Source organism: Cervus canadensis, chromosome 12, assembly GCF_019320065.1.
Source record: "Cervus canadensis isolate Bull #8, Minnesota chromosome 12, ASM1932006v1, whole genome shotgun sequence".
Classification (NCBI taxonomy): Eukaryota; Metazoa; Chordata; class Mammalia; order Artiodactyla; family Cervidae; genus Cervus; species Cervus canadensis.
Genome location: NC_057397.1, coordinates 42,523,341 through 42,595,429, shown reverse-complemented (window position 1 = coordinate 42,595,429; position 72,089 = coordinate 42,523,341). Strand labels below are relative to the sequence as shown.

General features: G+C 37.0%; 3 protein-coding genes across 3 annotated transcripts; all 3 read left to right on the top strand.

Annotated features, from left to right (window-relative positions):
- The first annotated feature begins 27,199 nt into the window (after positions 1-27,199).
- LOC122451215 (fatty acid-binding protein, adipocyte) lies at positions 27,200-31,636 on the top strand. Its single transcript, XM_043483837.1, has 4 exons — positions 27,200-27,355; positions 30,106-30,278; positions 30,860-30,961; positions 31,424-31,636. Exons 1-4 carry the CDS (start codon positions 27,283-27,285, stop codon positions 31,472-31,474), a joined length of 399 nt encoding a protein of 132 aa, XP_043339772.1. The 5' UTR covers positions 27,200-27,282; the 3' UTR covers positions 31,475-31,636.
- A 13,177-nt stretch (positions 31,637-44,813) lies between these two features.
- Positions 44,814-48,036, top strand: FABP9 (fatty acid binding protein 9). The gene is made up of 4 exons (XM_043483734.1): positions 44,814-44,942; positions 46,612-46,784; positions 47,588-47,689; positions 47,853-48,036. Exons 1-4 carry the CDS (start codon positions 44,870-44,872, stop codon positions 47,901-47,903), a joined length of 399 nt encoding a protein of 132 aa, XP_043339669.1. The 5' UTR covers positions 44,814-44,869; the 3' UTR covers positions 47,904-48,036.
- A 9,415-nt stretch (positions 48,037-57,451) lies between these two features.
- LOC122451074 (myelin P2 protein) lies at positions 57,452-62,255 on the top strand. The gene is made up of 4 exons (XM_043483602.1): positions 57,452-57,795; positions 59,690-59,862; positions 60,073-60,174; positions 61,200-62,255. The coding sequence occupies exons 1-4, from the start codon at positions 57,723-57,725 to the stop codon at positions 61,248-61,250; spliced, it is 399 nt and encodes a 132-aa protein (XP_043339537.1). The 5' UTR covers positions 57,452-57,722; the 3' UTR covers positions 61,251-62,255.
- Positions 62,256-72,089: the final 9,834 nt, after the last annotated feature.

Sequence of the window (72,089 nt, the reverse complement as noted above, 5' to 3'; positions counted from 1 at the left end):
GATCTACAGTTCTATTAGCATTTATAACCTATTTCTTAAGAGCACTCTTCTGCCTGTGTACTGTGACTTTATTATTGAACTAGATTTATGCCATTAGCCTTTTGCAATGTTACTATAGTTAGATACCTCACTTTCTTCTCAACCTCTAATGCAAGTAATTCCTTCAACATAGATCTTTGTTAATTAGGACACAGATATGCTAGAACTCTTGCAAAATATAAACATTTATAACTCTATTATCTAAATTGATGTTTACTGCTCTGGGGTATCTGTTAGAAATCAGAACCTTTGTAGTGGGTGAGGGCATGGATCGGGGCCTAGAACCTGCATTTTCAAAAGAGTTGGCAACATAGATAGACATGTATAAGCACGGTGTTAAGTGAAATAACTTTTATTAATTAGGATTATGAATTTTTCTTGCTTTCACAGAATTTTAGCATTGGAAGAGGCCTTGAGAATTCTCTAGCCTTTTTTAATGCTTTTAACCTAGAGAAGGCATCAAAAGATACCTGACTCTTTGCAACCCTTTAGACTATAGCCCACTAGGCTCCTCTGTCCATGGGATTTTTCAGGCAAGAATACTGGAGTGAGTTGCTGTTTCCTTCTCCAGGGGATCTTCCTGACCTAGGGATTGAACCCACATCTCCTGTGTCTCCTGCATTGCAGGTGGATTCTTTACCGGCTGAACCACTGGGGAAGCCAGAAGTCAGGCTAAAGCAGCTGGATTCCCAACACTCTCTACAATATATCATATTTTGCCTGCCACTTTAATGTAATTTTGAGGTCATTTTCATTATTGCTAAACCAATGTATTTTGGGGAAAATTAATATTTTTATTTTATTAGTTTCCACTCTTTTGGGGATAGGAATAACACCATTAAGTAAAAAGCAGAGTCAATTAAATATATTGACCATAGGGAAGAAACTGAATTAAAATTCATGTATTTGTATTCCTTTTTTGGATGAACAAATATGTGTAAGAATGCATAATAATCATTATAATTATCATCATCACAATCATTACCACCAGTTCTTGGTTAAATTACTGAATTGAATTAATTAATTAATCTCAATCTTTGAAAACCTTAACAGGTATCTAAGATCCATGAGAAATACAATTCTGGTCTAATGTCAAAAGAATATCAAACAAACTAGTTGAGTCAAAGGATATTGCAAAACCACTTTAGTCTGATACCATAAATGCAATTTCCTAGTCTAGGCAAGTACTTAAAATTCATCAAAAATCTGAGAATATATGCTAGTTAAAAGGACTAATCCTGTAAGAAAGGCAGGTGTGTAGTCAAGCCAGTATGGGGAACAATATGGAGGTTCCTTAAAAACCGAAAATAGATCTATCATCATATGATCCAGCTATCCCATCAACCCCACTGTTAGGCCTATATCTGGAGAAAACCGTAATTTGAAAAGATACATGCACCTGAACGTTCCCTGAAGCACTACTTACACTAACGTAGAGATGAATGTCCATCGAAAGATGAATGGATGAAGAAGATGTGGTGTATTTATACAATAGAATATTACTCAGCCCCAAAAAAAAAGAACAAAATAATGCCCCTGCAGCAATATGGCTAGACCTAGAGATTATCTTCAGAGAAGGCAATGGCACCCCACTCCAGTACTCTTGCCTGGAAAATCCCATGGATGGAGGAGCCTGGTAGGTGCGGTCCATGGGGTCACTAAGAGTCGGACACGACTGAACGACTTCACTTTCACTTTTCACTTTCATGCATTGGAGAAGGAAATGGCAACCCACTCTAGTGTTCTTACCTAGAGAATCACAGGGATGGGGGAGCCCGATTGGCTGCCATCTATGGGGTCACACAGAGTCGGACACGACTGAAGCAACTTAGCAGCAGCAGCAGAGATTATCTTACTAAGTGACTTGTCAGACAAAAACAAATATTTTATGATATCACTTATATGTGGAATCTTAAAAGAAGATACAAATGAACTTACAAAACAGAAAGAGACTCACAGACATAGCTATCTTTTTGATAACAGGCATTTGGACAGGAGTGAGGTGTCACTGAGGTTTTGATTTGCATTTCCCTGATAACTAGTGATGCTGAGCATATTTTAACCTGCCTGTTGGTCATCTGTATGTCTTCTTTGGAGAAATGTCTATTCAGATCCTCTGTCCCCTTTTAATTGTTTAACTGTTTTACTTGTTTGCTTGTTTGGTTTTTTTTTTTTTTTTTTTGATGATGAGTTGTATGCATTCTTTGTATATTTTTTATATAAACTCATTATTGGATAGATTGTTTACAAACATCATGTCCCACTGAGCAGATTGCCTTTTCATTTGACTGACAGTTTCTTTCACTATGCAAAAAATTTTTAGTTTGGTATAATCCCGCTTGTTTATTTTTGCTTTTGGTTCCCTTGCCTGTGTGTGTTAGTCATTCACTCATGTCGGACTCTGTGACCCGATGAACTCCTCTGTCCATGGAATTCTCCAGACAAGATAACTGGAGTGGGCTGCCATTCCCTTGCCTGTGGAGACATCCAAAAAATATTGCTAATACTGATGTCAAAGAGTATACTGCCTATGTTTTCTTCTAGATTTATGGCTTTCGATCTTTCATTTAAGTCTTTAATCCATTTTGAGTTTATTTTTGTTTGTAATGTTAGAAAGTAGTCCAGTTTGATTCTTTTGCGTCAAAACCGTCCAGTTTTCCCAAAAGTATTTATTGAAGAGACTATTCCCCATTATATATTCTTACATCCTTTATTGTAGATTAACTGCCCATATAAGTGTGCGTTCATTTCTGGGCTCTCCCATTCTGTTCCATTGACCTATATATCTGTCTTTGTGTCAGTGTCACACTGTTTAGATTACTGTATCTTAATAGTATAGTCTGAAATCAGGGAATATGATACCTCCAACTTTGCTCTTCTTTCTTAAGATTATTTTGGATATTTGAGTCTTTTGCAGCTCCCTATAAATTTTAGAATTCTTTGTTCTAGACTGTGAAAAATGTTGTTGGTATTTTGATGGGAATTGCATGAAGTCTGCAGATTGCCTTGCAGAATATGATCATTTTAATACATTAATTCTTCTAGTTCATGGTCACAGTATATCTTTCCATCTGTTCGTGTTGTCTTCAATTAATGTCATCAGTGTCTTATAGTTTTCTGAGTACAGGTCTTTTACCTTCTGAGTAGGACTTATTTCCAAGTATTTTATTCTTTTTGATGCAGTTGTAAATAAGATTTCTTTCTTAATTTCTCTTTCTGATATATCATTAGAATATAAAATATAACCAATTTGTGTATATTAATTTTATCCTGCAACTTTACTGAATTCATTGATTAGTTCTAGTAATTTTTCTATGGGGTCTTTATGTTGTCTATGTATAGAGTTGTGTCATTAGCAAGCAGTGACAATTTTATTTCTTCTTTTCCAATTGGGATGTTTAAGTTTTTTTGTTTTTTTTTTTCCCATCAATTGCTGTGGCTAGGACTTCCAATACTCTGTTAAATTAAAGTGATGAAAGTGGGCATCCTTGCCTTGTTCCTGATCTTAGAAGAAATGCTTACAACTTTTCTCCATTGAGTTTAATGTTGGCTGTGGGTATGTCATATAAAGTTTTTATTATGTTGAGGTATGTTCCCTCTATTCCCGCTATATGGTGAATTTTATCATAAATGGATGTTGAATTGTGCCAGAAGCTTTTCTGCATCTATTGAAATGATCATATTTTTTCCTTCAATTTGTTAATGTGGTGTATCACATTGATAATTTTGAGGACATTGAAAAATCCTTGCATCCTTGGAATAAATCCCCCTGATTCTTTCAATGTATCATTGGATTTGGTTTGCTGATATTTTGCTGAGAATTTTTGTATCTGCATTCATCAGTGATATCAGCCTGTAATTTTCTTTCTATCTTTTTTTTTTTTTTGTGGCATCTTTGGTACTGATATCAGGGTGATGCTGGCCTCTTAGAATGAGTTCAGAAGCTTTCCTTTCACTGCAATTTTTTGGAATAGTTTGAAAAGGATAGGTGTTAACTCTTCTTCAAATGTTTGGTAGAATTCATTTATGAAACTATCTGTCCCTGACTTTTATGGGAGTTTTCCAACTATGGATTTAGTTTCATGAATGGTAATTGGTCTGTAGATAATTTCTTCTTGGCTCAGTCTTGAAAAATTGTACATTTCTAGGAATGTGTCCATTTCTTCTAAATTATCCATTTTATTGAGATATGGTTGTTTATAGCAGGTTCTTATGATCCTTTGCATGTCTGTGGTATCACTTGTAACTTCTTCATTTCTGGTTTCATTTATTTAGCTCTATCTCACTTATATTTTTCTGATTCTTTTTTTGGTGAATTTGAATGGTGCATCTTTTCAAAGAACTAGCTCTTAATTTCATTGAGATGATAGTCTATATTTTATTCTATTTCATTTATCTCTGCTCTGATCTTTATGATTTCTTTCCTTCTACTAACTTTGGGTTTTGTTTTCTTCTTTTCCTAGCTCCTTTAGGTGTATGGTTAAGTTCCTCACTTGAGATTTTTTTCTTTTTTCCCAAGGTAGGCTTGGGTCATTATAAACATACCTTTAAGAACTGTTTTTGCTGCTCTTGAATGAGGAATACAGCAAAGTGTAGAGAACTGCCAGAGAGCCACCAGGGCTCTTTCTGAAAATTCTGGTGCTCAAATATTGATTCCTCCTTGACATCACTAATATCCAATGGATTTCTCTACACAATTGCTTATTCAGGAGATTAGTTTTCTCTTTCTGATTTCAAACCCAAATATCATGAAATTCAAAAGTTCACATTGAAAATAAAAGTATTCTTATTATAAATAGTTAATTTAAATAGAAACCTTAAAGCTGATAATTAAGTAATATGTGAGCATTGTTTTATACCACCTCTAAGACTAGGGGCTAATTGTTTATGGCAATCCTGCATTAAGAGGACTTTTAACTAGTGACTTTGGAAAATTTAGCAGATAGCCCTGGTTTAGATAAAGGTGTTGCTTTCAGGAGAAGTTGAATACTTCCTATTTTAATGTCAAAAATATAGTTTACTGTGTTCCCCGTCAATTTGGGGGGCATCTTGGGAAGGGACGACTTGCTGATTATAATCCTCTTTACATGCTCCACATTATCTTTCAAGCATATTTATTTCTCTTATAAGCCACAGACTGATAATTTCAACTTAGCATCTTTTTATAGTTTAATTACAACCTCCTTGTTTTTGGAAAATACTTTATATTCATTCTGAAATGAAGAGTCTAGAGAACTAGACACTGGAGAATTAACTGTGTTTAGCTGATGAAAGTCAAATTCCTATGATTTCAACTCTATTAAAGCGTGAGCTTGAAGTCTCTGCATCATAGACTTTTTAGAGAATCTTATTTCATGATGTTTGAACATGCATCATAAAGTGATTATAAAACTTGTATATATTTAATCTATTACAAAGAGAAATGATAGTTTGTATAGTGTTGGTTAGCATCATTATCATCAATAAGAACAGTCTTTATCCTCAAGGTAAAGACTTAGAAAAGGTTGTCACCACAAGGCAATGGCATCCTCTGGCCGAATCAGCATTGAGATTACAAGTGCTTTAAGAGTTCAGAGAAGAGAGGGGAATAAACTCAGGGTGGGAGCATTTGGGAACACTTCCACAGAGGGGTGGATTGTAAATGAGAGAAGGATTTGGACAAGGGAATCTGATGTAACCATGTGGAAGCATGAATGAATCATCAGTAATGATTGATGAGAAAAATGAAAAATAAATAATTGAATGACAAGTATTACAAAAATGAGAGACAGGAAGACATACTCAGATCTAACCTCCTAGCTTTAGGGAGGTAAGATCTTATTATACCGTTTTGCTGATTAAACATCTGATGCTAAAACAGCTCTAGAAGTTAAATGAGGTAACTAAATCCTTAGTCCAGTGATTTTTTCAAACTTTAAAAAGAGATTTTTAAACACGTAGTTTTCTGGATTCAAATCTTAGTTAGTCTGACTTAGTGGGGGGGGGGGTGGAACCTAGGATCTCCATCTTTCACAAGATCCTCAGATGGTCCCCAAATGCAGGATTTGGAAGATTGTGCTTTGATATAAGAGGCAATTAGGGAATATCCTGTGCTATATTCTTATCTGAAAACTAATCCAGATAAACTTTCATCAACTCTGGGTAGATGGACAAATATTTGGCTTGTTCCATCACTACTATCCTTTCCCATTTTCCTAGTTTTCAAAAATTCCTTCACAGGAAGAAAGTGGAGGCCTGACACCATTGCCCCCAGATTTGAAACTATCTGCTTATATCTGGATCCAGGTTCTTCAATGCAAGACTCATAGTAAGAATCCCACAGAAGACCTAGGACTGATGGAGAGAATGGAATACTAAGTCAAAACCCCTGAGCTTGAGTTCTGGTTTGCCACTTAACGGCCTACTGGTGCTTGGTTAAGCTTGGTCATTTTAACACACATTTTAAATGATCATTTATATAATAAGACCAGTAAGGTTTTGACTGATTATGTTACACGATTATGGAAAGGACAGAAAGAGATAGGGTAGCAATTCTCTAAAACTACGAAGACCAACACAAATTTTTAAAAATTATAATGAGGATTCAATTCAAAATAATTTATTTAATTACAATTAAATATCCACAATAAGTAAACCCCTGTAGCAGTTATAGTATAGTAGCAGCCTCAGCCTTGCTCTCAAAAAAGTGAAAATCCCATCCATTCCTATCATCATTTGGTCCCTGACATTGATTAGAGAGTGGGGCCACTAAAAAGCAGTGACCTGACTCACCTCCAACAAGTCTAAGGCATGAAAAAATTAACAGGAGGGTTGAAAGGAATTGTAAATCTTTTATTCCTTTTGCTGTCTCTTTTTTCTCTTCCTCTGCAGTCTGAGAAGACCTGGGGACTTGTGTATCTATTTCTTGGGGTTGAGAAATACTACCCTCTGGGAAAATTTTTAAAAGGCGATATTGGGGACTAAGGAAGGAAAAATGGAACTGCTGTATATTCATTTGGGATTAGGCTCTTCTGGAAAATTAAAGAGTCTTTTTGAAGTTTCAGCATTTCATAGTTTATCTCATTAAGACTGAAGTTACGGCGATGGTGGTGGATGGGAAGAATGCATTTTGGCTCCATTTAATATACTTGTTTGGCTCCTAAGTGTAGTGATAGGCAGTAGCATTCAAAGCTGGGTTCAAAGCAGAAAAAAAAAAAATCCTATCTCAAACAAGCATACAAACCGTATGCAATGGTATTCCAGAGAAGGGAGACTGTGGTCAGCTGCATGGGAGCAGGAGATAAGACAGAGTTTTTGAAAGAAGCAAATGAGAGCAAATGATGATACAGCAGTAAAAGGAGTGGAGTATGAAAAGCTCTCTATGCAACCCTAGTCAAAGCTCTGGAAACCCTGGTGCCCCCCTTTATTCCCATCCTCGTGCACCCCCACTTTATTTTTCTTTTAGACAACTGCACTAGACTTCTAATTGGTCTCTAGTCACAATTGCCAGTCACCTTTAAACGAAGCCAGTCTGAAGCCAGAATTACCTCGTTAGAACCTGAATCTGATTTCCCAATGAACTCCCCTGCTGGAAAACTCAATGATGCTCCCTCCTGTTGCTGACAAACACGTGGACCTGACCTCCAGGTCCACCCCCTCAGATGTCCTGGCCCCAAACACAGACACTGTATGCTCTCATCCTTACCCTCCTACACACTTTTGGGCACTAAAATATGCACTTTTTTTTTTTTAATTGCCACATTTCACTTCTCCTCTTCTATCTGGCAAACTTGTACTATCCCACAATATTCAACTCCAGTGACATGTTTTCAGGGAAATCTTTTTTGTCCTTCCTTATTAATTATGAATTAAGTACTTCTAGATTGCAGGGGGACCTTTTTCTTTCCAAGACTTTTCTGAAATGTCCAGGTCAAATGAATGAGCTACCCTGCCCTATTACTAGCAGGGCTATGCTTCAAAAAAAAATTATCTTCTTGGTCTTCCTAGTGGTAGAAAGGAGAGTTAATGTTATTCTCTGGGTTATTCTCTTTTCATGAACATTTATACAATAGAAATTACAAGAAGTTTCACATTTTACCTGAGGCAAAAACCTCACCCTCTTTTGTGCTTGCAAGTTCTTAAAAGATCTCTTGCTGGATGTAAGTCTGCCTAAATAGACTTTAATTCAATCTGAGTTAATCAAAAGAGACATTTTGAGTTGTTACCATCACTCCATTGAAAATTTTTCCAAAAGCATCTTTTCATCATTTTGAAACTGGTTAAAAAAAAAAAAACCTGCCTCCATGTATTCACAGAGTGTCTTATGGAGCAAAGAGCTTTAATAGACAATCCTATGCGGGTTTCATTAAACCAGGAAAAAGCAAGTAGTGGAGCCAGATCAGATCCAGTCTCAGTGATAACTCATGGCATAATGTTTTGATTCTGTAGGACTTTCTCCTCTAACTCTTTAATCTCATTTTAAGTCACATAAATTCTTTACTGCAGTCCTAGGCTTGGATACTGATATGGTGAATAAGACCCAGGTAGGCATTTTTTTCATTGGTGTCATTTTATTTACAATTATTAGTTGTTATTTAATTCATCCATAGGAAAGTTCCTATCCTACCCTCCTCCTCCCACCCCAAACAGGTTCATTATTGGATTAGATCATGTTTAGGGCCTAAAACCCTCACCCAGCCTGGCAGATGAGCAAGTGGAAAAGTGATGACCCTTGTTTTCTGAACTGGAAGCACAAGCATTACTTAGCTAAAGGGAGTTCCCTTGTATTTCTGAAACGAGGGAGGAGCTGGAGAAGGACTCTGATACAAATGATTAGATCAAAGGCAGCCTGTCCCACCTCTGGTGGTTTTCTGCCTGCTGTGCGTCTTGTCAGGCATAAATTAAGAAATGCTGTGGTCATCGGGAACTATTCCTTCTCAAGAGCATCTCTTAAGCAGTAAGTTTAAGAAGGACCTTCTTCTTTCATCTTAGCCTCTTTGCTTTTTAAAAATCTTTTTGTGGTAATTCAATAAAATGGCAACTCAGTCATCCCTTTGTAATTACACAAGGAAAGGTTTGTGACTAATTATTTCATTTATTCAAACAGCAGAAGGTTAATTCACCAGGAAGGCACTATTAGGCAATGGTTCTCAAACTTGATGAGCATCCACCCCCAGCAGGGATCTTGCTTGTTATGGTATGAGGACCCTGCACTCAACTCTAGGCCTTCAGATCTCTGGAGGGATGGGATCACAAAGGCTACTTTTAAAAAGCTCCCCAAGCTGGTTGTTGTTGTTTAGCCACTCAATCATGTCCGACTCTTTGTGACCTCATGAACTATAGCACGCCAGGCTTCCCTGTCCTTCACTATCTCCTAGAGTTTGCTCAAACTCATGTCCATTGAGTCAATGATGCTATCCAACTGTCTCATTCTCTGTCATCTCCTTCTCCTGGCTTCAATCTTTCCCAGCCTTGGGGTCTTTTCTAATGAATCAACTCTTCGCATCAGGTGGCCAAAGTATTCGAGCTTCAGCATCAGTCCTTCCAAAGAAGATTCAGGATTGACTTCCTTTAGGAATGACTGGTTTGATCTCCTTGCAGTCCAAGGGACTCTCAAGAGTCTTTTCTAATACCACAGCTCAAAGGATCATTTAGATAGTGGTCTCTTGCAGGACTTCTCAAAGTCATTCTCCTCTCGGGAGACTGTGAAAAGTATAGATTTGATGTCCAAATCCAAGGGATCCTGATTGCTCCAAGAGGTCTAGAAATAGGTATTTCAATAAGCCCCCAAAGTGCTCCTGAAGCACATGGCCAGACTTTAAGAAATGCTTCTCCACTCAAGATAGGCTTCCCCAGTGGCTTGGTGGTAAAGAAACTGTTTGCCAGTGCAGGAGAGTCAGGTTCGATCCTTGAGTAGGGAAGACCCCCTGGAGAAGGAATAGCAACCCACTCCAGCATTCTTGTCTGGAAAATCCCATGGACAGAGGAGGCTGGTGGGCTACAGTCCATGGGGTCGCAAAAGAACTAGACATGACTTAGTGACTAAACAGCAATAACTTCACTCAAGGTTTAGCAAAAAGGAAGAAGGAGGGCAAAGATTTGAGAGGCTCAGCTGTTGTCGGTCCAAGGTCAGTTCCAAAAACCTTCTAAATGCTGTATCAACCTATGCCTGGACAACCTCAGTGCTAGAGAGAGAGAACGAGGGTGGAGAGGGTGCCTGTCAGGGACAGGGCAGGATTCAGGGTTTATTTTGCTCAGGATGAAGATGGGAGAATTCCAGTTAAAAAACATGGGCTAAACAGATGCTCATTCCTTCCTGCTGATAGAGTTTAACAGCTCTTCTCTAGCTTTCTTGCCTTCAGGGTCCCCCTGGCTTATCCATCTCCCTTTTCCCAATTGGATTCCAGCCCCAGTTCCCATTGTGCTGCTAGAATGAATTTTATAAGAGGTAAATTGTGTTTGTCAGTGGCTTAAAAGTCTTCAAATCTCTGTAGCTTAAAAATCCTCTCAGTAGTTTTCCTATACCAAATCCACACTCCTGCAAAGAATCTAATGCTATTTGTCACATAGCCTCTCGGTACATTTCCACCCTCACCTGCCATCTCGCTTCATGTAGGGTGAAGAAATGTCTTTGCCTGCAACATCCTTTTCGTGGACTCTTCAACTTTCAACCTTAAGTTAAAACATGAGTCAACCTGTCGAAGCTTCTATGACTGTTCCAAGTAGAACTATTATTCCCTCGGAATCTTGTACACACTTGTACCGGAGGACCTACAACCTATATTGCATTTATTTATTTTAAAGTCCAGTCTTCCCAATAGACTTAATGAGGTTTTAATGTTATTATCATTAATATCAATAAAAAGTAAAAGTAATAATAGTAGCTGGGTAGTAGATAGGCATTAAAATAAAATACACAGGTGAAGAAATATACACCAAAAAAAAATGACCTTAAAAGCCCAGTCAAGGGAGGAAGGGTGGGAACTGTGCATGGTTATTATAACCCGTTTAAGCCTTGGTCACTCATTATACCCCTCCCAGTGCTTGAGGCCACTTCATCCTTTCCTGGAGTCTCACCCTAGCTGTCCCCAGGAAGCACGACCTATATCTCATCCTCATTTGGAGACAGTGTTGTCACACCCTCCAATCTGCCAGCCCAGTCTGCTGAGCCTCAGTGCCTGGGTTCTGGTAATTGGGCTTCCTTCTTATTCTCAGTGCCTATTTTGCAGACCACCGTAATGAACTTGCTGCCTTACCGCAGCGGCTGGGCCTGGTTGTTGTTAATTGGCCTTCCGGTGGAGGCCCAAGTAGTACCCTTCCATTATGATCCTGCTACATGCCTGGGAGCCCCACTGGACAGTGCCTGCTTGCCTAGGTCTCTGAAAGTTCTAATGCAACAAAAATACCCACAGCTGGCATATCAGCTTTTTTTGGAGATACCAACTGGTTAAATCGATCATTAGTCTGTTTTCAATTCCATAGTCCATCTAGTTTTCACAGGGGCTAGACAGGTAGGTAACTGCTTAGAGATATAGAGACCCTAGTCCCTGCATTGTTGCTGACACTAGAATCCACAGTCCTTCTAGAAATGCAGTGTTATTTATATTGTACTGTCTTGGTTGCTATGGGAGCTGGGGCAGAGATCCCAAGAGACAATATCATGAAGAAAATCTGAAGAGATGTTTCAATGTGTTCAATGCATGTAGTGAGTATTATAACTTCTAGCATGATGTACATTGGACAGTAACTTAGGGAAAATAAAATAGCACTAGGAAAATAAAATTTCAGTAGAAAGCATACAGAGAAAATGAAAAGAACTCTATTTTCATGCTGGTTAAGTTAGTATCTGTGTGAATTAGGACAAGCCATACAACATATTGAGGATATATTTTCTTATCTGTAAAACAAAGAGAATTCACAGAGTTCAGTGATGGCAATATAATTCTATGATATTTCTAATTATTTTTTGGTGTTATTGTAAAATTGCAGTAATTAAAAGAAACTAGGAGAAAGTTAATAAGAGTAAAAATTTTAAGAATAATATACTTTATAGTCCATAAAGGATAAAAGCACATTTTTGTAAAAGTTAACTTAAAACACCAAATATAAATGACATGTAAAATTATCATATGCTTTCTTATATGTATTTAGATTTTTTCATTTACAGTTCCAAATTACATTATTAGACAAGTATCCTCCAATTAGAAGAAATAATGTATTTTTAAGAATATCTGTTCACTAAGGTTTTATGTTCAAGATATTTTCTCATCCATGAAATTAGTGAGGTTGCACTTTGGACTGCTCTTCTGTGATTTTTTAAAAATAGAATGTTATTTTTGAATAAAGACAAAACATGATCAGAACTTTAAAAAAAATGAATATTAGGAACTGAGAATGTGACACTGACTTGATTTAAAATAGTCCGTGGTCTGTAGCCCTGAGGAACTCAGAAGTATGTCAAAGGACAAGGGGGAAAAAGTCATCTAGAAAAATTTGAGGACAATGTCCCTGAGTGTGATTTGGAAGGAAGCGAGAATGACATTTACAGAATTTGGCAAGATAACTATGGGAAAGAGCAAGAGCTAGAAGGGCTGCTTCCAAGTTTTAGGACAGTTGGGAATCAAAACCCTGAAGAAATCTGGATGAAGGGAAATTCCACTTTGGCATCCCTGGGAATGCTTAAGTGGATAGCCTTGCCTGTCCATATTGTTGAAAGGATGCTGATCCTTTCCTTTGTCTAAAGCACGAAAGAGAAGAAAACACATCTTATAATAAAACTCAGACACATTACGGCAAAATTTTAAAAAAATTAAATGAGTATTTCATATTAGATGTTTTCCCTAAGCCAGAACTCTTTTTTTTTTTTGATGACTTAAGAAAATAAATAATTAGGAACATTCTAAGGGACATAAATATACTTCAAGGAATATCTAGGAGCAACAACACATATTAAAAATATAAGCTTCAATGATTTTTTGAAAAAGCACAGGCTTCAATGCATAAATAAATTTACAACTTCCCAAAACTTAAAACCAAAACATGAAATGATTTCTCCAAGGGAAATAAAGGAGATAAAATAAAGCCTTGATGGAAAACCCAGAAATAAGTCCATGTACAATTAATTTATGACAAATGGAGCAAGACAAAGGGAAAGACAGTCTCTTTGACAAATTGTGCTAGGAAAACTGGACAGCTACATTTTAAAAAATGAGTTTAAATCGTTCTTTAACTCTACACACAAAAATAAGCTGAAACTGGATTCAAGACCTAAATGTGAGCCCAAACACTATAAAACTCCTAGAGGAAAACAGAGGCAGATTTTCCGACACAAATTGCAGAAATACCTTTTTTGATCTGCCTTCCAGAATAATGGAAATATAAACAAATAAGACTTACTTAAACTCACAAGCTTTTGCACAGCAAAGGAAACCCATAACAAAACAAAAAGACAACCCACAGAGTGGGAGAAAATATTTGCAAATGATGTGATGGATTTTGTTGTGTTTCAGTTGCTAAGTCATTTCCAACTCTGCGACCCCATGGACTGCAGCACACCAGGCTTCCCTGTCCATCACCATCTCCTAGAGTTTGCTCAAACTCATGTCCATTGAGTCGGTCATACCATCCAACCATCTCATCCTCTGTTTTCCCCTTCTCCTCCTGCCCTCAATCTTTCCCAGCATCAGAGTCTTTTCCAATGAGTTGGTCCTTTGCATCAGGTGATCAAGGACTGGAGTTTCAGCTTCAGCATCAGTCCTTCCAATGAATATTCAGGACTGATTTCCTTTAGGCTTGACCGGTTTGATCTCCTTGCTGTCCAAGGGATTCTCAAGAGTCTTATCTAGCACCGCAGTTCGAAAGCATCAATTCTTTGGTTCTCAGCCTTCTTTATGATCCAACTCTTATATCCGTACATGACTACTGGAAAAAGTAAGGCTTTGACTACAGGGCCGTTTGTTGGCAAAGTAATGTCTCTGCTTTTTAATATGCTGTCTAGGTTTGTCACAGCTTTTCTTCCAAGGAGTAAGTGTCTTTTAATTACATGACTGCAGTGATTTTGGAGCCCAAGAAAATAAAGTCTGTCACTGTTTCCATTGTTTCCCCATCTATTTGCCATGAAGTGATGGGACTGGATGTCATGATTTTAGTTTTTTGAATGTTGAGTTTTAAGCCAGATTTTTCATTCTCCTCTTTCACCCTCATCAAGAGACTCTTTAGTTCCTCTTCACTTTCTGCCATAAGGGTGGTATCATCTGCTTATCTGAGGCTGTTGATATTTCTACTGGCAATCTTGATTCTAGCATGTGCTTCATCCAGCCCAGCATTTTGCATGATGCATATAAGTAAAATAAGCAGGGTGACAATATACATCCTTGACATACTCCTTTCCTAATTTCAAACCAGTCCAGATAAGGGATTAGTGCTCAAAATTTGCAAACAGCTCATGATGCTTAAAATCATCAAAACAAACAACCCACTCAAAAAAAAAAAGGGCAGAACACCTAAATAGATGTTTCTCCAAAGAAGACATACAGATGGCCAATAGGCACATGAAAAGATGTTCAACATAACTAATTATTACAGAAATGAAAACCAAAACTACAATGAGCTATCACCTCATACCAGCCAGAATGGCTATTATCAAAAAATTCCCAAGAAATAAATGATGGAGACAACGTGGAGAGAAGGGAACTCTCCTAAACTGTTGGTGGGAATGTAAATTAGCACAACCACTATGGAGAACAGTATGGAGGTTTCTTACAAAAACTAAAAATAGAGTACCATATGACCCTGCATCCCACTCCTGGGCATATATTTGGAGAAGAAAATGATCCAAAAAGATACATGCACCCAAATGTTCACTGCAGCACTGTTTACAATAGCCAAAAGATGGAAGCAACCTAAATGTCCATCTACAAAGGAATGGATAAATAAGATGTGGTACATATATATGATGGAATATTACTCACCCATTGAAAAGAAGAAAATGATGTCATTTACAACACCATGGATGAACCTAGAGAGTGTCATACTGAGTGAAGTAAGTCAGACAGATAAGGAGAAATATCATATTCATCCTTTATATGTGGAATCTAAAAAGACATGATACAAATGAACTTACTTACAAAATGGAAAGACTCACAGACTTCAAGAATGAATTTAGGGTTGCCAGGAAGAAGAATGGAGGGAAGGGATAGTTAGGGAGTTTAGAATGTACATGTACACACTACTATATTTAAAATGGATAACCAACAAGGACCCATTGTATAGTATCTGGAACTCTGCTCAATGCCATGTGGCAGCCTGAATGGGAGGGGAGTTTGGGGGAGAAAGAATACATATATTTGTATGACTGAGTCCCTTCAGTTCACCTGAAACTATCACAACATTGATTGCTAATCAACTATACCCCAAGACAAAATCAAAAGTTTTTTAAAAAGAAATCCTTGACAAAAAATTAATTTGTCAAAGTAATTCATGATTCTTCACATATGTACTAATGATTAAAACATTTAGAAATAATCAAGGGGTTAATTTTATTTGTGTTAGATGAAACTGCTGCTACATGGAGTTTTTATTTACCAATATCTGACCATAAAGGCAGTTTTTAACAGAGTAGCTCAAAGAAGATTTCCAGCATTTGTACTCATTAATATGCCTTTGAAGAATGACTGATGCCTTTATGGAGGCAAAACAATTACTCTTGGTAGAATCCTTGTTCTGTGAGATACTAATGATCAGGAGGCAGCTTCATGGTGTGTGCAAGGGAGGGTAATGAAAGGGCATAGGGTCCCAAAAGTGCACCCTTGGGCATGGGGATCAAACTTCAGGAAACACAATCCATAGTTTCCTGAATTTTAAATTAGATTTTATGTTAGATTTTTCTCTCTATTTCCATGTTAAAGGAACTCTGTTTTGATGCACCTTTGATTATTATACATTTTTTGCAGATTTACACTTGATTTGATGAGGCTACCTAGTTCCTTGACTGATAAACCCACTTGTGCAACAATCTTTAATCTGTGTAGGGTAATCTTTCATATTTATACATGAAAGAGAATAAACATTTCAAGAGGATTAGAATCATAGTAAGTCTTTTTATCATAGAAAATTACGATATTACAAACTTGCTTCCTATACTTACTAACAGATTACCTCCATTGGGAACTATAAAAGCAAATGCTCAACCCCACAAAAGGTACAAAAGAAAAAAAACATACTTCATGAAGTCTTGATTGGCCTTAAGAGAATAATTATGGCCAAAGTACAGTCATTGTGATTTTCCTGTTTCATTATTTGGAAAGCAGTTGAAAAGACACAATTAAAGGATGGGCACGCCATCTCTCTCTGACTGGAACTTGAAAAGGTCCCACCATCTCCCCTAAACCTTCTCAAGAGACGTTGCTTCAATGTCTTACTTTTTTTTTTTTTTAAGCCGAAGACTGTTTGTACATAATATTACTTATTTCTTCATCCAATTCACTTGCATTTCCTAAGTCAGGCCCTCGATGATCATGGCTAGACAGCCTCATACTCAGGTTTCTGTTGTCAACTCGTCTTGTGCCCATGTTGACTGTTTCAAATGATAAGTTCCACTGAAAGCAAGCCTCATTTTTTTTCACTTTCATTGAGAAGAACTAAGTAATATCATTCACTATTGGTGGAAGTTGAAAGGACATATCCTTTTTGGGGGGGCAATTCTATAGTATGTATCAATATTTAAAATGTGTGTAACCATTGACCCTTCAAATCTGTCTCTAGGCATTGATTCTATGGAAATATTAACACAAATAGACAAAGATACATAGGTACAACAATGTTTACTAAAGTTTTTTAACAATGAAAAGTGGAAGTATTTGCTAAAATATGGTGCATATGTAAATGGAATACTTGGAAGCAATATTTTTAAATGAGATACAATTATATTCCTTGACATCAAGAGATGACTATGATATATTACTAAGTGAAGATGAAAGCCATGGGAGATCAAGTGTATACAAAGTCTTGACGTATCATCCAACGTCTTTACTAAAAATTCATACTCAGATTCCATGTGTTTGTATATGGCTAGACTGAAAGAATACTCATTGAATCACTAAAAGAAATGATCTAGAAAGTAGAACAATTCCTTTTTCCTCTATATCTATATTGTTTGAATTTTTGCATCAAGCATAACATTATTATTTTTTTAATATTAAGCTATTTCCATTTGGGGAGGAAAATTTACCCCAGTGAGAGGAAAGAAGGATTAACATGGTATCATGATAAGGTATCATGTTCTCGAGGACAAAAACTTTCTTGTTCTGAATCATGGATATCAAGAAAACTCTTTTTGAATGTCATGATTCCTATGGTCTCATGACTGAACTTTCACTCTTGAGTCATTGTTTGGAGAAAGCTCAACATTTTGAGAGTTCTAAACCAAAGATGACTGAAAGTAAGACTATTTTGCATTAGAGAACATTTTCTAATTCTTCTCAGCCCAGGACTCACATCCCAAGAATGTGGTTTGTCTTCTGGTACTTTATTATTATTACTACTACTCCTGTCAGTACTAACTGTCATATGTCGTTAGGTGTATGTGAGGCAACATGTATAAGTATATGCTAGGAAACGTATAAAGTATCTGACATTGAAGATTGCTAATTTAAACAACACCATCAAATATAGCTTCTCAGTTTTACAGATGAGAAAGCTGAGTGTCATAGAAATTAACTAGCTTGTCAAAGGTCACAAGCTAGTGAACAGTAGAAACAGAATTTCAACATGTCTTAACTCCAGAGCTCATGATTCTTTATTTTATATAACACTGCTTATAAGGCAACCAGAAAAATATCACAAATATATCAGTGTTCATTGAATAAAAAATTTAGCATAATGACAAAATTTTAAAGAATGGCTGTATCTTTACAACATAAAAATCATTATCAAGAATCTGGTGGAAGGGGTAATAATACCCAGATTTGGAGAATCTTGGCAAACCACTGAATAATACAGGAATGCACATTTCACCCAGTGAGAGGATTTTCGTCAAGAGGGAAGTTAACACCCACATGGCAAACATAGTTTGCAGATGCCTGACATTTGTGATTTCTTATTCGATCAGAGTTCACTGGAGGGAAGTCCCACAGCCAAAGTGCCCCACAGAAAGAATACTCAGTGTTTCCTCGTAATCAAAATTGTTCTTGGATGGGCTGCTCCTGTTTGTCTCTCTATCAGCATCTAGTCACAGTCAATGACTATTGTGGCATCTCCTGCTCTCTGATATTTTCATTCTAGTATGTGATCCTCATTTTGTCTGCAACCTCAGGGTACCCATGTGTTCATCCCAAGCATGCTCTCTCACTATCCCTTCCTCTCTTCCCCTTTTCTTTATTTTTTTCTTCTTTGTCTATTCCTCCTCCCTGACCTCCTTTTCCTTCTTCTGTCTCTTAAACTTTATTTTTCTCCAAGTGCCTATTATGAACCCAAAACTATGTCAACTGTCAGCCAGAAACACTCTGGGTGCACATCCCTTCACAGTCCTCACCTGCCTTCCCTGCTTGTTTTATTCATTCTTGTGCCACAGTATCAAATACAAAGACTGGTACTTATTAAACTTTTAATGAATACATAGCTGAATATCTTCTTCACCTTTAGCTCTAAATATCTAATTTAAAACAATATGTGTACAATTTTAAAAGCCTATAGAAGGTAACTGGGCTGAGAGATGGGGAAAAGCAAGAATATGAACAGAAGTTTGGAAAAGATAGGGTATGTTCATTGTTTGTGGATTGAGAAGAGCTCTTACAAGCACAAGTAACAGTTAGCATGCTACTAAACTTCAGGGCACCAAACTAGTTCTTCTCCTCTTATGGTTTATCCCCAACATCTGAAATTTCCCCCTTGTCACAATTTTGGGGAGTTTGTCAGGATTGTTTTAAAGATGTAAACACTTCTAGTAATGTTACGATATTATCTGTCATATAAACCTTAATATGATGAAAACCCATCTGATTGATTTCCTCTTAACTCAACAATGAACTGTCAGGATCTGGACCACATAGCAGGAGGCGAGTGGCAGATGAGAGCAAGTGAAGCTTCATCTGTGTTTACAGCGGCTCCCCACCGCTTGCATTACCGCATTCCCGCTTAAGCTCCACCCCCTGTCAGATGAGCGGTGGCACTAGATTCTCATAGGAGAGCGAAGCCTACTGTGAACTGCGCAGGCAAGGGATCTAGGTTGCATGCTCCTTAGTTGCAGGAAAACAAGCACACGCTCCCACTGATTCTGCATTATGGTGGGTTGTATATTATTATATTATATATGTAAATATTATATTATTCATTATATATATCACAATGTAATAATAATAGAAATAAAGTGCACAATAAATGTTATGCACTTGAATCATCCCTGAAAACCATTTCCCCAACCCTGCACCTGGTCTATGATTGTCTTCCATGAGACTTGTCTCTGGTGCCAAAAATTTTGGAGACTGCTGATCTACAGAACTACCAAGTCATACAGAATAAAATCCCTACCCCTAAAGAGCTCATAGTTAGAAGAGAAAAAAACTCGACTGTGTGCATGTGTGTTTCTGTCTGTCTCTCTGAACATTTTCTTGGTGATGTCTTCTGGTTCATTTGCACATTTCTTTCTGGTTTTTCTAGTTGATATTTTCACTTTTGCCTACAGTCAGTTCTCCATAATGGTGCTTGCTTTATTACACAAAGAAAATGTAGGGCACACTCTATGTTCAGAAAGTACTTTGCCAGCTCTTTAGTTGATTCCTACTTGTGCCTACTACACTATGGATGAAGAATCCCTTTTATAAATAAGAGGGCAAGTGAAGAAGTTATGCAACATGCTTGAAGCCACAACACAAGTCTGTAATTAGCCACTACCTTTTTAACTGACTCATAATCTACTGGCTTACTCGCTCTTTTCAAAATCATCACCATTTTGAAGTCAAAGAGTCAACAGTCAGTCACTGGGAACATATGTTCCGTGAATGGTACACAAACTAATACAGGCTACCTTTATGTTGCTTCTTAATACTAGGATATATAAAATAATTCTCATATTAAATGGTCCAAGCAGTGTGTGGGGGGAGAAAATCAAGTGAAATATGATTAATTTTTTGCCAAAATTTCATCTTAAGACTCTGACAAACTCTAAAACATTGGTAATGATATTGCATTAACACAGCAACTTTGCTTCAATAAAAGGAGAGTCTTGGCATGAACTCTTCTTTAACCTACCACCTACATGCTGTGAAAACACTCCCTCTCATCATGGCTTTGTCTCTGCTCCTTATTATCCGGTGATTAGGTATGTTTCCTCTTCAACTTTAAAATTGTCAGAAAAAAAAAATACCCTGGTTTCCTCCAAAATAAATAAGCAGAGGCAAAGTTCAGAGGAATGCATTCCATGGAAGCTGTCCATTGTAGAGCAAAGTGCAAAGCAGCTGGCCTGAATCAAAAAGTGCCTGTTCCCCCCACCACATACACAGAGCCCACCAACAGCACTGAGAGTCTGGGACCACGTCCCCCATCTCCACATTTCCAAAGCAAAGTGAGACTCTGGTTGTTGAATACCCCTTTTCACAACTCTGGGGGAAGAGGCTGGCTTTACATGTGTGTATCAATGCTGTGTTTGAATATTTGTTAACAAAACCATAGTTCCCCCTTGTGGGAATTCCTTTTCTAAACAAAGTCAACTTTTCTCCCACGTGCCTTGTCTATGGGAACCAGGCTCCTCCAGAAGGAAGGTGCTTCCTGCACCATTTCTCAGCTTGTGCTGTGCTGTGTTTAGCCACTCAGTTGTGCTGACTCTTTGCGACCCCATGGACTGTAGTCCGCCAGGCACCTCTGTCCATGGGGGTTCTCCAGGCAAGAATACTGGAGTGGGTTGTCATGCCCTCCTCCAGGGGATCGTCCCAACCCAGGAATCAAACCCAGGTCTCCCACATTGCAGGCAGATTCTTTACCGTCTGAGCCAGCAGGGGAGCTGGTGGCTCAATTTATCCCACTGCTTTTCCACCATCTTGTTGCCATTCTTTTGCTCAGTCTCTCGCCATCTCTTAATCTTGCTTTGTAAATGAATTTATATCTGCTTACTCTCCCCTTTAAAATCCGCCCTTCTCAGTGCCACTTTATCTTTGTAAAACTCAGATTTGAGCCTATGGCTTTGTTGGTTTAAAACTCATACACAAGCATTAAGGATGAGTATGTACCCTAAATTCATACCTCATTCCTGTGTTAATCAATGTATTAATCCAGAAAATATTTGGTGAATGAGGTACTAAGAAGTTTAAGTCATGGATAGGATATGGTTTAGGATGGAGAAGGGAGGTAAGGGATGAGGGGGAACTGGATTTGGAATGAAGGTATTGCTTATCTTTTATACTGTTTATGCTAACGAAAGATGCTAAAAGCATTTTAAAAGTTTAGGATATCAGCAAGAGCTTCTTGTGCAAAAAATTTTCATATTAAGATGATTGACAAAGCAAAACTTCTAAAAATGCTTTATATTGTATTTTATTTTGGTCCCAGGCTGGTAACTAGAATGGGAAGTTGAATCATTAAGGAGAGGCAAAAGTCATGTGTCATTTATTGTTACACTTCCTCACTGCATCTAGGCTAATGTCTTAGACACAGGTTTGCAAAAAAGATTTTGTGAAAACTATTTGCTAGTTTGAGCTTTATACTTTGAAACTAAGTTGGAAAATGTAAATAGTATAATTTCTACTAGCTTTCATGGAAGGCTGATCACTAAAATTTAGTTAAATCTGAATTTTCTTCATTAATACAAAGGGAAAATATTATTTTCTTTCCTTCATTCTTTTTAACGAATTTTTAAATTTTATTTTGGAGTATGGTTTATTTACAATGTTGTGCTAGTTTCAGGTGTGAAACAAGGTGATTCAGTTATACATATACCTATATCTATTCTTTTTCATGTTTTTTTCCCATAAATGTTATTATAGAATATTGTGTAGAGTTCTTTGTGCTATACAATAGGTTCTTGTTAGAGAATATTCTTTAAAAAGTGTTGACTCTAAGGTTACATAGCTTTAAATCTTTTTTTAGTGTGACTCTCCTTATCATAAACCACTTTACTCACATAGCAGTCCATTGGATGCTGTGGTGAAAGATAATTTTTTGGTGAGGAAATATTCTATTTTATTTATGTATTTATGTAAAAAGAGTGCATCTTAGGAACTGAGATGAAGATAAATTATGGAGGAACTAGGCAGTTACTTGTATTCCCTGCTGCTCTGTAGAGCAGATGCATAAAACAGGAGGTATGAGCCTCTGCTTTAAATTTCTGGGCTGCTTACTTCAAGGCAGAAAGAATCTTTTATCTTACGTGATACATAACTTAAAAGACTTGTGCATAGAAAGTATATTAGCATCCCATATAATGGCCCATGTGTTTGGAACATAAATTGAGCTGCTTTTAAAGACATCTCTTCAAGTAATTCTGTCGAGCCTATTTTGTTACTCTACACAACTGATAACATGAAATTCTTTCATATGGACTCAACTACCCTCTTACACCTTCATTATTTCATTGCCAAGGCTCTTTACTTCAGGTTACTACTCTTCTTGTTTGTATGAAATCATTAAAGGAGCTAGTGGTTATTTCTAGAAAGTCTCAACTCTGACATTTCTCCAGTGATCAGGCACTAAATATGTTGACATTGGAACATGAGGTTGCTGGCCTACCCAAGTATTTTTGAAGCATTTTTACAGGACTTTTGCTGAACTCTCATTAACCTACCAAACTAGGGTTTCCTTTATACATTTTATTGAAACTTGTATACATCGAGTAACATCAGTGAAAAATCAGTGGACAATCTAGGTGAAAGACCCTGCCTTAATGGATCTTAGACTCTGATCACAAGGAACATATATCTGTACTTTGGTTGTGGTTTATAGGAACATATATTAAGGTCATGTTTGGGTAAAGTTGTCAAGAATGGGTATGAAACCAGCAACTCCTGCTATTCCTTGTGTCTGGAACATTATTTTCTTCGGTCTCGCCATGGTTGTCTTTTTATCGTTCAAGTGTCAGCTCAACTGTCCACCTCCTTTGACTCACCGTCTGGGACTGCTGCATCTGGAGTTGTCAACCTTCATGGTTGTCACCCTTACTTCGTTCTATTTTCTTTGAAACACACAGCTGAATTAGTTTATTTATTTATCTCTTTGTATATTATCTTCTCCAATACTACAATATAAGCACCAGGAGAGAAATCAAGTGCCTGGTGTAGCTTGTGCAGTATTGAATCCCCAGTGGCTAGTAAATGGCATCTGAGACATGTTGAATATATGAATGAAACTTGGTGTCATGGTACTCTAAAATAGCACTGCTCAATAGAAACGTAATGTGAACCACATATATAAATTGTTCTTGCAGCTATACTAAGAAGTAAAAATAAGCAGGCTAAATTAGCTTTAGTAATATATTTTATTTAACCCAATACATTTAAAATTTTGTCATTTTGACATATCATCAATGTAAACATTTTTAAACAGATATTGTAGTTTTTTTCCATATTGCCCTCAAAATTCAATATGCATTTTATACTAACAGTACACCTCCATTCAGAGGTGTACTTTGAAATGGTTGTTTATTTTGAAATGGTTGATATACATTTACATTGCATAAAATTTATGGTTAAAAGGGTAGATTCACATATTCAGGTTCTTCAGGTCAGTTCAGTTCAGTCACTCAGTTGTGTCCGACTCTTGGTGCCCCATGGACTGCAGCATGCCGGGCCTCCCTGTCCATCATCAGCTCCCAGAGTTTACCCAAAATCATCTCCATTGAGTCGGTGATGCCATCAAACCATCTCATCCTCTCTTGTCCCCTTCTCCTTCTGCCTTCAATCTTTCCCAGCATCAGGGTCTTTTCAAATGAATCCACTCTTAGCATCAGGTGGCCGAATTATTGGAGTTTCAGCTTCAACATCAGTCCTTCCAATGAACACCCAGGACTGATCTCCTTTAGGATGGACTGGTTGGATCTCCTTGCAGTCCAAGGGACTCTCAAGAGTCTTCTCCAACACCACAGTTCAAAAGCATCAATTCTTCAAGCTCAGCTTTTTTTATAGTCCAACTTTCACATCCATACATGACTACTGGAAAAACCATAGCCTAGACTAGACCAACCTTTGTTGGCAAAGTAATATCTCTGCTTTTTAATATAGTGTCTAGGTTGGTCATAACTTTTCATACAATTAAAAGTTTTATAACAGCTGAATCAGGACCATTTTTAAAGTTTTAATTAAAATTAAGTAAAATAAAAATGTAGTTTCTCAGTCATACTAGCACATTTCAAGTATTCGAAAGCCACATGTGATTACTGTATTAGACAGTCATCTCTAAAAAAATGTGTAAATTGCAGTGTCACATACACATGATATATATTCAAATGTGATACTCGTTTGAAAATCTATCTGAGACAATTTGTTACTAGAATAAAATATCAACATATATTTTGAAAAGTAAACCATTATTTATTGGAAGACAATGTGGCAGTTTCTTACAGAACTAAACGTACTGTTACCCCATCATTTACTCAAAGAGGTTGAAAACCATGTTCACACAAAAACCTGCATGTGGACACTTACAGCAGCTTTATTCATAATTGCCAAATCTTGGAAACAACCAAGATGTCCTTTGGAAGGTGAATGTATAAACGGACTGTAGTACATTCAGACAATGGAATATTTTTCAGTGCTAAAAAGAAATGAGCTATTAAGCCATGAAAAAACATGGAGGAAGCTTAAATGCATATTACTAAGTGAAAGAAGCCAATCGACAAGGCACATATTATATGTTTCCTGTTAGATGACATTGAGGAAAAGCCAGAGCTATGGAGACAGTAAAAATGACAGTGGTTGACAGGGTTGTGGGACAGTGGTGGGAGCATGGGAGGGAGATGAATAAGCAAAGCACAGAGGGTTTTCAGGGCAGTAAAATACTCTGTATGATGGTATGAGGATGAATATATGTCATTATGGGCTTCCATGGTGGCCTAGTTGCAAAGAATTCACTTACATGCCAGTGCAGGAGACACAGGTTCAATCCCTAGGTCAGGAAGGTCCCCTGGAGGAAGAATGGCAACCTACTCCAGTATTCTTCCCTGGGCTATCCCATGGACAGAGGAGCCTGATGGCCTATGGTCCATGGGGTTGCAAAGAGTCAGATATGCATATATGAAATGAATCGCTAGTCCAGGTTTGATGCATGATACAGTATGCTTAGGGCTGGTGCACTGGGATGACCCAGAGGGATGGGATGGGGAGGGAGGTGGGAGGGGGGTTCAGGATGGGAAACACATGTACACCCATGGCGGATTCAAGTCAAAGTATGGCAAAACCAATACAATGTTGTAAAGTAAAATAAATAAATTAAATAATTTTAAAACAAAGCTAGTTAGCAAGAAGCCCAATTCAAATATAGAAAGTGGAAAACATTCAGACCTATCTTGGGAAATAAAAACTTAAGTTGTTACTTTAAAAAAAAAAGAGTCAGAGATGACATGGTAACTAAACAACATGTCATTATATTAATACTTTTGTCCAAACACATGGAACACACAACACCAAAAGTGAACCCTAAGGTCATATATGGACTTTGAGTGATTATAATATACCAATATAGGTTCATTCTTAGTAAAAATTACCATTCTGATGAATGATATTGATAATGGGGGAGGCTATGCATGTGGTGGGCCAGGGAGTACATGAGAAATCTCTGTACCTTCCTCTCAATTTTGTTGCAAACCTAAAACTTCTCTAAAAAAGTTATCATAAAAGCAAAACAAACTAAAAACAAAAGCCATTATTAATTTAGAACATCAAGTTATCCCTGTATGAAGCTTGATCATTTTTATTTTCTTGTTCGATGAATTCATAATAGTAAGCCTACCCTGAATGGTATACCACCCACAGTCTATATATCTATGCAATAGTTCAGAGTGAATGAACATTATCACTGTGCCATTAACATATGCAACCATTAAAAGTTACTGTTGTAACACAACTTTACCAGTTTTTCTTAGCAAATTTCTTGCCTATAGAAAATCTGTCCTTTACAGAATCCTCTTATTCAACCATTTCTGGGAAGCCCTTAGGAGTCTTACAAATCAATGATATGCTCAGCAGATAGTGTTCAGTGCAACACACAGTGCAGTGATAAGGAACACACCCCATGATATTTTAATTTCTTTTTTCTTTCCTAAAATCTGGGTGTGTTCATGGGAGTTTGTTGCCCATGTGACGGTCTTCCATCATTCTGGTGGGGGTGCAGGGGGACCAATAAACATGGTTACTTTAGAAAAGCATTCTCATGACTTATTTACTATGTAAAAGAAGGAAATTAGATTTCAGTAGCTTGTGACTACCCCACTCCAGATTAAGTAAAGCAACACCATTTAGATCTGGATAAATTTAGAGCTTATAATACAGGTCAAGAACAGGATGAATTTTCTCAGTAAGGGGAGTATATTTGGATTGGTGTCTTTTTTTTAGGAAGTCTGTGGAAATCCACACTATGCTCTTATTTAGGGGATGGAAAGAATGAGGTTAGATAAATGATCATTTATCAACTAAAACTGCTGTCTAGATTCCTGGTGGAGAATTAAATTTACTTTTTCTTTTTCATTCATATAAAACATTTGAAACGAGAAAGCTGGGGTACTTTAAAATGCCATTACTTATTTTGTTTTAATTTCCAGGTAATTCCTGAGACAGTACTGCCCCAAATAGCCTTTGCAATTACTTAAGAATATCCAAGGTAATTCTTACGTTCCTCAATTCAAACGAACCACATAATTACAATTTTAATAGGAACTCTAGAAAGGGGAGTCAGAATTTATCCCAAGATAATACACTGGTCCACTCTACACTGGGATAAATATGTATGAAAAAAATAGGAAACTCAATGCACTGAATTTTAAGCTGTCAAAACAAGATTGTTGAAAATATTCTGTCAAAGGTTAAAAATAAGTTCTACTCTGAGTCCAATGACCATTTGCCAAGGAGAGCCAAAGTTGAGAAATTTCTATTAAAAACATGACTCAGAGGGAAAACTGCAGAGGCTGGCAATGAAGGAAATGATCTGATACCATTCCCAATTGGTTATGCCCAAGATCACATGTTCTGGGCACCTTTAAAAGGAAGTTATCTAGACTCAGAGGGTAACAGCATCTTGCTGAAAGCTGTGCTTCTTTCTCATCTTGAAGAATAATTCTAGAAAGCTCACAAAATGTGTGATGCATTCGTAGGTACCTGGAAACTTGTCTCCAGTGAAAACTTTGATGATTACATGAAAGAAGTGGGTAAGGAAATGCATTGTTGAATGGCTGGGCTTATAACTTTTTCTCTAGGAAAGAGAGGTCTATGGTTCTTTTTCACTCTGGAAGCACTGGCCCGACATGAAATGCTGCTTTCTATATAGATGTGATAAAAAATAACAAGTGGGAATCATTTGTTTCCAGAAACATTCTAGACGGAAGTCACAACTAATACTTACTAAAGGTGAACTGATATGAAAAAGAGTGTAAGTGGCATTGTATAGAAATGACAAGATTTTATTTGATTGCTAACCTTGAATATCTTTGGTTTACTTGGCTATCTGCCTCTTTTTCATTCATTCCTTTTGTATATAAAATAAGCAATAACTTGGAAATAAGCCTATATTTATTCCCTAGCATGTGATAATTTCCATTTGAAACTGAAAGCACTGTATTTATCATCTTAATGCAATCTTTTGAGTAATGTATATTAACCAACTATTTTATTGTTTTAAAGTCAATCTGTTAAAATGTGTGGTTGTATTATGGAAGGAAAAATCTTAATTTCTGAAAATGTTTTCCTTAAATGTCTTAGATATTTGTTTGACTTAATATTACAAGGCATGACACAGAATTATTGATAATAGAGGCTTTCAGGTTTTTTTATTCTGCTATCATCACCTGTGTGTTCCCCAGATAATTACAGAGGTAAAGCAAAGGAGCAGAGAGGCGGGAATTCCGTCAGGCAGCCACACCCATGCATGATGAAGCTGTATCCATGGGTTGCAAATTGGGGAGGGATTTTTTTTTCCCAGTATCTTTATTAGAGGTTATAATTTAATCCCTAAATCTCAAGACTTAACCTTCTTCTAAATCTTATAGTATATTTCTTGCTTGTTTATAACTACTGTTTTCCATGTTTATAGACAAGAGGAAAATCAGGAACTTCAATATGAATGAGACCTAGTTTTCCAGACTACTGACTAGTTGTAACTCAATAATCTAACCAATATGCACTGATATTGATATTACAGGACTTGAGTCTATTTACCTATTTATTTTTAGAAGCATTTTACACTTTGAATATTTATATTTAAATTTTTATACCATTGCATTTGGGCTTCCTACGTGGTGCTAGTGGTAAAGAACCCACCTGCCAATACAGGGGATTTAAGAGACAGAGGGTTCAATCCCTGGGTCAGAAAGATTCCTCTAGAGGAGGGCATGGCAACCCACTTCAGTATTCTTGCCTGGAGAATCCCATGAACAGAGGAGCCTAGTGGGCTATGGTTCACAGGGTTGCAAAGAGTCAGATATGACTGAAGGGACTTAGCACACATGTAGGTACCATGGCCTTTTAAAATTGTTAAGCATTGATGATAATGAAAGACAATAAGATACATTCTGAAATTTGCTGCTCTAATTGATTACCTTCAGTCAGCAGGTATCGTTTTCATCAGTCAAATGAAAACAGAATCAAGCAAGAGGAGAGTGTGATTTTCCTAAGCTTGGCCAATCTGGAACCACACCCAATGTCTCATGTATTCACTGTGCTGACTCACTCCATTAATTTGAGGTTACATTTTGTAACAGAGACAAGACTTGATGAAGCAGCATGTTATCCTCCCACCTGTCACCACTTTCAGACAGGGAGCTAAATCGGAGCCTCGGCATTGCTTGTTTTGTATAATATATTGCCTCCCCACTATTCTTAAATTTTGGTGTCTATACCTAGTCAAAGAAGTAGATTTGTGCATTGCATTTTAAAAATCCAACACACCTATGACTGTCATAAAATCTCTGTAACATATGCAGCAATGGTAAGGTACTGTTTTCTATGTTAAGTTGTAAATCATTCAACCCAAAGCTGTAACATCCCCCAAAACACATTCCTATTTTTTTCTTTTTTTTTTTTAAAACAAGAGGAGCTTGCCACTTAAGTGATTGGGAAGCAAAGTATTAATTTCTGAACTTACTAAAATAATGATTTCTTAAACTTTGAAATTTTCAGTTGATGCCTAAGCCCTCTTTAAAATTTTCTATAATTTATTGGAACTACCATCACCATTCTAAAGTGGTATGAATGCAAGAAACATTTTGCCTTTTGGAAAAATTAATCAAAATCTTCATTTCAGAGTAATTATGAAAAGCCAGGAAAACTAGGTGTGGCAGCGAATGCCATGAAATGTGGTTTCTGTACACCCAAATTAAATTTTAACTGAGTAACTCTCTATTGGTCCCCTGAATCCTATTGAGAGTTCTACCTTTGACTATGGATTAGATCATTTCTGTTATTCAAGAAGCAATGGTTGAGATTCTCAAGTGTTTCATGAACTGAGTAAAATGAAGGTGGCTGCTCTCACGGTTGAGATGGCCAGTTATTTTGAGAGTGCAGTGACTTTTAAAGTATGTATGTCCCAGAAAATTTAATCTTTTACATGTGCTTATGGAAAAGTAACAATGGGTCTCCTGAAGAGTCTCATCGGAAACCCAGAGGGGGAAGTTTAAAGAACGGACTTACATCTAATTGTGCCTTGGGTGTTACTTAAGTATTAGCTGATTTCACTTATTTTCAGGAGATGTTTAAATAAAGACTTTAATAATAAACTCATGGAGTCTTTCTCCTTTAATACACTCACTGGAGTGTAGATAGTACATGGGCACACATGCATCTGTCTAAATACACACACACACACACACACACACACACACACACACACACACACCTGCTCTTCCTTAGATAAATATATGAGAGAAAAATCGTATACTTGACATTTTTCTTTTCCCAACTACAGGTGTGGGCTTTGCTACCAGGAAAGTGGCTGGCATGGCCAAGCCCACTTTGATCATCAGTGTAAATGGGGATGTGGTCACCATTAAGTCAGAAAGCACCTTTAAAAATACTGAGATTTCCTTCAAATTGGGCCAGGAATTTGATGAAGTCACTCCAGATGACAGGAAAGTCAAGGTGAGGAATAAAGAACTGGAGCAGAGAAAAAGCCTGATTTATAAATGACTGCTGCCTACAACAAGCCATTTTGTAGAAGAAGGAAAGCCATTCCGTTATAAGCCAAAAATCTCAGATTGCTAGATCTAAACCATGTTGCCTTTGATATTTAGTTGGTGAATTTTCTCCCATTTAATAAAATTGTCCTTATTGCTTTAAAAATGTTTAAAAATTTGTCATACCGTATGTGTGTGTGTGTGTGTGTATGTATATATATATAGTATTTGAAGTAAATTGAAGTAACATAACAATGTTAGAGAACTTTTAAAAGAGTGGGGGGGGGAGGAAAAAACCACCTATGATGCTATTCCACATAAATTTATTATCTATATTCTTTCACAGTATTTTTTTTCAAATGCATGTTTGTATAATATTCTGATCATAATATACATGTAATTTTGCATGTTGTTTTTGGCATTAATTGTTTTCTTTTGCAACATTTTCTTGTAATTTAGAATTGCTAAGTACCTCAAAATAAGCAAATAGAAGTGTTTTATTTTTTTTCCCTCTATCATTGTAATCATTTTTAATTATCCCCACAGAGCACCATAAACTTAGATGGAGGTGCCCTGGTACAGGTGCAAAACTGGGATGGAAAATCAACCACCATAAAGAGAAAACTTGTGGATGATAAGCTGGTGCTGGTGAGTATCCTCCCGCTACTTAATTCTAGATTTTAGTGCTAGGTCATCCCATAATCGTTATCCTACCTAGAGAAATAGACAATCGCCCTTGTAGAATGAAAAGTTAGTCTATTGGGATTGTAGTTTCACTCTGGCAATATCCTTCTAAGCTCCGTCTATGTATACTGGGCCCCAGGAAGTATTTTCTTATCCCTCTCAATGTGAACCATATTGTATTGTGCATGTCTAATTATGTTTTTCACTCACCACATAGATTGTAAGATTCCTTGAGGGTAAGAATTGTATCTTCCTGATCTCTGTGTCTCCCTAGTTTATTACAACATCAAGTATATAACAAGAGCCAAGAGTGAATATCTTTTGATGAACATTTTTTCCTTCTCAACATTGAAGGAGACAATAAATAAACAAAACATAAGTTGTTGAGTCCTGAGGATTTTACCAATATTTTGCTTTTGTGCCTAGGAATGTGTCATGAATGGTGTCACTGCTACCAGAGTTTATGAGAGAGCATAAGCCAAGGGATATTTAAATGGATGAAGTTTGCATCGAACTCCATGACTTTCTGTTGGATGCGTTGTCCAAACATATATTGTTATTTTCCACTGATAAGCAAGAAACTGATTTTCTTCCAGACTGATTTTGATATGGTTGGTTAAATAAAACTTTTTAGATTTATAAGGCTATGTAATGATTTATTCATTATATTTAACAATTTCTTACTCATAATTTAGTGACAGAAATATAAAATTGTATTATTGCTTTGTTTCCAGTATAATATGATTTTTTAAAATAATAATTCAAGGTGAAAAAAATATGAATTTCCCATATTCTTAGGTAGAAAATGATAAATATGTACTATTACTGAATATGAAGTCCTTCTTTACCATAGCTATAGTCAAGCAACACCCTTTCAGGGACCTAAGATAGATTTAAATGTAGTGAAATTGTCCACAGTCAGCTGGTCCAAGTGTTCTCATTTCACAAAAATCTGTCCTACAGCATCAAGACAGAGAGGTGGGGTAGCAACGAAGAGTGTAGACAAAGATTTCTGGGCTATTAATTTTAACCTGAAAAATTATTAGTAAACCAAGGTATCCCTGGAGTCTGCCTAGAAGTAAGTCCAAATAATCACATTACATTTATTCCAGAAAAGATATGACAGGCTTGTAATAAATTATGATGTAAATGTTCTTGTAGTCATTTACAAATTTTTCTTTTTTTCTTACCAGTGGAATTTTTTTTTAAAAAAGATATTGAATATGTCCTGGAATTTTTTATGCAAATAAAATTTCCCTGGAATTTCAATATATAAAACAAACAATAATGATAATAAAGCCAGTAAGGTCGTGTTTTCATTTGTGTGTGTGTGAGAGAGAAAGAAAATTTGTTTCCTCTGCACTTTGTGGTACTTTGAGGCACCTCTATAGATCCTTAGAGTTCCATGTACATAGACTGAAATTTCCCTATCACATACTTAGCTTTTATAGGAATCCAAAATCTTTTAAAGTGTGCCCTGCAATTGATACATTCTATTTGTGATGCTTCCTTCAAAAATAAGTTTATAAGAGACTTCCTGGTGGCTCAGATGGTAAAAGAATCCACCTGCAGTGCAGGAGACCCCAGTTCAATCCCTGGGTTGGGAAGATCCCCTGGAGGAGTGCATGGCAACCCACTCCACTATTCTTGCCTGTAGAATTGCATGAACAGAGGAGCCTTCTGGGCTACAGTCCATGGGGTTGCAAAGAGTTAAACACAAGAGAGTGACTAACACTTTGACCTCCAGCAGTTCAGTGGTTAAGATTCCATGCTTCCACTGCCAGAGGAGTAGTTCAATCTCCGGTCAAGTAACTAAGATTCCACATGCCACACAGCATGGAAAAAAAAAAAGTTTATTGTTTTCTGAATGTAGTCCATAGGGTGGCAAAGAGTTGGAAACAACTGAAGCAACTTAGCATGCACACACGCACCATATGCATAGGTGGTGTTAGTGGTGAAAAACCCACGTGCCAAGGTGGGAGACATAAGAGATGCAAGTTTGATCCCTGGGTCAGGAAGATCCCCTGGAGGAGGGCATGGCAACTCACTCCAGTATCCTTGCCTGGAGAATCGCATGGACAGAGGAGCCTGGTGGTCTATAGTCTATAGGATCACATAGAGTCAGACATGACTGAAGTGACTTAGCACACACATACACACACACACACACACATACACACACACACACTATATGCATAACACCAAGATACAGAGAAGCCAGAAGAGGTAAATTAACTTTCTGATCATAATAATTTACTTTACAAAAGCAGAGAGTTAAACTTTCACTTTGAAATTACTTAAGAATTGGAGAATTCAAAACGAGGTTTGTAGGAATTGTTTAGAAAAATTCTTGGTAAATCAATATTTATTAAACACTATGGTCCTTGCACTTTACATGCTCTAACTTAATTTATTATCAAAATAATCCTATGATGAGGATTTGGTATTCCTATTTAAAGAAGTGAAAACTGAAGTTCAAAGTTTAAGTCTATAAAATAAGTAGGGAATAGACATAGGAGTTTGATATTCAAGAGAGCAATCCTAGCTGGGACATAGATCCAGAAACCATCAGTATTTAGTGGGCTCCCCTGGTGGCAAAGTGGTAAAGAATCCTCCTGCCAATTCAGGAGATGTAAGAGAAGTGTGTTTGATCCCTGGACTGGAAATGGCAACTCACCCTAGTATTCTTGTCTGGAAAATTCCATGGAATGAGGAACCCGATGGGTTACAGTCCATGAAGTTGCAAAGAGTTGGGCACAACTGATCACACACCATCTGTGTTCAAGTGGTAGCTTAATTCATAAATGGTGCTGTGATCATTCAAGGATTTTTTTCAAAATCTACTCTTCAAATTTAATTCTTATTTGTCAGTTGATGTGGAAGCATAGAATAAGAAGATTCAGTCCAATGTAAATTTGCTAGATAGGTCGATTTCTTGTTTTCACCATAAAACTAAAGCTGTAGAAACAAGATATATCTTCAATGTCAGTTCTCTGATTTATCCTCCCTGGGACCTCTTTGAACCTCACATAATTTTTCATTAACATTCCTTCTATCAACACACATACAGAAATACAGAGGCGATTCTACTTTTAAAGGAAGAGAGACAGGATCAAATGGATACTTCTCAGAGAGAGATGTGTGGACATAGAATCCATCTATATCTTAAAACGGATATGAAAAAAAAAAAGCCACTCACTCCCTCCTTGGAAATATTAAGAATTGGGTGAAACACTGGGCCAACTTATACCTTCTTTTATGCAATTCCCATCACTGCTATCACTGAGCTCCATTTTCTGTGAATTATTCACTAAGAATAGGTAAGCCTCCAAGATGGCCTTTGGGTAGCAATGTTTTTGGTATTTGAGATCTGGCTTCTGAGCAATGTGGTTATAGCACTTCTAACCAGAGTCTATGAGTACCAAGAATTTCTGGATTAGGGAATGAGACATGGCACTTAGATCGCTTATCAGTGGACTTCCCTGTGCTCAGTTATGTGGAAAACACAGTTTTAATGTTATATTTGATTATGGATCTATCCATCAACTTGTGCAACCACCCCATCTCAATTTACAAAATATTAAAATAGTTTATGTGTAGCCAAACAACCAGAAAATGCTAGGCAACAGGAAAAACTCAGTTACTGAGAGCATCTCAAAGGCAAAGATTGTGTCATATTTTTAGCCATGTCCCCAGACCCTGGCACAGTAAACAGCAGATTTAGAGTTTAGTAAATAGTTTTTGAGTGAGTGAACACTCTTCCCTGTGCTAGGTGTGGTTTGTAACACAGAAACAATTCATGATCATGCCCTCAGTGTGGTAGAGAAATAACACGAACATCATCATATCACCTGGGAAAATTTTTCTGATAGTTCCTCCTCCTCCCTCACCCTTCATATCTGAGAAGAGTTAAACCCATCCTCCCATGACCACAGGAAAGATACGTGTTCTTACTATAACATGATATTACCACATTTTAATTTCTCATCTTTTCCATGACTAGGCTGACACAGCCTCAGGACACTTATGTATATACAAAGTATCTAGTACAATGCCTGAAATATGGTAATCAATCAATAAATTTTAGTGAAATGAATGAAGACAAAATATAGAGGAGGACATGAATTATATGATAAATTGTGTGGTATATTTTATGGATTGGAAGGAAGCCAAGGGCAAGCAGAGCACTCAGTATGTGCTGGAGGAAGGTTTTCGGCATAGAAGATGCAATTGAACTAGGCCATGAAAGATAACTATAAAATTAATTAATTGCTTATTAATTAATTTTACAGTGGAATGACTTGGCAAAAACCATCTTAGTGTTAGCTGCTCAGTCATGTCTGACTCTTTGAGACCCTATGTACTGTAGCCCATCAGGCTCCTCTGTTCAAGGGATTCTCCAGGCAAGAATACTGGAGCTGGTTGCCATTTCCTACTCCAGGGGGTCTTTCCAACTCAGGGATCAAAACCCCCTCTCCTGCAGCTCCTGCTTTGCAGGTAGATTCTTTACCGCTAAGCCACCCAGGAAGCCCAATGAAGACCCTATCCTCCAAATACCTGGAATATGTGTTCTAATCACTGATTGCTGCTTCTGATCACTGAAGTGCAGACAAAGAAAGAGGTGGTGGCCACTTTTGTTGCATTTCCTCCCATTGTTGCAAACACCACCCTCCTCCCCCTCCTCAAATGATTGTCAGGAAATTTAAAGGGCCAGCACCCTTTCCTTCCCTTCAGTTCTTACTTTTTCCGCTTTGAGTAGCCATAATTAAAGACAAGGACATTCAAAAGCAATTTCATATACAGAGGATGTTAGAAAGTCACTGTGCATTTCAAGGAAAAGACACAGGGTCAGAAAGGACATGAGAAGACCTTAAGTTTATTCCTTAGGCTGGTTCTTGGCACAGAGTCAGACTACAGCAATCAGAAAACAAAAACGAAAAACAGGAAACCTTAGAGAAGGAGGAGAATCTCATTTCCAGAGTTAGCACATTATTAAATTCAAATTTTGTTTTCAACAGTAAAATTACAGTACACAGAAAGAAATAGGAGAGCTTGGCCCATTCAAAGAAAAAGTTAAACCAACAGAAACTGTCCCTGAGAAAGACCTGAAGTTGGATTCACTAGTTAAAAATCAGTTACATTTCTATAACATTAACAATGAACAATTCTAAAAGTAAATTAAGAAAACTTCCGGGGTCCAGCCTCGGCAGGATCCAGGGGGTACCCTCAGGATGAACGGCGTCAGCGAGAGAGAAGACACGTGAGACCAGCCTTGACAGGGCCAAGTCTGCGAGGGAGAGAGAGAGAAGACAGTGACCAGACGGGGGTGCAGCAGGGTCTGGCAATGCTTTATTTTTTACCATAGCTTTTATACCCTAAGTTAGTACATCTCTAAGGGGAAGATAGTTTAACATTACATCAGCTTGTTCTTCATGAAAACAGGGTGTTTTCTGCATACTTCTTTGTTTATGAGGGTCTTGTACATTATCTTCTGGCCTTGGGGCCTGTTAATATTTTATACAAGTCAGGTGAATGTAAACCTATTTTCTGTTTCTATGGTGATCTTAACTGCAAGGTAGCAGTCTCATAGGGCAACAGTACAGAGTAGAAGTATAAACTTGTTAACACAAAACTTAATCCTTCTGCAGAAGTTGTCAGTTGCGTTTATCTAAGAGTTTCACCCCATACAGACTCTGCGGCTTCAGTGAGGCAGCTTCTGCCTAGCACTCCTGGCTCACAATTTACAACCATCTCATTGTTACCACACTAGGGCTAAGCTCTTATTTTTCTAGATCTTTAACTATATTAACAATGGTTTCCATAACACAACCTTAGCACATTGAGAGTAAAAACACAGTAAGCAAAACACAGCAAGCAAACATCAACCCAATAACCACCTTTAGAATAACTTTTCTCATGTTTTCTAATAGGATTCCTTCACCCCTCAAAAAGGCTCTATGTCTATTAGGGCCTTTATATGATCAGGTTCTTTATGCTGTTTTGTGATTAGGGTATTACGAGCAGTCATGCATATTAGTACCAAGGGCATAAACGCATTTGCCAAACAAACTAAAATACCAGCAAAAGAGTTTAAATTAAAACACTCCTTTCACCCTGGATAATCTCATAAAATACCACCACCCGGGAAACTTATTGATTAAAGTTCTAAATTGATTCTTATTTGGAAAGAGATCGGGGAAGGCCTTCTGCCTGTGTCACAGAAATTAAGGAGTAGTCTATTGAAGCAAGCATCAGAAAGACAGATATCATCTTTAAGGTGAGTGCCAGGAGCAGCTTTTCGGAATCCCTAAAAACCTGATCCGCCTTGCCTGTCAGGTTTTCTCCTCATGACCTTGTCATGGGTGGGATCTCGTGAGCTGGCCTTTTCGAAACCCCTGAAAACCTGATCCGCCTTGCCTGTCAGGTTTTCTCCTCATGACCTTGTCATGGGTGGGATCTCGTGAGCTGGCCTTTTCGAAACCCCTGAAAACCTGATCCGCCTTGCCTGTCAGGTTTTCTCCTCATGACCTTGTCATGGGTGGGATCTCGTGAGCTGGCCTTTTCGAAACCCCTGAAAACCTGATCCGCCTTGCCTGTCAGGTTTTCTCCTCATGACCTTGTCATGGGTGGGATCTCGTGAGCTGGCCTTTTCGAAACCCCTGAAAACCTGATCCGCCTTGCCTGTCAGGTTTTCTCCCTCATGACCTTGTCATGGGTGGGATCTCGTGTGCCGGCTCCCGGCAGAAAACAATTCCATTTCAATAGCTCCAAGAAGAACAAAATACTTAAGAATTAACCAAGGAAGTGGAAGTTTTGTACTATGATAACTATAAAAGACGTAAATAAATGGAAAGACATCCCATAGTCATAGATTGGAAGTTGTCAATACTATACCATTTGAAGTGATCTACCAATTTAATGGAATCACTGTCAAAAGTTCGATGATGTTTCTTGCAGAAATAGAAAAGCCCATTCTAATATCAAGGAATCTGAAAAGCCAAAAAAAAAAAAAATCCTAAAAATGAAGAACAAAGTTGGGGAATTGATACTTCCTGATTTCAAATTTTATTACAAAGCTACTATAATCAAAGCAGTGTGATACTGGCCTAAAGATTGACATATGGGCTAATGGAATAGAATAGAGAGCTCCTAAATGAACTCTTGCATATTGCCAAGACCATTCAGTGGATAAAATACAATCTTCTCAACAAATGGTGCTTGGAAAACTGGATGCATGCATGCTCAGTCACTTCAGTCATGTCCAACTCTTTGTGACCCTATGGTTGGTAACCTGCCAGGCTCCTCTGTCCATGGGATTCTCCAGACAAGAATCCTGGAGTGGGTTGCTGGGCTCTCCTCCAGAGGATCTTCCCTGACCTGAGACTGAACCTGGATCTCCTGCATCTTCTGCATCACAGGTGGATTCTTTACTTCTGAGCCACTGGGGAAGCCCTGGAAAACCTGATATCCACATGCAAAAGAGTGAAACTGATGTCTTTTTTTAACACCACATGCAAAACTTAACTCAAATGTAAGACCTAAAACTTGAAACTTTTAGAAAAACTTCACAATGTTGGACTTGGCAGTGATATCTTGAATATAATATCAAAGGCACAGGTAACAAAAGGGAAAATAGACAAATTTGATTCCAGGAAAATAAAAAAATCCTGTGCACTAGAAGACATTATCAACAGAGTAAAAAAGTGGCTCACGGGACTTCCCTGGTGGTAGAGTGGTTAAGAATCCCCCTGCCAATGCAGGGAACATGGGTTGGATCCCCGGCTCAGGAAGATTCTACATGCCACAGAGCAACTAATCCTGTGGGCCATAGTACTGATCCCCAGTGCTGCAGTTATTGAAGCCCACCGCCTAGAGCCTGTGCTCTGCAACAAGAAAAGCCACAGCAATGAGAAGCCTGAGCACTGCAACAAAGAGTTGCCCCTGCTCATCACCAGAGAAAGCCCACATCCAGCAACAACGACCCAACACAGCCAAAAATACATACATACATACATAAAAATTTAAGAAGTGACCCACAGAATGGGAGAAAATATTTGCAAGTAATATTTCTGATAAGGAACTAATACCAGAATATATAGAGAGCTCCTAAAAACAATAACAAAAAAACTATTTGATTCAAAAATGGGCAAATGTCTTGTATCAAAGAAGATACATAAATGGTCAATAAACACATCAAAGGATGTTCAGTGTTGCTAATTATTAGTGATAATGCAAATCAAGATCATAATGGGATGCATCTCACATACATTAAGATGGAGGCTACAAAAAAATAACTTGTTAGTGAGGATGTGGAAAAATTGGAAACCTTGTACAATGTTGGTGGGAAGGTAAAGCAGTACAATTGCTGTGGAAAATAGCAGAACAATTCCCCAAAAAATTAAAAATAGAATTAACCAGGTGGCATCAGTGGTAAAGAACCCACCTCCCAATGCAGGAAACTCAAGAGATGTGGATTCAATCCCTAGTTCGGGAAGATCCCCTGGAGTAGGAAGTGGCAACCCACTCCAGTATTCTTGCTGGAGAATCCCACAGACAGAGAAGTCTGTTGGGATGTAGTCCCTAGAGTTGCAAAGAGTCGGACACATCTGAAGCGACTGACCATGCACACACCAGCAATTCTACTTCTGGTTATACACCCAAACCAATTGACAGCAGGGTCTCAAAGAGATACATGTATACCCATATTGAAAGGACTGATGCTGAAGCTGAAGCTCCAATCCTTTGGCCACCTGATACAAAGAGACAACTTATTGGAAAAGACCCTGATGCCAGCAAAGATCAAAGGCAAAGGGAGAAGATGGTGGCAAATGATAAGATGGTTAGATAGCATCACCAATTCAATGGACATGAATTTGAGCAAAGTCCGTGAGATAGTGAAGGACAGAGAAACCTGGCGAGATACAGTTCTTGGGATCACAAAGTGTTGGACATGACGTAACAGCTAAACAACAATAAATGTTCATAGCAACATTTTTCATCTATTGCTAAAATGTAGAGGCAATCCAAATGTCCATCAAAGGACGAATGTATAAGCAAAATATAAATAACACATTTTGCTTTATCCAACAGAATACCATTGTGTTAGAAAGGAAGAAAATTCTGAGATTTCCTACAACATGGGTAAACCTTGAGGACATTGGGCTAAGTGAACTAAGCTGGTCACATACGCACAAAAACAAACACTGCATGATTTTACTTAAACAAGGTACTTACAGTAGTAAAAGTTATGGAGGCAGAAAGTAGAATGATGGTTACCAGGAGGCAGGGGAGTGGAGAATGGAGAACTACTATTTAATGGGTAGAGTTTCAGCTTTGTAAGATAACATTTCTAGAGATGGATGGTGGTGATGGTTGCACAACAATGTGAATGCCACTGAAGCATGCACTTAGAAATAATTAAAGATAGTTAATTCTGTGTTATGTCTATTTTACGACAATAAAAAAATTAGAAAAAAAAATCTAGTGTAGCTCCAGCTATTTTATGTACAGCAATAAAATAGCAGATGTATTGCTGAATCATTTTGTAGCTTTTCAGTTCAGTTCAGTTCAGTCACTCAGTCGTGTCCGACTCTTTGCGACCCCATGAACGCCAGGCACGCCAGGCCTCCCTGTCCATCACCAACTCCTGGAGTTTACCCAAACTCATCTCCAGCAAGTTGGTGATGCCATCCAGCCACCTCATTCTCTGTAGTCCCCTTCTCCTCCTGCCCCCAATCCCTTCCAGCATCAGGGTCTTTTCCAATGAGTCAACTCATTGGAACATCAGGTGGCCAAAGTATTGGAGTTTCAGCTTCAACATCAGTTCTTCCAATGAACACCCAGGACTTATCTCCTTTAGGATGGACTGATTGGATCTCCTTGCAGTCAAAGGGACTCTCAAGAGTCTTCTCCAAAGCCACAGTTCAAAAGCATCAATTCTTCAGCACTCAGCTTTCTTCACAGTCCAACTCTCACATCCATACATGACTACTGGAAAAACCATAGCCTGGACTAGACGGACCTCTGTAGCTTTTAGTACATATTTAAATGTATCAGTATCCTTCACCAATGGAGAATGTAACATCTCAAAATTAAAATCTATTTTAAAAGTGTTTAATATCTAAACAGTCTCAAGAAAGAAAGTTAATGTAGAAAATGAGATACTGGAAAAGCATGGAAAAATGAGATCATGGAGAAATAAGTATTTAAACTGTCATGAAATAAAATATGTAGCTCTTCTATAACAGAATACTGTATTCTAGTTCCTTTGTTGGGATTAACAATTAAGAACATTTTAATTAAAATTTTTTTTTTACTGGAGGGAATGATAATTTTTAAAAAACATTTGTTTGTTTCTGGCTGCACTGGGTCTTTGTCGCTGTGCTCCATCTTTCTGTAGTTGCAGCTCGTGGAGTCTCCTCTTTGTTTTGCTGTGTGGGCTTCTCATCACAGTGGGTTTTCCTGTGGAGCATGGGCTCTAGACCACAGGCTTCAGCAGTTCAGCAAACAGGCTCAGTTGCTTCTTGGCATGTGGCGTTTTCCTGGACCAAGGATCAAACCTATGTCCCCTGCATTGGCAGGCAAAATTCTTATCCACTGTACCACCATGGTGTTTTTTAAAAAAAAAAAATAATCAAACAAAGATGCCAAAGCCAGTAGTGATAGTGGCAGGGCTAGAAGAGAACTTTCTTGGTTGAGAAGGTAAATGAAACACTGAGCAAAGATGAAAGAAGTCTGAGAATCCCTGTGCTGTCTGATGACCACAGTGAAAGGCCTGTCATATGAGCAGGTCAGGACAGGGCAATGTGTTAAAACTCTGTCTTAAATACAGTTTGATTCCACTAATATGGGGTACCTAGAATAGTCAAATTGATAGAGCTGGAGATTAATTGGTAGATGCCAGGGACCCAGCGGGTGGGGGAGGTGTGGAGTTATTGTTTAATGAGGACAGAGTTTCATGTTAGGAAAGTGAGGAAAATTTCAGAAGATGGATAATGGTGAGAACTGCACAGCAATGTGAATGTACCTAATGCCGCTGAACTGTACAGTTAAATATGATTAAAATAGTATGTCTTATGTGACTTTCACCACAATAAATTTTTTTTTAATTTAAAAAATCTTTGTCTTTACTTGTTAGAGAGATTAGTATCAGTGATGAGGGAAACTGTCAGTTAAAACAAAATAAACATTTTATTCCTCTTGTCATTCATCCATAAAACATTTATTGAGCACCTACAATATACCAGGCACTACAATATACTGGGCACTGTTTCTCAAGGATTCAGAAGTGAATCATAAATATTTTCTTTACTTGATGTACTCATGAAAGAGCTCAGGGGACAGCTGGAGGAGGACTCGATGCAATACTGTGAGAAAAGTTCCAGAATATACTTCTATTAAGGTATAATCGTATCAGCCAGCTTGGAACCAGTTTCACATAGGACGTGATTTTGTTGGATCTATAGACCTGGGAGATGCTGTGCATGAGGCCAATATCACATGATACATAGGATTTTCTTTTAATAATTTTTTTTTCCACACCAAATGTCATATGGGATCTAATTCCCTGTTCAGGAATCAAACCTGCACCCCCCGCATTGGAAACACAGAACCTTAACCTCTGGACCACCAGGGAAGTCCTGGAACTGGTTTTCAAAGTCCAAATTTAGGTAGAGCTATTTACAAAGGCATATCAGTTATGAAGGTTTAAACTGCAAGGAACAAAAACTAGGACACAATGTTTTTTAAATAATAATGGAATTCATCAATTCTCCTTATAAAGATTCCAGAAACAAAGTGGTCTTGAGTTCTTCCTCTTTTTCCTCTCTCCCATTCTCAGTTTTGGCCTCATTTTTGAGTTTGGTAACACAATGGATACAACAGTTCTAAATATCGTGTGTGTGTATGTGTGTGTATGTGTGTGTGTGTGTGTTGTGGTAAGTCGCATGAGTTATGTCCAGCTCTTTGCGACCCTATAGACTGCAGCCTGCCAGGCTCCTCTGTTCATGGGATTCTCCAGGCCAGATTACTGGAGTGGGTTGCCATGCCTTTCTTCAGGGTATCTTCCTGACCCAGGGATCAAAGCTGTGTCTCTTGCATCTCCTGAATTGGCAGGCAAGTTCTTTACCACTAACATCACCTGTAAAGCCGGTAATTATCATACAAGAGAGCAAAAGTTGCCAAGGAGGGGACAGTCCCTCTGGTTCTCTCTTAAGGGTGAGGGAATTTTATAAAAGGCAGAAGTTTGGCTTTCTCTTTTGCCTCATGGGCCACAGGATTGATTTCTGAATCAATCAACGGCAGAATACTTGGAATAAAACTGGTTAGACTAAGGGGAGACCTCGATTATGCTACCCTACCAGCAAACATGCGCAGACTTGTATGCCTGCCATGTTTTAGGCTGAGTACATACAAATCCAGAACCAGTAAAGCAAGATCAAGTCACTTGCTCTTTACTTGAGCATCACCTCTGAGTGTGCTTTCAACTGCTAAGGCCCTTATACTCAGTCCAGGTCTCAGTTCCCTAAAACTGACTCTAAGGTTTTTTCTTTCCTTGTTTTGCCTCCCAGATATTTTAACTATTTCCCCTATATTGTATTATAAATAACTTTTTTATAAGTTTCCGTCAAAATTAATTCTTTATACCACTTGAGATTTAAATTTGTGGTGCCAAAACATCTGCTTTTTTTTTTTTAATTTCCCCACAAATAGGTGGTTTGAATGCAGATTTCTTTGACTTGAAGGAATATTTTGACCCAGGCAGATGATAGTATAAATATTGTTCTTCACTTTAATTTTCCAGCCTTCTTTAAAACAACTGGAGTTTAAAGCTGTCATGTAAATCTACAACCTCAGAATCCAATCCTTCCCAGTAAAGGCCTTACCTGCAAAATTCACTTCCATTACTTGGGTTACAGAAGATGATTTTAGAAGTAATGGCCCAGATATTTAAATTACTTCCTGCCTTCGTCTTTCTTTTAGAATGAAGATATCAAAATACCATATTTCTATCTAAAACTTCTGTTCACAACTTCAATATCAATATTTCTTGATATTAATTATCAAGATTAAAATTTTAATTAATCTTATTTTCACATCAAGATATTTTGATATTTATTATCAGATTAATATTTTAATTACTTTTTTTAATATCAAGATTTCTTTGTTATCCTAAAAGATGAATTTTAGCATTAGCTTCCCCTCATTTTTAGAGCTTAAATTATAAAACACCATCAATGATAATTGCTAGTTTTCTTCCCACTCTGCAATTACTCTTAATTAACAGCAATGATACCTTACGCCTCACTCCAATCAACTGTAGACATTTCAGTTACATTAAGTAGTATCAATTCATCAGCCCTGCAAGGAAGGGAGGGACGCATATTCTTATAATTAAGAGAGTACTCTGTCACTGTGACTTGTCCAAATAAAAAGCAGCTGAGGTAGAGAAAACAAGGATGTCCCTGTATCAGGTAGGAAAATATCTCAGTCAGGTGTTCATTAGACATTTGTTGGGTTATTCCTTCAGAGTTGACTCGGCATTCATAGTTCAAAATGCTGATCCCTATTGAAAACTGTCTCCATTCCACAATATTTATCAGGTGACTCTGAGGTTACCAATCTGTTTATTGGAAGCTATAATCATTGACTTAAATTCAACTTAACATGTTAATTTTCTGTGTCTTTATTTGAAAGTAAATAAAATGAGTCAACACTGGTGCCTAGAATCTTTAGTCTTGCTGCTCCCCATTGGCCATTTCAGAAGAGTCACATGATGAAGATGTCTTTTAAATTAAGATTCTGGTAGCAGTGTGTTGCTTAAGTTTCTTTGGCTTTTGGTTGTGAGTACCTCTTCTCTGCAAGCCTTCCATCATGATTGAGCCCTTCTTGGGAACCTGGAAACTGGTCTCCATTGAAAACTTTGATGAATATATGAAAGAGCTGGGTGAGAAATAGCTTTACAAGACTTGGAAACTGGCAATTCTTTTTGTGATGTGGTTGGGTTTGCACTTTACAATGAATTTTCCTACAATTCTCTTGTTCATTTGGGATCCTAGGGTATATTCATGGGGTTAACAAGGTTTATGTATCTACATTTACTCTTTATTACTAGTAATAATTATCTCTTTTTGCAATACTAGGCTCACAGATACTTCCTTATAATTATTATCTATATATTTAGACCATATATTCTTTTTGAAAATACTTCATCCTACCCTCATGATAGAGTTTCTTTTTATCTTGGTAATTTCATTAAACAGCTTTTCCCAGCTCCACATTATATATATATATATATACACATATATACACCTATCTATAATTAAATTTATTAACTAAATTCATTTCAAGGTTTATTTTAAGTTATAACTTCAAAAGAGCAATAGCAACAAGCAAAATTTCTAGTAGGTCAATTTTTAGAGTTCTGATACATGTGGGAGATTTTTGAAACATTATTTTGAAGAGTTTCAAATGTTTTATTGAAATAGAACACATAGAAATAGAATATTTTTACTCATGGAATTTCCCACCATTGGACATCTCTCAGAATTGTAAGTTCTGCATACTTCAGCTCTTATTCAAGTTGAAGTTAATATCATTTACAATAGCTCAGATAACTAATAATAACTATTCTTTACTAATGCTAGAACAGTAATTTTTTAACATTTAATTAAGCAATTTTAAACATATAAGAGAAACCTCCCTTTTAATAAAAAAACTATATATAAAGTTTTTCTGCTTTTATGTAGTCAGAGGCTTCCCATCTGCCCATAATATGAATGTGAAATCAATTTCTATATCAATATTAAGAGATGGGAGTCGGCCTTTCTGCTCAACTATTGCAGGAGGCAAGTTTAACAACGGACAATTCCCAATGTGAATAGCAGTGCAGGCTCTCAGCCAAATTGTCTAATTTGCCTACCTCCTCTTTATTCAGCCAGATCTGAATTGTACCTGCAAATAAGAAAAGCCTGAACTTTATAAGTCATATTCTTTTATTTTTTATTTTTTGCAAGTCATATTCTTTTAGAGTAGGTTAGATACTTTGAAAGGTTTTTTGTTTGTTTGTTTTTTACGGGAAAAAAAGGCATGCTAAAGTTTATGGACAATTAGAAAACCTGTGTTTAAATTTCAGTTCTGCTAATTACCAAGCACATCATCTAGAATAAGCCTCTCTACCCCTCTGGGAGTCAGTATAGTCATCTCTAAAATGAGGGTAATAATACCCCCTGCTGTTGAAATACTGTTGTTGAAACACCTCATGAGGCAAAGCTCAAGCATACGATTGAAAGGCACCATACAAATACAGATTTTAGATGAAGTATAAGAGTCTCAGTGATTTTGGATGAAGCACAATAGTCTCAGAAAGTGAACTTAGCTTTTAAAATGTCAAGTATAATTACTAGACATGTCTTCTGATTGGGAGGTTTGGATCAACCAGCTAATACAGAGAGCACTAAAGAAAATATGGCACACTATCCAAAATGTCAATGGGGAGAGGATGTGTTCTTTTTGAATTGCTTTCCAAAATGATTGCTGGCACTTCTTCCTAAACTTCTTAAGAAGCCATGTTGTTTCCTCTACGCATTGAGTTTTCTTCTCACTCATTCCTACAGGAGTGAGTGTTGCAGTCCAGAACCTTGCAGAATCAGCAAAGCCAAGAATCATTATTAGTGCCGACGGGGATAAGGTTACCATCAGAACTGAAAGTTCTTTCAAGAACTCTGAGATCTCCTTCAAGTTGGGGGAAGAATTTGATGAAACCACCATAGATAACCGGAAAGTGAAGGTAAGAACTAAATCTTCCTGCTTCATAATCAGGAAAAATCTGGAAGGCAATTAGGCATAGTTTGTTCTAATTCACCCAGTCAGTTTGAGTTTATTTTGTTAATTAATAGTGCACATTTCTAAAGTCAATTCTTTTGCAGATGATTTAGGGCCCAAAACCTCAACACGTTTTCACTGCTTCTCTGATCTCTCTTTGTCATTTTTTGTTTGTTTTGCATTTTATTTATTTATTTATTGGCTGTCCTGGGTCTTTGTTGCTACATGGGCTTTTCTCTGGTTGCGGTGAGTGGGGGCTACTCACTAATTGTGGTGGACAGGCTTCTTGTTGCAGTGGCTTCTCTTGTTGTGGAGCACAGACTCTGGGGCTCTAGGGCTTGGGCTTCAGTAGCTGTGGCTCCCCGGGTTCTAGAGCACAGGTTCAATAGTTGTGGTGCATGGGTTTAGCTGTCCAGCGCCAGGTAGGATCTTCCCAGATCAGGGGTTGAACCCTTGTCTCCTGCATTGGCAGGTGGAATCTTTACCACTGAACCATCAGAGAAGCCCTTTCTTTGTCATTTTATAACACAGAATATGGAACAATCATTCACAAATAGTTTAGGTATTGCTTACCTGGGGGAAAAGAGCATCACTTGAATAATCTCTTGAGACTTCCCTGGTTTGATGGTATTAAATTAGGACAAGAACTGATATAAGAATTTTGGAGAAAAGAATTTCAAAATGGAAATTAAAAAATAGATATCTAGTCTTGGGTCATCAGGATGTCGTGAATTGCTATTTCTGACTGATTCCTTTCTACATTTATAGAGCATCATAACACTAGGTGGTGACTCAATGATTCATGTTCAAAAATGGCTTGGTAAAGAGACAACGATCAAAAGAAAAATTGTAGATGGAAAAATGGTAGTGGTGAGTTTTCTCTAAATTTAAAAATTTTTGATGCTACTATTTGACGCATGCCTTTCAAATCGTTCAATTGTCTTACGGCCCGAGTAGGCAGTCTGGGGAAAGAGGGACAGAGCAAATTTAATGTATCATGTACCAACTCTAATAGATCCCTCTTTGCTTTTAGGAATATATCATGAATAATGTTGTCAGCACTGGTGTCTATGAAAAGGTGTGAAGAAATTGTATGCTTCAGTGAAAACTTGTTCACTAACAGGAAACTGGGACTTGAAGAAGATGTGCTTCAGGGCCAGTGATTTAAAAAAAAATTTCTCAACATAAATTTGCTCAATAAAACCAAACTAAGTGCAGTTATTGAGCTGTGTAATCTTGAGAGTTAGGGACAATCTAAATGGGTGACACAAGAAACTACCTGTCTCTGGCATGATTATGAGATCACCAAAGTGCCCTTTATTCTTTGCACACTTGACTTCTGCAATCCTTGATTTTCCTTCAATTGACCCATTTCATTTAGGTTAAGGCTTTCTGTCAAAGGGTGCTCTATTGAAATTCATGTGACTTCAAAGAGGGATATATTATAATCATTGGAATCTGCCTGCAAAGCAGGAGACCTGGGTTCGATCCCTGGGTTGGAAGATCTCCTGGAGAAGGGAACGGCAACCCACTCCAGTATTCTTCCCTGGAGAATCACAGAGACAGAGGAGCCTGGTGGGCTACAATCTATGGGGTTGCAAAGAGTCAGACATGACTGAGCAACTAACATCCATCTTGAACAACATAGGTGTTGACAACCAATATTACTATCTATTTTTGCAGAAGGTTGGCCCTACTTAAAGTCTTGTAGATAGGATAGATAGATGACAGACAGATAGATAATGAATAATAGATAGATGAGAGAGACAGGGAGAAGGGGAGAGAGACAGACACAGAGACAAAAAGGCTATAAAATATAGCCTGAACATTCTACACTGTGCTTGAATTACTATAGAACATTTAAAACAATCATTATCCTACTTTTCCATAAATGCATTTAACATAATCAGGCTAGTGCATCTGTCACCATCACTTACAACTTAGTCTTTGCAGAATTGTATTTGTCTTTTGCAGACATTTTATTAAATGCCAGTCCTGGACTTCTAAACACCTAGTGGGAATATAATTGTTAGAGCTTCATAAAGTCGCTTAATAGTTTCACTGATTACTGTTGCTAGGAAGTACTCTCAGGGATTAGAGCGAAACAGAGTAATTACAGGTAAAATTTTAAAATTGAGTGTGTTTGTGGCAGTGGGAAGAGGAAAAGGAAAAAGAGGAAGAATTCTGTATATCTTATGCTGCAAATTAAACTTAAGCCAGACAGTAGTTAGTCAAAAATAACCCCTGAGGGTAGTGTGTAATTTGTGCCAGTTTGTCATCTAAACTGAATGAGAAGTGAAAAGTGGAAAGAGGCACTATCAGTAATTACACCTGGGCCAAAAGCATAAACTGGGACTGTCCTAGGCAAACTAAGAAGTATGATTACCTTAGTAAGGATGAAATTAAACATATATATTAACATATGTGAAACAGATCACCAGTCCAGGTTTGATGCATGAGGCAGGGTGCTCAGGGCTGGTGCACTGGGATGACTGTAAAGGACGGGATGGGGAGGGAGGTGGGAGGGGGGTTCAGGATGGGGAACACATGTACACCCATGGCTGATTCATGTCAATGTATGGCAAAACCACTACAATATTGTGAAATAATTAGCCTCCAATTAGAATTAATTAATTAATTTTAAAAAAGAGTAATAAAAAAGACTTAGCATGGGGTTGGGACAGTACCTGAATTCTGGTCCAAGGAAAGGAGCTGGGACTGTCATATTAAACCTGAAGACCTCAGCATAAAACTGTGCACTTGTAGCCACACTACTGCCAGATGTGGGCAACGACAGTCATTCCCCCACGCTTGTCTCTGTCCTTCCTAAAGGACTCTAGTATGTACAAAATGTACCTGTACTCATTCTCCAGAAGTCAAAGAGGTTTTCAAGCCCCAAGGTAGCATCCTGTGCACAACGGGGAGCAGAGGCTTGTGCTGCCTTCATCAGAGTATGGTCTCTGCGATGGGGACGCAGATGGCAGCACTTCAGCAACAACTCAGATCACTGGTTGAAGTGTTTTCCACAAGGATTAGTGTATTCTAAAAAGCACTAGGCACTGACTCATTTAAATCTTTGGCTTTACAGAGGCAAATTTTAAAAAGAATAATTTAGTTCTGAATTTTCAAGACTTATGTCTCTTCTCATAATGTCACAGCTCAAGTTATAGACAACCTAAATGAGATAAAAATTCTGATGTGGAGTCTTTAGTAGGTAGAATCTGGCAAGCTACTCCTGAGAAAGTCACTCATTCTGCAAGTGCTTACTCAGTGACCACCATCTGTTCAATGCTCTATTGTTTAGCATTTCGGTCATGTCCGACTCCTTTGCGACCCCAAGGACTGTAGTTCACCAGGCTCCTCCTGTCCGTGTGATTTCCCAGGCAAGAACACCAGAGTGGGTTGCCATTTTCTTCTCCATCAATACTCTACTAGGTGATGGCAAATAGAAATGAGTTAAGGGTAGAGTTCACAACTATTTTTTATTGTTACAAGTAACAGAGGCATCTTCAAACCCTATTGATTTTATTTTTATTCTCAAATTGTTTTAATATTTCTATAAGAAAAAATTCATTAAAGTTTATACTTAGAATTATCAGTCTTTACTAAGGACGTTCCCATGATCAGTCTCTCGGTATATCTGAGTTAACTTCAAAAACTGTCACCATTTATCTAAAAACAAATAAAATAACTTGTCAAGTTGCACTGGATTTATAGAAAAAGGATAATAATGACAATTACTGTTGAGCAATAAAAAGCCATTATTCACTTTCCGAAAGGATTTGAAGTAGAGGAAGTGACAGATTTTATAAACTATAAAATATATATTTTTGAATATTTTTAGACTGAAAACTTAGTGATAAACTATTACATTTTAAATTCACACTGAAGTTTACAGAAAAGAATTAATTATCCAAATATCAAAGATACTAAAAACATGATTAATACTATTACCCATGAATAACTCACCAGATTTCTTTTTTTGCTACCCAATACTATTTAGTAAACCACTGGCAAAGATAATTTATTTTGAACATTTTTGGTGTATTTAATTTTCATATATTTGCACAAAAATGTAATAATCATAAAAGAACATGCTTTGAAAGAAATTAAAAGACAACTGACTATTTCAAAGGTAGTAACAAAAATAGACAGAAATTTAGGATGAAGAAATCAAGACATAACCTAATCCTCAATTTATGTCTATTTTAAACATTTACAGAAAACTATAATCTGTCCACTTTGAAGGTTGGTATCTAGACCTTGAGTCATTTTTTGAAAGGGTCAGGATTGGGAGGGACCGTCTAACAACCAGCCTCATGACAGAACAGGAAGTGCCTGCTACCCTCCGAAATACATTGCAGGAAATGAAATTTGAGAAGGAGACAGAGCAGGACTTAAATCCTGCTTCTGCCATTGACCGTTTTGTGAGCTTGAATGAGCTGTTTACCCACGTTGGTTTTCTCCTTTGCAAAATGAAGATTGCCTACTTCACAAGGTTGTGATGAGGCTAAATGACACATTCATTCTTCAGTGGGCCAGCACAGAGGATCCCTCATGTCTTCTCATTTTTCCCACATCCCCTTCCCAGATAATAAGGCAATTAGAATGCAAAGAATAGGAACCACAGAATTGAAGGCATGTGCACTAAAACAGTGGGCAGACAAAGTAAGATTGGAAGAGTGTTACAGCAGAGGTAGGCGGGGTCTAGGAGCAACTAATCAGTTAGAAATGGGATTTGGAAGAAATCAATTTTGGTTTACTTTGTAAAATAGAGTTCATCTGTCAATACATAAGTTACAAAACAATTTCACAAAGGTTTTCTTTTTTTGGTTCTCAGGACAATCAATACTGTATAGGTGATAAAGCTACAATCCAAATGCCATCCATTTGGTAGGTGGTAAAGCTAGACCAGTATTCCAAGTTCCTTATAACATTCTATCAGAATATAGACTTTAAGTTAGTTAGTCAGACATAATGTCAGGACTTAGTGTGCCCAGATTTGAATACAGAAGAGATAGTTAATTTCCCACTTGAAATCTGGGCTTGCCAATACAGTATTGGCTTGAGAAGCATCTGCAAGCCAGACATGGCTCAGTACCCACCTGTCTCCTTGGTGTCATCAGAGTCTCAGTGGAAGTGGCATGTGCCACTTCCCAGTCAAGAGAATAAAGAGGTAAGTGTGACTTTTTTCATCTCCCCCAACCCCTGGCTGCTTGGAGGAGAGGACACTGAAATCTGAAGGGATCTATAGGCATGGAACAAATGGATTCAAGGCCTCTGAGCCTTTCTCTATGGAGAAAATCTACCCATCGGTCAGGAGCAGCTGCAGTAGACAAGACAGGGAGCAAGAAATAAACTTCTGGGTTAAACTTCTGAAATTCTAGGGTTCATGGAGGCAGCTCACATTACTGAGTCAGTGTGCCCATTTAAGATAACGCATTTTCACCAAGTATCCCCAGTCATGAGCATGTTATAGGCTAGAATTTAACTACAAAACTAGTTTTCCATTGTTTGAAGGAAGGCATGGTTTGACATGAATAAATGAAAGTACAGTTTATACATGAACTGATTCTCTGATCTAACTTTACCTTATCTGAAATACATGTGTGTGTGTGCATGTGTGTGTGTACACATACATATGTGTGTGTAAGCCACATTGTGTGTTCTCAGTCACTCAGTCATGTCTGACTATTCATTGCCCCATGGACTATAGTCTGCCAGGCTGTCCATGGAATTTTCCAGGCAAGAATACTGGAGTGGGGTGCCATTTCCTCCTCCAGGTGATTTTCCTGACCCGGGGATCAAACCCATATCTCTTGTGTCTTCTGCATTGGCAGGTGGATTCTTTACTGCTAATGCCAGCTGGGAAGCCCATAAACCACATTATACCATCTCAATTATTGAAAAATTTTATAAAACGTAATCAAGAAAATAAAGTAGTCAATCTGGATAACACATGGTTAGAAAATCATCTGAATTTTTGTGAGTTTATATTTGTTCCTTATGAAATAAAGCTACACACACACACTCACACATTTACTCACACACTTTTCACTATGCTTCGCAAGTGAATTATTTTGAAGAGACTGCCTTCTCCCATAGACTAAAAGGGAGCAGATGGCTGAGTCCTGAAAAGTTTCCTACAGCTCTTTGTGCTAATGCCTGAAAAATACTACCTATTTTAATGCTGTTGATATCACTTTCTCTCTAAGAAGAAGTGCAAATGGAGTAGAAAAAATTGTGACAAGCTCTTTCTGTGCTGTAATGACTAGAGAAAAACATTGAAATGCAGAAATTCTGTCTTTGGTTACCTCCCCAGTGAATGAGTAACCAGATCTCAGGTGTTCTATTGGGAATAATGATGTGAAATCCTAAACCAGTCTCTGGAAAAGAAGCCATGTATGTCCAAGCCTGGTAAAAACAAAGCTAATTGCATTGTTTGGAGGAAGGACAAGCTACTTCTTCCCTCTGTTTATTGCCATTCAACAAAAGAAAAGCTGTTAACTTCCTTTGGGCAGCATAAGCAACTGTCACCATAGTAACTAAAAAATCAATTACCCACTGGTGGCTGAGAAAGCGCCAAGAAATGATTTTCGTTAAGAAAACAACTTTAATCTCAGCATTTTTAAGATGAGACAAAATCACTTACTTGCAACATGAAAGAGGAAGTTATCAAGCCTGAATTGCCATTGTCACACTCGGTCAAATAGATGTCTGGAGGAGCACCAGATGCCCTAGTGTCTGAGTTCTGAAGATAAATAAGACTATTGGTCTCAGGGTATCTGGTGTGTAAGAAATTATGAAAAGTATCTTCCAACATAGAAATGGCTCACTGACTCTTTAGTGTCATTCATTGTCTCCATCTGCAAATGATAAAAAAAAATTATAATTGCATATTCTAAAATGTCTCTGAGTGTCTGTTTAACGCATGTCTTCCTAACTGGAGTATAAGGCCCATGAGGGCAGGAAGAGTTGCTGTTTCATTCACCATATTATCTCCAGTGCTACTTCAGTTCAATAAACTCATGTTGAGCAATTATCTGTGTGCATGCAGTGAGCAAATGTACAACAAACCTTGGAATTATTTTACATGCACTTTCCTAGTGCTATCATAAGATAGTGTCATCCTGAATAAGGAAAGAACCATCTGCTTTACCACTGACCAATGGAGTGATTAAATGAAGGAATGAGTACTACAACTAAGTTTTACACTGAAGTGTCACTCACAGCCTTGCTCTTTCCATGACTCTAGAGTGTATGAAAAATGGAAGGAAGAGAAGAAGAGAAAAGGAAGTTTAGAAGAATCATATTATTGATTATAAGCATGAATTTTAGATGCTTTCACATTTGCTATATGATTTAATGCAAAGAAAACCCCTCATAAGTACAAAATTTACATTTCATTTATTCATTCAGGCAGTAAACAAATGATTACCTACTGTATACATGCATGGGGTTAAGTACTTGGACCTTTATATGAATAGTTGTTGTTTAATTGTTCACTTGTGTCCGACTGTTAGCGACCCCTGAATGGCAGCATGCCAGGCTTCCCTGTCCTTCACTATCTCACGGAATTTGCTCGAACTCATTTCCATTGAGTTGGTGATGCCATCCAACCATCTCTTCCTCTGTCGCCTCCTTCTCCTCCTGCCCTCAATCTTTTCCTGCATCAGGGTCTTTTCCAGTGAGTTGGCTCTTTGCATTAGGTGGCCAAAGTATGGAGTATTGGAGCTTCAGCTTTAGCATCAGTCCTTCCAAGAATATTCAGGGTTGATTTCCTTTAGGATTGACTGCTTTGATCTCCTTACTGTCTGAGTGACTCTCAAGAGTCTTCTCCAGCACCACAGTTTGAAAGAATCAATATTTTGGGACTCAGTCTTTTTTATGGCCCAACTCTCACATCCATACATGACCGCTGGAAAAATCACAACTTTGACTGTATGGACCTTTGTTGGCAAAGTGATGCTTCTGCTTTTTAATACACTGTCTAGGCTTGTTACAGCTTTTCTTCCAAGGAGCAGGCATCTTTTAATTTCATGGCTGTAGTCACTGTCTGAAGTGACTTGGGAGCCCAAGAAAATGAAGTCTGTCACTGTTTCCACTGTTTCCCCATCTATTTGCCATGAAATGATGGGACATGAAGTCAGCTTTTTTACTCTTCTCTTTTACTTTATATCATGTGAATAAAATCACACATTATCTCCACACACATGGAATCAAGACTACAGTGCATGACATTCGTATTAATGAAGTAATGTCTAAAATTAATAAAAGTTAACATGTTAAATGATTAATTGCAGTGAGCGCTAAATGAAGATATACTAGAAAATGTCAGGAAAAATGATTTAATTGAAATTTAAAGACTGTCACTCCAAAGGTAGAGAAGAATGACTGAGCTGAGAGTTCAGAATTAACCCTATGGGCATGGTTGTTTATTTTTTTATTGACGTATAGTTGGTTTACAACATTATGTTAATTTCAGATGAGCAGCATAATGATTCAGTCACTTTGCAGATTATACTCCAAAAAGTTATGAAGAGATAATGGCTATACTTCTCTATGCTAAATAATATATCCTTGTTGCTTATCTGTTTCATACAAAGTACTTTGTATCTCTTAATCCACACCCCTAACATGCACCTCTGCTTTTCCCCCTCTCCACTTGTAACCACTAACTTGTTTTCTCTATCTGTGAGTCTGTTTCTATTTTTATATATACATTCATTTGTTTATCTTTTTAGAATCTACATATAGATTTAGGCAGAATGCCTAAATTTTTGAAGACACAAGTCCTAGCATTATTCATTTTTATTAAGTATTTTAGAAAATAACACATTTTGCTAATCAAAAACCCTTTATTTCATAGCTGTTTCTTCTATTCTTCTACAATATACTTCCTCCAGTTACATTCTTCAGGCCTAGGATTGGGTTAGCCAGCTAACAGAGGAATTGTTCTAGTTACTATTTCATTTCCACCTTGCGCTATCCAGGCACAAGTAATTTAAGATGATACTTGGACCCACTGTATATGATTTTGCATTTTTTTAACCCAACAACTCTCTAAACACATAACTGCAATGGTTATGGTACAACTATGGTATCAGTAACCTGAAACCTAGAGGTCAGTGATTCTACCTGTTGTGGGTAAACTGATAATGGGTTATTTTAATTCTTGGGAAGAGTGCCAAACTGTGTACTAAACATGTAACCTGGCAATATCCATTGTCTCAAGGCCAGGATTAAAGTCAGTGTGAAAAACCTGTTAGGAAAGGGTATGGTATCAACTTGATATTCCCAATAGCCACACTTATGTTCAAAGTGTTTTCATATTTGCTCCCGTTGGTCTAAGACTGCGAGTCTGAAGTATCATATAACCTGGATACGTCATCTTTTGATTTTCACCTCTTTTGTTTTTTTAAATGATTTATTTATTTTTGTCTGTGATGGATCTTCATTGCTGTGTGGGCTTTCTTGAGTTTCCACAAGCAGGGGCTACTCTTCATTGTGGTGCACGGCCTTCTCATTGGTGGCTTTCCTTGTTTTAGAGCACAGTCTCTAGGCATGCGGGTTACATTAGTTGCAGCACATGGATTCAGGGGTTGTGGCTCCTGGGCTCAGTTGCTCTGTGCCACTTAGGGTCTTCCCACCCCAGGGATTGAGTCCATGTCCCCTGCACTGGCAAGTGGATTCCAAACCACTGGACCAGCTGAGAAGTCACACTTCTCTTACTGTTTAAGCAGAATGAATGTCTCTATCCAGTCATGGTGATGGCAGTGTTGCTTGATCTTTGGCCAGGACCTCCAGTATATACATTATAGCAGAAGCAGTGTACAATAATGGTCTGACATCTATGCACTGAGAAACGATACCAGGTTCAAATCATACCTCTCCTTATTCAAGTTTGGACGCAAGTTACCTAACCTCCCCAAGTTCCCGTTTTCTCATTGGTAAAATGGATGTATTAATAATGCCTTACTCTTGAAGTTGTTGAAGGGATCAAATAAAATAATCCATAAGAAGCACTTAGCACAGTGACTATTGAGCTCTCAATATATTATTATCTTTTTCAATATATATTATTTTTATAGAATATCCTTTGTAAACTGTAGACTTATTTTAAAGGACTTAAACTTGTTGTATTAACCAAGAACCTGCTTAATTAGGACCTAAAAGGTTTTTTTAAGATTAAAATCTTTGCTATGGTCAAACACTGCATTTTAGTGCTACTTTTTATTCACCCATGAAAGCAATTTCTGTGCTCTGCTGTAATAAACTGACCGTATTGTCTGCCTACTCTGCCTGCCTTGGATATGCCAACTATTCCAAGCCTCCTTTACCTATGAATACTTCCTCACACTGTTCTCCTGCATTTCTCTCCCACAACATATTTGAGGCAACTATCACAATATTCATGGACATTTTTCCTCTCTTTCTTCTCTTTCAATAAGAATTCTTAATTGTGCAGACTCAGGATTGAGAGTGAGCGAGATGCCTAAACACACACACACACACACGCACACACACATATTCATTCATTCATGCTCATATAATTTATACAGCATAGGGCTCAATTTATGGACTCTTTTTCAAAGTGTTAAGGACTGAAGCACTTCTTAAAAATGTAAGATCAACCAAAATTTTTAAAGATTCAAATAGTACTCTCATTGATTTTTATAAACATTTTTGGAGACTGAAGGAGACATTATGTGAGGTTTTCTTTTGTCCCAGTGGATGATTTAAGAGCCATTCATTGCCCAGTCCTGACACTGCTTTTCCCTATTGGGTCTCTGTGAGAGTCACATGCTTCAGACATCTTTGAAAAGAATCTTCTGAGGCTTCAGCATCTCATTTGAGTCTCCTGAATCTCACCTATCACTGGGTTGAATTCTCATCCATCACAATGAGCAACAAATTCTTAGGCACCTGGAAACTTGTCTCCAGTGAGAACTTTGATGAGTACATGAAAGCTCTGGGTAAGAAATGTTCTTTGTTGTTCTAACTGAGAAGATCCTTTTTGAGAAAGATGCATTGACTATTTCCTTCTAACTCCTTTCCCAGGAGTCTGGGAGCTTGCACAGCTTACAGTCCTCTTCTGGGATTAATCATCCATTGTGTCAATCAGATAATTTTCACTATGTTTGTGGCAATTTTAATAGACTTAACTCAAAGAGCTGCTTAAATGCATTAGAATGCCTACTGATTTCAAAAGCAGTTTCATATCAATAGGATTTTGGTTCAAACCCAGAGGAAAGAAATCTTAGAAACTTAGTCAACCCGTTCTTTGGCTTTTCTGAAAGTTAGCTTTATAACAACTAAAGTGCTCATGAAGTAAAGAGTTAAATATACTAAAGTTAATGGAAAACCTCAATTTAAAAGTACTCTTTAGCTAAGCCAGAAATTTTCTTTCTCTACTTCTAGATTGTCTGTTATTACGTAAGTATGTGGATAAACTGTGAAAAGTGAATGCTTCATAAAGCAGGATATTCAGTCTAGGAAAGTTATTGAGAAAAAAAGAAGTGTGTTATGACAGTGAATTCAAGCTCGGTTACACTAATATCATACAGTGGATAGAGACAGAAAGTCTAGTCATGACCATCATCAGCTTTATTTGCAACTATTTCTAGGATATGTTCCATAGATATGAGCACAAGAGGTATGAATAGTCTTTGGAAATTTCCAGAGCTGTATAAATAAGGAGAGAGAGAAGCCAATGACCACAGGTTTCTATGTTCATCAAAGTACCAGTAATTTTACCTATTCAGAAAGCTTATAAGAAGGCTTCTATTTTTAGATAAAAGAAGCAAAATCATGTTGTGTTGCCTGGAAAACTATGGGAACTTATGGGACTAGATCCATACTCTAAGTTTGGTTGGATCTATGGATTTCACTGTACGGCTGAGGTAGAAGCAAAATATAAGAACATCTCGATAAAAGACTCCCTAACTGAATCATTGTCAAATTTTAAAGTGCAAAAAGACACCTTGAGGCTTGGTAAAATGTAGATTCTTAGGCTCTATTGCAGAAGTTTAGTTGGAAAAACATAGTCCAAAATCACATCAAATAAGAAACAATTAATCAAAATTAGAAAAAAAGAATACAGTTCATAATCCTTTATTGACTCTAATTCTTCACACTTCTTTATGTATATATAGCTATAAATACATGTATATTTATATATAACTATTTTTTTCTTTTTGTATCTCTCTCATTTCACATTTCTATTTTTCTATGTATTTCTGTAATCTTAAGTTATACAGTAATGATACTTGAGTCTAATTTTGTTTTGCTATCAAATGGAAAAATATATTTTTTTAATTTTTTTATTTATCTTCAACAGTTGCACTGGTACAAATACATTTAGGGGCTACAAAAACTTTCAGAAACGAGTTTCCATCAAGGATGTGGGAGGAATTCTTATCTATATCTATAATATATTACTGAGGGAAAAAAATCATAGAAGAGCATATATAGGTCACAGTGTCATTAAAAAAAATATATCTACAATATTTATTTGTACAAACTAAAATGTCTGGAATGATCCATACAAAACTGTAATTAGTATTTCTTAATGGAGCATGGGATTGGATGAGGTAAAAGTAGATGACTTGCACTATTTAGGCTAAATACTTTTGTGTTTAAAATCTTCAGACATTACTTTTGTAACAACGAAATTTTAAATATCCAAGTTGGTGGACATGTGTTTCCATCAGGTGATGAAACATGGGAGGAGGTCCTTAGTAGTAAGTGATATTATCTGCCACCTCACACATGAAGCACAGCTGAGTATAGAATTATAATCACCCATATAATCCCTTTAAGTAGATGCTCTCTTGATCAACAAAATTCTAACACTATCTTGATTTTCAGGTGTGGGATTAGCCACCAGAAAACTGGGAAATTTAGCCAAACCCAGAGTGATCATCAGCAAGAAAGGGGATATTATAACTATAAGAACTGAAAGTCCCTTTAAAAATACAGAGATCTCCTTCAAGCTAGGCCAGGAATTTGAAGAAACCACAGCTGACAATAGAAAAACAAAGGTAAACTTTATTGTTTCTCTTCAAAGTTAGTTCCATCTACTGCTTTGAGACAGATTACTCCCACTAGTGTTCAAAAGGGTAGCTCACTGTATTCTGTTGAAAAATAAATGTGCCTCATGAAACATCTGTTATGAAAATAATTCAATACTGAATGAACTGCTTCTTTAATCAAAGTCCTAGAAATTCAATTATATGAATGTGTCTTTGCAGAGCACTGTAACCTTGACAAGAGGCTCACTGAATCAAGTACAGAAATGGGATGGCAAAGAGACAACAATAAAGAGAAAGTTGGTGGATGGGAAAATGGTGGTGGTGAGTAATTTTAAACTATGGAAATAATGCTATTTAAATAGAGAAAATGGTTATGTTATTTTCAAAACTGTGTTTCTTCTTTGGACTACAAATGGAAAAAATGGTTAAGAATAAAGGCAGAGTTAATGTTTGATATTCAAACTATAGAGTCATCTACAGGTACTTCAGGTTCAGATTCAAGAATTTAGAAGTGACAAAACCTATCTGCTATTTTAGAAACATCTAAAAATGATGTTTTTTTTTTTTTTTTTAGTGTATGGACAAGTTATGTTAGACTCACAAAGAGAAAAGCAAAAGCAAGTCTAAGTCTTACAAGCAAAGCACATTGCAAAACGATCAGTTGCAGTATATTTGTAGATATCTAAGCATATTGTTTTCAAGAATCCATAGTAACTTGGACTAAAACATGTCATCAATATAAACTGAGCTCATTGGAGACCTTTTGTAGTTGGCAGATAAAAATGATGACAAAGGTTATATGAGATGATCTCTAACAATTTTTTTTTGTCTGAGGTGCTATTCTCACTAATCAACACATACATTGACTATAGATTCATGTGGTACTTTGAATGTTTTTTCCTTTAGTACAGAGGGTCTGATCCCTAGCTCCACAGCAGATCTACAAAGAGAGTAAATACCAATATGAGAGCCCCAATACAGATCAATTGAAAGCAAATTTCTTAAGGAAGGAGGAGCCATTGGTATTTTTAAATATTCCCCTGATGATGCAAATGTGCAGATTGTCCTGAAAACCACTGTTTTAATAGCTTTCAATCTGTGCAAATAATGCATAAAAACTTGCCACTTAAAAAATATAACTCTGTTGTAACTTAGATCAATGTTAAAACTGTTTCCCCTATTTCAACAGCCATGATTCTGAACTCCCAGATATCAACTGACATATTGATATTTGATTTCTGAGTTTAATCTTATGAGATTTCTTATAACATCTGTTATTAATACAAATTTGCTGTACCTTAGTTTGAGGTTTAGATATTCAATTAATCTCTTTCTTTTTTATTAAGGAATGTAAGATGAAGGATGTGGTCTGCACCAGAATTTATGAGAAGGTTTGAGAAAAGTTTCCTTACTGAAGTGATATTTGATCATCTGATATCAGAAATCAGCTGTTTCCATTGACAAGACCTGCCTACACTGCAGTTTGTTTTTGCTCTTAATAGATCAGATAAGCAAAGTCTTACACTGAGGACTAATCTAAGTTTCAGTATTATTTAAACATTTTCAGTTTGTATGCATGTCTTTACTGTATTAAAGATTAAAGTATGTATATTGGCCAGACCTAAAGAACGGATAATGTTATTTGATTATCTGTGACTTTCTAACTTATGTTATATCTTAAATATTTGCAATGATAGTAAAAGGAAGTAAGTAAATTGATCAGAGTAGCAAGTTCAAATGCATTCAAAACCAGGAGAGTGATGGGGGTTAGAGGATCAGAAGTGAGGCAAACTAGAAGAATCTGTTTTAAAATGAGGAGTTCTAGCTTCAGCTAAAAATAGCAGCTACTACTCCAACCAATTTGAAAATTAAGCATTAATTTACAGACAAGATCAGGCATGTTCAGGGTGGTGTGGTCATAGACAAGGTGGCTAATTTACAGACAGTGGAATGAACAGATATTAAAGATAGAGTTCAAACCATTGTGACGAATGCGTGCACTCATATAATTCACATCCTGATTGAGATATAGCACATTTCCCTAATCCCAAAATGCTTTCTCATACTTCTTCCCAGTCAATGTCCTGTCCTGTCCCAGCGCCAACAGAAGCAAGTAGTGATTTAGTCTCTATCACCATAGATTAGTTTTGCCTGTAATCAAACTTCACATAAATGGAATCATGCATTATGTGTTCTTTTCTATTTGCTTTTTTAGAGTCAGCATAATGATTTAAAAATTCATTCATATTGTTGCATGCAGCAATAATTTGTTCCCTCTTATCATGGAGTAATATTCCGTTGTATAAATATATCACAGCTTAGTTATCCGTTCGTCTCTTAAGACAATAAGCTATTTCCAGGTTTTGGCTTCTATGAATAAAGCTGCTATAAACATTCTTGTATAAGGCTGTTTGTGGAAATATGAGTTCCTTTTCTTTTGAATATTAACTAGGCATGAAATTACTGAGTCCAACTTATTTTTGGCAGGTAAGAATAGGGTAACATTCTGCCCAAGTAATAAAACTATTTCAGATATATTACATGATTGAGCAAATGAGAAGATGTGTTGATGTTGTTAGCAGCTAGAATATTCCTTCTGGAAGAAGGAACAAGCAAATATGACAGAAGAGAGACAAGCGAGAACCAGGTACAAATGGATTGGAATAAATGTAAAATCATATCAATGGGTATGTATGCACATGCATATTTTTCTTAGATTTTTCTACCTAAAGAACTTAGAAGCAAAGACAACTCTGTGGGAATGAGTATACCCAGCACTCAGATCTTGGTGTCTAATATATTCCCCACTAGAAGGAATGATGGTTCCTTAGAGAAATGGCTATGTGAGAGCAGAGTAGGTACAACATAAGTGTAAAATATCTTTTTATGCCAGAAATTAAGGATGTTTTCAAAAAAATAATAGAGATATGTCACCAAAATATCAGCGTCAGCTTGAGGGTACTCTCAACTGACCAAAATGGGGACAAGTTGAAAAATTATAAATTAATAAAACGTTGGGAGAAAGAGAAGAATCCATGAATACACTGAAAAAGAAAGAAAAAGAGGATGAGAGAGAGGAGAAGAAAGTGTCATCCTTACAGTAGAATGTCATAGACTGACTGGTAAATGTGGAAAAAATGCTGGGATTGGAAAAACACATTTTTCCAACCATTTCAGTCAAAGCTGGCTCAGATAACAATTGTCAACGGATGTAAAATCTAGAGGACTTCCCTGGTGGCAAAATCTAGAGCAAAGATTTGATTAGGAGTAGGATATTCATTTGGTCTTAAAATATCTCCACACAGATTGCTTATTAGTTACAAGGGAAAAAAACAATAACCATGCAGTAGAAGACCTGGACCACATCTTTTTTCATCAAAATAACCCTCATCAATAAGGGTAAATGAAAATCATATGCCTTCAAATGTGATATCCTGAGAAGGAAGCAACGTGGCTTATGCAGTATTCTGGCCTGAAATCCTTATCTGGATCTAACCATGAGGATAACAGCAGACAAATTCCAAATGAAGAATGTTCTGTTATAAAAGAGGAGGAGGTGTTGATGGAATTCTTCAAAAATGTCAGTGTCCCATGAGACAAAGAAAAGCTCTGTTGAAATGTTTTAGATTACATTAAACTAAAAATACCTGACAACTAAATGCAGTAATTTATCCCAGACTGGATCCTGTACTAGAGGCAAAATAAATATTCCAAACAGCAGTATTAGGTTAGTTAGTAAATTGGAATATAAGGGGTAAATTAGATACAAATAGAAGTTTACTGTGATTATGCAAGAGAATCTCCCTCTATGCAGTGAACTATTTTGGAATAGTAAACCATAATGCATATGATTTACTCTCAAAATTTTTAGAAAAAAATATTTTGGGTGTGATTATGTGTGTGATACACATTACCTAGAGATACAGAGAAAAAGCCATAGGTAAAGCAAATGGAGTAAAACTGAACAATAGATGAATCTCAGTAAGAGCTTTATGTGTTGTCTTTGAAGTAATCTGATTCTTGAAATTTTATACAACTTTGAAGTTATTTCCAAATAACTTTCCAAATAATTTTTAAAGCTACACTTGATTCTTCTCTGCCTCTGGGCATTCAGTCAACACATGTCTGGGAGACATCATAACCGAGGGTTTTTTTTTTTCAATTTTTATATTCTGGCTCCAGCCAGATAAACCCATAAAAAAGAGACTTTAAAAACTATGGTGTTATTTTTAGATGTCTGTGGTAATATGACTCACCATAAAATGTATTCCTCAATAAATATAATTGTATTATTATACAAAAATCACAGGAACTTTTGCTCTCATGACAGGAAAAGTGGAATTACACTGATAATGAGGAAGATGAAGTAATTATTTCAGCAGGTACTACATATTGTTAGATTTGAAAAAAGGTCTTCAAACAACCAGAAGAGAGGAGGGGGAAAAATTAGATTCAAAAATAGTTTCAGAAAATTATTTTGATTCTTAATTTTTTTATGTAAGCTGATTAAGAGCAGTCAAACTGCCTAGTTCAAATTCCAATTTGCTCCTTTCTAGCTGTGTGTCATTGGGCAAGTTACTTCACCTCTCAGATCTGCAGTATCTTTACCTGTGAAAATGGGGTTAATAATAGAATATACCTCAAGGAGTTGTAAATAAGAAATAAGTTAATACATAAAGTGCTTACAACAGTGCATGGCACAAGAAAAGCATTAAAGAAGGGTCTTTGTTATTATTATTTACCTAGTAATGCACATGAGGTTCACATAGATGAGAACTTCACAGGATCTCAGAGCTGTTGACATTGATTACTATACCAAGTGACTAACTTTATTAAGAATATTATTTACACAAAAGTAAAAACAATCAAAAATCCTACTGAGGTAAATTCAAAGAAAATCCAACAAACATTGCTATATAACTGCTAACCTAAGCAAACTTTTTAAAACGTCAGTTGATGATTATCTACTCTGAGCTAAACAAAACCTAAATAAATACATTTAATCCTCAAAGGGTAAATAACTTATCTGGTATCAATTTTTCTGGAAGTCATTCTTTTAGCAGCAGTGGTGTGCTGGAGCTGGCTCAAATTGTTTCACAAGAGCTGATAGATTTTCAAGAATTTGGCAAGCTGGTTGTTAAACCACTAGTAGCTTGAAATCAGCCATGATGGGAATATTTATTTACATCATGGAAAGAGGCAAAACACAATCAATGAGAGCTTTGTTTCTTGAGACAGCTTTAAACTCTTACTAGCATATCACTACCTAGAAGTAACATAGTACGTGGATTTTACTATTGGGAGTCTTAGCTTCATGTTGACCACAATATTTCTAATTCTTGACTAGAGATATACCTGGTGATTTCTTAAAAAGACATTGCTGCTCAGCTTTTAGGATGACTTCTTCTAAACCAGGTGGTACCTCACTAAGTATGGCTGCACATTAGAATCATCTAGAAGTTTTTAAACATCTAGAAGTTTTAACACAAGACAGCATCACAGACCCATTAAGTCATAAGATCTGGGTGATGGGTGAAACCCAGCCATCAGTATTTTTCTGAAAACACCCCAGGAAATTCCAGTGTGTGGCCAACTTCAGAATCACTGTGCCAAAAAGTCTTCCAAAGTTAGACGTTTAATGTAGTCTCTCCCATGTTTGTCAATTAAAATGGAGTAAAATGTCACAAAAAAATCAGGAGTACCAAATGTCCCCAATGTGACACTAAATAGCAGCACATAGTGAAAATACTACCATAAAATCAACTCAGATGTAATCAGGTCCTTCGTAAGCAGGAAGCCAGTGTTTACCTCTTTGTTATTTTCACTGGGAGCGACATAATTGGCTGTTATCCATGACATATGGAAAAGTGAAGGTTTAAAAATAGCTAAATGTAGATCAACAGGGAAAACAAATTAAAATAATGCTAAACCTCACAGAATATAAATCACCTTCCAGCAGAATTTAGAAAGTAAGTTCAAATTACTCAAAAAAAAAAAAAAGTAGTACAGGACTACATTTTGAAATAACATTTCTCATATTTTACTGTTTAAAAAAAATAGATTAGTGGAATGCAGTGTGCTCAAATCCCAGTTACTGGATTGAAATTCTGGCACTATTATTGAAGTATAAAATCCTGCCCATAGTAACTGACCTGTGCAACAGTTCTAATAGGTCTAGTAGTGCAAGGTGAATATTTCAACTCCACCAAAGAATGGATGTCTGCAGTTAAAGGGTTTTGAAAACTGAATCTGTGACAAGTCTAAAGTTTCATACCCATGAAGAAGATCAAATAATACCACTTTATAGCTAAAATTCAAGATGAACATGAATTTTTTCACAATCTAGCATTAGAGTACCAATATTTTTCTATAATTACATTTTTCTCAGATTATTAATGCTTATAAATTACATTACACAAGTAACTAATGCAAAATATGTTGAAGGTAAGAGTTCAGCTTTAAGATTTACAAAATAAATCATCAGCGGGCTTGTATTCCCCTGTTGTAACTTGGCATCTGAAGAATACTTACTAAACTTAAAGTGAAAGTCTCTCAGTCATGTCCAACTCTTTGTCCGACCCATGGATTATACAATCCATGGAATTCTCCAGGCCAGAATACTGGAGTGGGTAGCCTTTCCCTTCTCCCGGGGAACTTCCCAACCCAGGAATCGAACCCAGGTCTCCCACTTTGTAGGTGGATTCTTTACCAGCTGAGCTACAAGAGAAGCTCCTGTAGCTTAAACTAAACTTGAAGCTGGTACAAATTTTGATTTTTTGTTAAAACCTATCTCGTATTATGCCTCATTTTATTCAAGTACCATCTTCCTCAACCAGATTGTACATTGTTGAAAATAAGATCACATTCTAAGCTGCTTAGTGTCCATGAAAGCTTCCAGAAACTTGCTAGGTCACAGAGCCTGTTAACTAAATACCTGACTGATATGGGAAGGTGCAGGTATTTACTGAATGTTTCAAGTGTTAGAGACACAATGGGAGTTTAATAGCAAGGGTCCTGCAACTGTAGTGGAAAAATATGGATTTGAACCCTGACTTTGCTACTTTGAACCTGTGTGGCATTCTGTCAAAAAGTCTGATTTGCAATTCCCCAATGAGTATCATGGGGGCAATAATGGCACCCCACACATTTGATATGGGAGGACAAAATAGTGTGCATATGAAAATGCTTTGTAAAGTGTAAAGCATTACTCATACATGAAATATTACTATGTCTCTTCTTACCTAACACATAAATATGAATTCCTATATTCATCATACAGGTTCTTTGGGGTTTTTGTTTGTTTCTGTATAAGAATACTCCAAATAATGACTGTATATAAGACCTTTTCTAAAAAAAATTTTAAAAAAAAGACCTTTTCTATTTATCATGTTCCTAAATGATTAGTTGTTAAAGAAAAGTGAATAGAGTCAAATATGTTATACTCTTCATACATTCCACTAATAAAGGGAAACTGAATAGATAAGATGCTTCAACATCTGAAATTATGGGCTAGGATCCTGGTTCTACAGCCCCACGGCTGGGTGACCTTGTGTAAATCATTTACCATTGCATGGTCCAGTTATTTCATCTTTAAAAGGACATCTGGTACTTTCCTGTGGTCCAGTGGCTAAGACTCCATGCTCCCAAGGCAGAGGGCCAGAGTTTGATTCCTGGTCAGGGAACTAGATTCAACATACTACAACTAAGATTCAGTGCAGCCAAATAAATAAATAAATATTAAAAAAATAAAAGAGTGTCTTATCTGGATGATCTTTAAGACCCTAATTATTTCTAAATTTTATATAATTGTATCAATGTAATTGGCTATTTAATATTCAAATAACCTTATTATGTTTGCAAATGTTTTAGCTATTTTAATAGCTGCCTGCTTCTCAAACTTCTGAAAGTTCTATAGAAAGAGAAATAAGCATTTTATATTTTTTTGCTTTCCCATCTCACCCTTTTTCCCATCCAATAGATTCCTCATCATTTTTCAAGAACTATCAGTCCCATGCTGATTTCTCTATCCTGTCTCAAAGGAGGAGAACTTAATAACTCCCTCCACTGTGTTACACTGCAATATAGCAATGTATTCACATCTACAATTCCAGATTGAGAGCGCAATTGAAGAAATTTTTCATTTAAAATATTCTGATTTAAATAATTTCCAGGCCACGGTGTTTAACTCCCAGAAGAGGTTTTTGCAAATATTTGCTGAATAGATAAATGCATGGTTGAGCACAACTTCACCCCTTCTGACCACAGTCTCCTGAACACAGACGCTCTCTCCATGCCGAGTTTGAAAATAAACAGATGGTTAGATGTTTACACAGATTAGTCAAAAGGTAAATCCTTTCCCAGGAATTTTACAGACAACAGAAAGCAACCAGATGCCACTGTAATGTGCTGTCACATCTAACTTTCCCTTCTTTCCTCTTGAAATGACTGGTCTGGAGTGCTGCACTATAAACAGGAAATCTGTCTGCTTCTGTTTCTCTGGGAAGTCACATGCATAACAGAGAGAGTTAAAAACCTGACCTAACAGATTTCCTGTTACATTCCTGATTCCACAGGAAAGCCAAGGGATTTTCTTGTTCAGAGGTCACAAAAGCCAGGGAATCCACGAATTAGTAATATGATGAAGATCTATTTCCACTTGTAACATGGAGTAGAGATTGGAATTACCATTTCCAGCTGCATCCTCAGTACTTATCATGTAGAAAATTCATGTTGATTTTAGATTTTTGAATTGTTGATGTGACTATGACAACATTTGAGAGGAAAGGACACACGGAACAGTCAGAAAAGCACAGAAGAATAAATTCCTTTCAGTTTTCCATGTAATTGGGAACTGTACTTATAGTTCGTTGAATCTAGAATTCCTGCAGGTTTCAACGGAGATCCATTCAGTCTTCCTGCTGATTTTTATCTGTTTTGCTGAGTCATCTGGGAGCTGTGTGAGGTCACTTTTGGCTGGCACATTCTACAGCCAGCAAATGTCTAAACTGAAGCATCTTTGCCTCCTTTGGGTCAAAACTCTCTGGTCATCAATAGGTCATCAGTGAGAAATGGAGTGAAGGTATTTGAAATAACTCCCAGGTAAGCACTGAAATAACTCACAAGTGAACAAAAAGGAACACACACCTATTTTTGGAGAGTAGAAAGAAGTAGAAAAAAGCAATATCACCAAATATTCAATGGAGCCTATCACTATGTGCAGTATTAACTCAGAAAATAAAAGTATGATTCATACATAAATGATAGAAATACTAAATTATTTCCCCCACTCAGTTTTCTTGATCCCAATGAATATAGTAAAATAATTATAGAAAAACTCTTTCTACACAGCAATCATTAACAACAACAATATGTTAAACACCACATTCTACAAGCAGATCACAATCTAAATTCAAGGGGCGGAGTCATTCATTCAAAACATTACTTCTGAAGAAAGATGAATGATCAAAGGTCCAACCTTCAGGTAACAACTCAGTGAGCAAGAGTCAGGTGAGAAGGGGAGAAGGGATACCTGTTGAGGGAGGTCAATTAAGAACAAAAAATAAAATGTTCATGAGTTTTATGTTGTTTAAGGATAGGTCTAAAGAAGGTAGTTGACATGATCTTCTTATGCATGAATGTTGAGTGATCCTCTGCTCTTCCATTCCTCTTCATTAAGAATTAAACCTGAAGGGCAAAGAAGATGCCTTAGAGCTTGTATCATTCCATTTCTTTAGCTTGGGCATTCACAACACAAATCAACATTTCCCGTAGGGCTGCTAGGTGGTGACTGCTGTGTAGCCCAGCGGGGCCCAGTATGCAGGGGGTACTGCCTGCCTTGTGATCACAGACCTGGATGCCGCAGGGTTTTAACCTGCTTTTTCATCACAGTCTCATCACCAATCACAACCAAACAGATCTGCCAAGAACAGGGCTGTATAAATACAAGGGAAATCTTCCTGTGCTAAAAGAAGACATCAAGTAGTTCCTATTTGGGGGGTAAAGTAGAAACACTTATGACTCTGGGTAGCAGGCTTTTCTGTTTTTACCAAGTGATATTGGTCAGGGAAGCCCCTTAAATATGAAAGCAAAATTCTACTTTTTCTTCTTTAAGTAGTCTACATCATGAGTAAAAAGATATTAACTGAAAGAGTCTGAAGAAGACTGAACCAACATCAATATATATATATATATTTTTTTATCAATATATATTTTAACTTAAAAAATTTTTTAATTAAAACTTAGACCTGCAACCTCACCTTAAGTACATTAAAAGGGTAGGTCCTGGAAACAGAAACATATCCTATTTAAAGAACAATGTAGAGTAAGTTTTTTTTAGCTGGTACTTTCAGTGTTTTTAAAACGTTATTTTCTTTTATGTCTGTTGCCAAGCATCAGCTGGAGCAAAGGAAAAATTTCGTTCTATTCATGTCTTAGAGTTTAAAGCAGCATGCAAATAGCTTGACAGAACCTAGCACTCTGTGAGGAGCAGGTCCTGGATGGTTTAGCTCAGATGATTCGGTCTCTTATTGCACAACAAATCAAAGCACTTCCTCCAGTGACGCTATATCAACATTGTTAAAAGATAAACTGAGGCGTATTAAAATTTGTATGAGTTTAAAAAAAATAAATAAATAAATAAAAATAAAAATAAAAAATTTGTATGAGTTTATTTGAGCAAAAATAGATTCTAAGCGGGTAACAATAAACCGAAAGTGGTTAGGAGCCTTCCACCAACAGGAGCTTCAAGAGACCTGGGAGCAAAGCAAGAAAGTACTCAATTGGCTGCAGCTTAAGCGTCTGCCTTCTTGAGAGAAGCCCAGTTGTCTCTTTGTTATGGGTTGTCCTTTGGTTCCAGTTTCTTAATCTTGAAGTGTTAACAGGCTTAGCTTTTGGTTTACTTATATGGACTGCCAAGGCATTAGAAACACCCCAGTCAGTTAATTTAACAACCTACATGGCATGAAAAAGTGAAAGCATTAGTTGCTCACTCGAGTCCAACTCTTCGGGACCCCATGGACTGCAGCTTCCCAGGCTCCTCTGTCCATGGGATTCTCCAGGAAGAATACTGGAATGGGTTGCCGTTCCTTTCTCCAGGGGATCTTCCCAACCCAGGGGTTGAACCCAGGTCTGCATTGCCAGCAGGCCCTTCACTGTCTGAGCCACTGGGAGAGAGAAAAAAATTTAATGAATTAAGTGCTTTCTAATAGTTCTTTGAGGAAAAGTTCTGAAAATTTGTATTACTTCTCCTAAATTACATAAAGAGTAATTTCAGTAGGCAATTACTCCCTTTTCTATCTCACTCTATGCAAAAAATAAGCTCAATAAAATTTTTTGTGCTTCTACTATGAATTCGGCAGTACTCTTAGAGTATTGGTTACAGAGTCCTCTTTTATTCTTACATAACCTAACCCTAACCCCAATCCTAACTCTTATCCCAACTCTAACCCTAAAAAATTCCCTCTTTACAACAGGGCCACTGAGGCACAGAGTGGTTGAGACCTTGTTTAAGGTCATGCAACTAGTGAATAGTGGGTCAGTTAGCTTCCTCAAAGTCGGTGCTTACAACCACAATGCATACAGCCACATATCAGGTTTCTCTCATTTTCCCATCAGATAAGATTACTAAATTGCATTTTTTAAGCCAATTTAAGCTAAGCTGAGCTATAGGAGTTTAAAATTACTTAAGCTGAGCTATTAAAAACACTTACTTTTTAAAAGTGTGTATTATTTGACACTTTTCACTTCTAGGAACTTAGTTTGAGAAAATTTGCAAAGATGTGCCAGTGAGGAAGATCAAGGAAAGACTAGGTTTTTAGTTTTAAAACTGCATTTGTATAATAGAATATTACACAGCAATGTAAAATAATAGATATAGGTCTACAGTTACTGATATGGAAAGTTGACCTCAACATATTTCTGAGTGAAAAAAGGTTACAACATAGCAAAGTTTTATCCCATTTTTGGAAATAATATGCATATGTACTCACTGTAAATATGTACATATAGTGATTATATTAGTAAATATTTATTAACTGTTTATTGTTATGCACTAAACTATATGTTTTATAGGTAATAATGCATGTAAATCTCAAAACAGTCCTAGGGGATGGGTACTATTTTTGTTCCCATTTTATAGATGAGAGAAAAGTGAAATATTGAATTATTTGCCAAGAATATGAAGAAAGTATGAGTGCTCACAGAAAATGTTAGCTATTTTATTTCTGGAGGATGAAATT

What these genes read in the sequence shown, in the direction of transcription:
- LOC122451215 (XM_043483837.1), top strand. Translation starts at nt 27,283, where the DNA reads ATGTGTGATGCATTCGTAGGTACCTGGAAACTTGTCTCCAGTGAAAAC. An exon ending in TGATTACATGAAAGAAGTGG is followed by an intron (nt 27,356 to 30,105) that starts GTAAGGAAATGC and finishes TCCCAACTACAG; the next exon opens with GTGTGGGCTTTGCTACCAGG. An exon ending in CAGATGACAGGAAAGTCAAG is followed by an intron (nt 30,279 to 30,859) that starts GTGAGGAATAAA and finishes TTATCCCCACAG; the next exon opens with AGCACCATAAACTTAGATGG.
- FABP9 (XM_043483734.1), top strand. Translation starts at nt 44,870, where the DNA reads ATGATTGAGCCCTTCTTGGGAACCTGGAAACTGGTCTCCATTGAAAAC. An exon ending in TGAATATATGAAAGAGCTGG is followed by an intron (nt 44,943 to 46,611) that starts GTGAGAAATAGC and finishes TCATTCCTACAG; the next exon opens with GAGTGAGTGTTGCAGTCCAG. An exon ending in TAGATAACCGGAAAGTGAAG is followed by an intron (nt 46,785 to 47,587) that starts GTAAGAACTAAA and finishes CTACATTTATAG; the next exon opens with AGCATCATAACACTAGGTGG.
- LOC122451074 (XM_043483602.1), top strand. Translation starts at nt 57,723, where the DNA reads ATGAGCAACAAATTCTTAGGCACCTGGAAACTTGTCTCCAGTGAGAAC. An exon ending in CTGACAATAGAAAAACAAAG is followed by an intron (nt 59,863 to 60,072) that starts GTAAACTTTATT and finishes GTGTCTTTGCAG; the next exon opens with AGCACTGTAACCTTGACAAG. An exon ending in TGGATGGGAAAATGGTGGTG is followed by an intron (nt 60,175 to 61,199) that starts GTGAGTAATTTT and finishes TTTTTTATTAAG; the next exon opens with GAATGTAAGATGAAGGATGT.